Source organism: Osmia bicornis, chromosome 14 (genome assembly GCF_907164935.1).
Source record: "Osmia bicornis bicornis chromosome 14, iOsmBic2.1, whole genome shotgun sequence".
Lineage (NCBI taxonomy): Eukaryota > Metazoa > Arthropoda > Insecta > Hymenoptera > Megachilidae > Osmia > Osmia bicornis.
This window is the reverse complement of record NC_060229.1, coordinates 1446244-1503803: the sequence shown is the minus strand read 5'-3', so window position 1 is coordinate 1503803 and position 57560 is coordinate 1446244. Positions and strand designations below refer to the sequence as shown.

The following is a 57560-nucleotide window of genomic DNA, read 5'->3' as shown; positions in this document are numbered from 1 at the left end:
ACAATCAAACTGGCGCCGCGGCGCGGCGTGTACGACACGTAGAAGAAAAAGTGAACACGCAGGCACGATCGTATTATTATTTTCAGAGGCTGTGTCGTTTATAAAAAAAGACCAGCAACAACCGAAGGAAAGGAGAATCTTATGGCGCCGCAACAACTCACGTCGACAGCTTTAGGATTGGCGGATGCGTGAAAAGGTGTCGGCTCGCTTGCCGATATCTTCTCGACGACGTCGTTGTCGTCGTGCTCGTTCTCGTCGTCCGACTTGTCTTTGCTTTCCTTCGTCTTGAGTCACTTAGGCGCCGGCGTCTTCGTCTGGCTAGGTAAATATGCGTAAATTCAACCACGATACATTGCGGATCCGCCGTTTCGTCGTTTAATATGTTGCCGCCGCGTGTGTACACCTACGCGCGCGTCCGCATGCATGCGAACACGGTGTAACATCTTATACCACCCCACAATGCTACCCACCTTAGTTTAAATGTCTTACCTACAGCCTCTGTCATTCTTCCAAATGTTTTCAAATAAATTTACAATTTTTTAAAAAATATAAAGAAGGATGGAACCGTGGCTTTCTGAAAAACAATCCAGACTTAACTGGTGCGATTTAAATAATTTTGCCCTAAGTGTTCCCGGGGTTTTCTTTCGCGACAACTTCCCCCATTTCCCCGAGGATCAAGTAGTCGATCGTGAAGCTTAATGATAATTATTGTTTTGGCACGAGTCACGAGAAGCGAGGAAGACAAACAGAGGAGAGTCGAGATGCAAAGGGGAGCTTTTAACTGGAGCTAGCGCCAAAATAGCGTTGGCCCATACCTGAAAAACGAGATGCCCTCTCCTTTTCGAGTTTCCTCGTCAACGATAGGGTATCTCCGCGATGAAAAATATTTATATTTTCTCGAGAAGATCCTATAAAATGCAGGGGTCGTTTATCCGCTCCACGATATTCGTGCTCGAAGATTTATGTTATCTCGTTCGGTAAGTGTCCACGTCAGCGGATGCATCTACGACTATTCGTCTAGGAAAATAATTGGCAGATCAAGACTCTCCTAACGTCTTGGATTTAACATCCCATAAAACAACGAAACTACCCTGCCATTCGGAACAGACGCGATCATCTATTAAAATCCTGACGTTGGTCCCAGGAAACAAGCTTATGATTCTCGTAAAATCTGTATAGTAGATCAGCAAAGCACTCGTGAAGGAAAATAAATCACTTTTCAGATGACCGAGGTATCGTGGGGATTGCCTGGAGCGGCACTTACATTAAAATTAAAGAAAAATTATTCATTTAAATTCAAATCCTCCTTATCCTTCGCATGATGGTACCTAGGTCTTTTTAGACCCGAAGAAATGATGACTCATGGTCTATATAACATAGAAGAGATCCATTTGAAAATCCTTTGTACCCCGAACACCCTTGGTTACCCTGTCTCCGACGTTTCGAGAATCAGCGTCTCGACGCGTTTCGTGTTAGGCGTCGTTACACAACCTCGTAACGACGGTAGGCATAAAATCAGTCCCGCCTTTGCCAGCTTCTCTGTCTACCGCGAATAGATTCATCAGACAGCAGACATGACGGCTCTACGGAGCCGATGTCCGACGGATCGGTGGCAAACGTCGCGAAATAAGACGCTGTCGAACGCCAAGAATCACGAGACGCACCTGTGCGGCGACCCGACGTCCCATCACGGACGCAAATAAACGGCGTCGCGCCGTCTGCCGCTCAGCCGACTCTTTACTCGACCGAATGGCCAAAGGCGACCCGACCATCCTCCTTTTCTCCTTTGCACCGCAGTCCATGAAATTGCTACCACGACAGCCAGTAATTAGTATAGCTGCTGATTACGCAATCGGTACAAATACGATCTTAAAAACGTTGCATTTATTTTCCACGAAAACCAGCCATTTAAACGCCTCTAAAGACCATTAATAACAATACGTGTTGTTAATGCTGACAGATATTTAGTCAGAAACTGTATTCTCCTCGTACGTGCAACGTTTCTTAATACATTTATAATAATTTCGAGCTGGCTTTTGATGATGTTTGATCAACGAAAAATTTGATAATAATTGATAATAACGCTTAATTATGACAACACATTAGTGGATGCAACTGATGACACAACTTATGCGTCTTGTAAATGCACCTGCACTTAAGTGTTTTATGACTTTTGACCGGTAGCGTATGCATCATTATCCCCGAAGGGATTAAATTGATCAGACGAGGGTTACGTCGAATTCATTGACACAAATCTTTGTTTGAGCATAGAGAACGATGCGCGTCAGTCAATCTTTTCACTCGTGTTATCCGCGTGCCTCTTTATCGGCAATTTATCAAGCTAAGCGGTGCGCTTTTTCAAGAACATGGCACACGCACTGTTCCGACGTTTAATTAATGTCCGCGTGTCGAAATTAATCACTTGTTATCTAACAGATACGAAACATCTTGTGCGTAGTTCTTCATCCGACTTCTACCCCCATGCCTTTTTTTTTTTTTCGTGGAAGTCGTGTGCGTCATTCCGACACGACTGGTTACGATCACCCAAACCGTTCGGAAAATTTTCAAAGCCTACGCTTTTCTTTGAAAAGAGAAAAAAAAAGGTCGAACGTGTAAAATATGAGCGATAACCCGGATATTAGCCTCTGAAAAACGAGATCGTGAAGGGCTCACGCGGTTAGCTTCCCGGAAATGATAAAAGAAGGGGCAAAATGTTTTTTTCCTTTGTTTCCTTCATAGGAATATGTGACTTTTATTCGTGATACGTTCTTGCAACGTTTAAAAAAGTTAACGAGCGAATAAAAGTTACATAAATTTTCTAATAATTGTCAAAGATTCGAAGGTGCTGCTACAACCCCCATGATCTGAAGAGCAATTAATCATTCGAGATAAAATTTTATTACACATTTTCATACTCATTATCTACGATTCGTCCGTTATCTTTAGAGGCGAATCGTTGTAATTGCTGTTAGCAATTTAAAAGAAATTACGACCAGATTGCATGATCAAGTGTAATTTCGGAATGACGTTAAGATATTTCTTCCCTTGACCTAACCGACCGTCGGGTAAACTGTTGAACATGTCTCTTTAATCATTCACAGATCACTGTTCTTTTCGAGGAATTCCTCTGATCTTCGTGGATGATGCTGACGTCATTAGGGACCTACGATAAGCCAACGGACGAAACGAACCTTGGAATTCCTAGTAGTCGAGACCAGTACGTGATCACTGTCATGAAGTCATTTTTTGGTGAACCAGACCCTTCGTGTACACGTGTTTCATGCATTAATCGTAATAATTTACATTTTTTCCCTATAGGATTATTCATTAAAACTCTAGCAAATAATTGGAAGTGAAATATTGCAATTAATATTAATACTAATCGTTCCCAATTAATAATTACTAATAGTAACGTTAATTTCGCGGTCGTGAATTTAAAGGATCAACGAAAGCGAAACTTTCCACGAGTCATCGTCATTAGGAAATTGAAATAATGAAGAGTGATTCGTGAAAGAGGACAGGCCGCGATACAGGAAAGAACTAGAGCGTTCGGGACCACACAAGTTTAATAGATCGTACGCACAGTGATCACACGTAACTCCTTCAGTACAATTATATCTAATTCAAGCCATAAAAATTCCAAAAAGAATCGCACGGCCCGATTACGTGACCGCTCGTATAAACTCGTCTGATTTGCTTCTTGGAAATCGCTAGTACCTCTCGTATTGTCCGGCTGCAAAATCGAAACGACACACGCGTACTGGTTCGTGTTATGGTGTTACAATCAGCAAATGATTATAGGCGCCACGAGGCATCCCAAGGAATTTTTCAAGATATTACAAAATATGTTTGCAAACATTTGATTAAAGTTTCTGTTTTCCACCGAGGATGGAATAACAAACGTTTTTAACCCTTCAACAGCGCAGTCTGGGTCAATCGAGAGCAAAACAACATGTACTAGCACAATTTTTAAATAAAAAAATTTCCTATATTGGAAGAATAATTTTTAGAGAAACAGTGTAAAATTTAGAAAATTAAAATAACATTGAATTCAAATTGGGCCTCTCTTCGTAGTCCGCCATCCGAGGGTTAATTAACTAAATAAATATAAATGGTTATGGGTTGCGACTGACCCTCCACCAGTGTTAGATTAATAAATTTATAAGAGGAGAAAAATATTCCGAGGAGATTCGAAGGTTTTGGGGTGCAAAAAACGAGAGAATGCTATTAATTAACTTAAAGACGATGACGTGACGTTATTCGAGCCATCAAGAATTTCGGCGTTCGTCCCCGGCCCTCCTCGTGTGTCTTATTACGGTGTACCATGGAAAGTTTTGCGGTTCGAAGCGAACACATGGAATCCAAAATACGAGCACGTAACTATTCAGCCGAATTAGCAACCGGCACGTTCTTACATGGTAATATTACCAAGGTCGGCTAAATCGATTACGAATCAAATATAAATCATTACCACGCGAATCGACAACCTTCGTCGATATTTCGATTCCGAAATCCAATTGGTTCGCGGCCACTGAATGGCCATGTTTGAAATCACAAGATTCGCTTCGTTTGCAAAGGGGTAGGAAAAGCGGAATCCGCTCCGAACCGGAATACCGCGAAGGTTATCAAATCCGTATCGTTTAGAATCACCAAACAGCAATCTACGCTTTAGTGAAAACACGTAATCAGCCTTGCGATCACGAAATTCGATATGCCGGTGGTACTCGAAGCGCAGTTTCTTCGCGCGTAAAAATATGCGCTCACGAATTTCGCGGCTTCTTACGTTTCAGCCAGCCGAATGATGCAACTCGCGTTGACACAGAGTTGAAAGAGAACAGTGATAAAAAGAATGATAGAGAGGTACATTTGTACGAAAGAAAAACATACGGTGAAGCGTACACTTCGCGTTTTATCGCGAAACCCGCGATTTACCCTAGCGGATGTGCTCCTAATAAATCAACAATCTCCTATTGTGTAGAAGACGGGCGAATAAAATGAAAATTCATGAAAAGAATAAAGTTCTAATTCCATAAACGATAGGAAAATAAGAAGCCTTCTTCTGGTATTATCATCGTCACCCTGAGATTTTTCTTCAAGGCAAACTATGGCACTATACCCTCTCTATCAATAAGTAGCCTTTCGCCCTTGGTAGCGAAAGGGTTAAGACAAAAATGTGTTCAATTTGAATTCTTTGCCTAATTATCCACCCCTATTCTAAATAATCCTTCATACTTAAACTTTCGCGTATCTCTTTCCCTCTGCCGATGCGAAATCGACGGGTCAAGTCAATGAGACTCGATAAATCGTGTCCTCCACATATGAGGCGACCATCAGACGTCACGTTGAAAGCAGTGTGCCATTGGCCGAGATGCTGACGGGCCCCCGTCAAGCCCCTGCCTGCATTCTGACTCACGTGCGTTTATCTGTCGTCGAATTAAAATACCCGTGGGCGAGCCTGTAAACAACGTCATCGATCGGTCCGTTTCGATCTCTGCTGATCTATGGACCGACTCGTGCGATCGATCCGGCTTCGATAATGCCACGAAATCGGTCGACCGGTCCGAGTTTCAACGAAACTATCGAAACTGATGCTCGATTCTTTATTTATTACGCTATGCGCCAAAACTGGAGCGTTTCGATGATTATTTTTCTGATCGAATGAAACATAATAGGTTCAACTTTCTGCCGAGGAAGGCGCGCCGCTTAAATTACCATTTCGGCAAGATGATTCTCGTGTCACAACTTCTCGTTTCTCTAAATTATTCCATTTAACGAATCAACGCGATACGGTTAACAAACACGCAGATGCTCTTACCAACGTCATGATTTTTCAAGCTTGCAATCAATGCTTAGTTATAAATGATTTATCGAAACTTGCGATGGAAAGTGAAACGTATCATTGCCTTTACGTAGGAATCAATCCCGATATATATAAATATTGCAATATTCAGTAAACAAATCAACAACATTACAGACATAATTATTCGACCGCAAGTTTTTTACTGTATAATTGTCACGAAAGTTTTGACGCAGAAATCTGTGTCTACTCGATAACAAAATGAAAAACAAGATCGAATGAAAAATTACATCCGTGGTATACGAGTAACCTCGTTCTCGAACGAATAAATTCTATTTCTTTCAGATGAAAATAACGAACAGGATTATTTAGAGAAATTGGAAAAATTGGAAATTTGACAAAAACTTTCGATGGTACTTAACGAATTCGTTTCGATGAATTATCATCTGGATCGTTGCATAATTGCCCATTGAAAGGGTTAAATTCTACATGTCGTACGGTTCGATTTTACCCCCTATCGGCGACGTTCGAACGCGATCGGCCGACGAATCGATACCGAGAAGAAACGCAGATGTCAGAGGATAGTTAAGTTGATTATTATTAATACTGTTGTTCTTATTATTGCAACTTCTCCCTTCTCGAAAGCGCTGGTTATATTATCATCTCGTTCACTCCCTGGTCGTTTCTTCTTCTTTCTTACGACGATTCCCCTCGACGTCCCCACCCGTTCTCGACCAGCTAGTAGCTCAGCCTATATAAACTCCCGGCATCTCGAAAGTCTCCTCATTCTATACGAGGCAGTCAGTCTATGTATAAAGTCGGAAGAGCATCGCGGAAAATCACACGCACACCTATCACTTTTCCAGACACGCGTTGAATATCGTTCGAATCGGCGAACATCGTCTAGAGTCTAACAGAGGATCGCCAGGAGGACCGAACAGTTCCTCTCGACGGAACCACCACCATCCTTGCAGTCTCAGTTCTGGTTTGACTCGGTGCGCGGGTCTATCTCGCCTCGAGGGTTCATCCTACACGTTCGCCTTTGAAAATCGTCCCGCCTGACTCGAAGAGACTAGGAGAGATCGATCGATCGATTGGGGATCAATTGGAAGTTCTGACTTGGAAAACCGAAGAAATAAACGGCAAGATGAAACTGATACTATTAGTGACTTTGTTAGCTGTCCTCTACACCGTGGACCACTCCAACAGCGCGGCGGTAAAATCAGAGGTAAGAGATCCTGATTACGTCCTCAGATCACGCGTTAAGGGAAATCTTTATACCCGAGATGTACGAGAACCCTTTGCTGATGAGAACATCTTGGAGATAATTCAGAAAATAAATTCTAATAATTGCATGTAAACCGTGAAATCCAGTAGTTATAAAGAAAATAGATCCAAAAATTCTAGCATGAAAATGTAAAGAAGCTTAGAGATTGTTTAACCCATTCATATGGGAAATGCACATTTTCCTACCGGTCGGCATTAATCAGTGAACAAGTTCGCTGACAATAATTAATTGGAAATTTGTTCATCATAGAGTTAGGTATTGTTCGAATAAAATTTGATCTGAAAAATCTTTGATTTACTTCCCTAGATATATTTTGTTCAAGTACCATTTTACCAAATTGGTAAAATTGCAAACGAATTTGCCTTACAAAGTTTAAAAATTGAACGAAATAATAAAGGATTACATAAATTTTCAAATAATTGTATTGATATTCGTTAAAAATTTGAGGTGCACTAGCTTCTGTAATTTATAGAAGACAAACAATTGGGCAACGATGATTTGCGACTATTAATTAGGTCAAGCGAAGCATCTGCAATTACTAGCAAATTTGCAAATACCCGGAGTGATAATGATTAAAATTAGTCATACTTGAGATTGCTAGACTATCAATGAAACCATTGATAACTTTCAAATGGAGAAGATCATTAACTCTTCTGCGTTAGGCATATTTAATATACACAAAATATTGTTACTATAGCTTAAAAAGCTACCAAATTAAAAAATTGCACAAAAATCTCTTCAGCTGCTGATATAATTATTTTGTAGTTGATTATAAAATTTTTTTTGAAATAGCGACTGTTAATGTAAAAAAATGATTTAAATATTCTAATATTGTACGCGATATAATTGCAATTGTGAAATTATATATGTATATATAAACGTAATTTCATGCATAATGATAACGCGATTCGTTCAAGAATCAAACTCCAACGTTCTTTTTCGAAATGCAAAATCGATAGTAATGACCTTAACTCAGTCAACCATTTCGTACGTAACGTCTTCTGACGTATTTATACACAGCTGAAAGCAGATAGATGATCGCGATAGTGGACGATTTTTGAAAAACAAGTGAGACATCAATGTTAAATAATATTGTCGTAGAACGTTTTCTCGGTGTATCGTAAACAACACTTTAGCCTTACAACAAGCCTTTCGGAAAAGTGATCCTTTAATTGTAAAATTTCTTTTACGATAACATAATTAAAAAGCAAAAGATCGTAAATAAATTAACAGCAGGAATTTTGGATGGAATGTTTTTTAGGAATTTGCCGAACAATTGCGTCGTATCGTTCACGATAGTTCAAGAACTCAAAGAGCTACCGAAAGCGGTAACGAACCTGAACGAAATTGTTATGATGCACCTTGTGCATGGAGCGAGTACAATCCCGTCACTCGTCGAGACAAATTATATACGCCAAACACGTGAGTTAAAATACAATTATGTACAAAAGTATCGTTAAAAATAATTATATGTATGAAAAATTAATTACTGATCATTTTATCGATCGTCGGTCACAAGCGATAGATAACGTTAGAAAATGGCGGGAATAATAGCACGACGGTAAACGAGGCAAAAATCACGAATATCGCATGTGTGCGTGTTTCAGATGCAAATGTCCCGACAGCACTTACAAATGCGTACGCACCGGTGAAAACGTAGCAATGAGTGCGTATGTATTTCACTGTCGTCAAAACACGACATCGGAAGATATCGAATGGACCGACGACATGGACTACCTCAGTTAAGACGTGTCCAGAAGATTGTCAAAACATGCGAACATACCTGATTTAAGCACCTCCAGCAGCCATGGTCATGGGTATTACCGCCATCCTCGTGTCACCGAAGCGATTCTCCCCTTGTCTTCTCATCCGGGATTATTTTAGCATCACAAACAAGCAACGCGTGGACACTCATTTTACGTTACCTACACAACAGAACAGGTCACGTGGTTTTATCTTATTTATGCGCTTTTCGACGATCAAACACAATTAACTTTGAAGTTTCGCGATCCTACTAACATGGCGCGTGCGCAACTGATGTCTACCGCGTAAATTTGATCGAATGCCGGATCGATATATTCAAATATGGCCGCTATTCAACTATCGAACTTTTATCGAATCTGAACCCACGCCTAAGAAATAATTTGTTTCTTCAATTATTATTCATAATGATATAACAATGAATCGGCATTCAATCAATGATATTTAATGATTATTAATGATTTGTTGGTATTAATATACTAACAATGTGAAAATTTAAGTGAAATTGATTGGATCATGGCGAGCTCACCGTTGAATGCACGCGCAACATGTTTTAGACAGATTATTATTATAAAAAGTAGTTGTCTCGAGTATATTTTTATTCAAAAGCTCGTCCGAATGTATTATTTACAGTTTTCGTATAGTTTTAACAAGAAAATTTGATAAAGATTAGTAATCTTACCAAGTTACCCTGGACGACTCTTCAAACGATGTGACCCGGACGAAGGGACTCACGCAACTAAGCACGTAGTCCGTGTTTCTATGGTTACGAATACTTCCCGCGAACGGCGCGATTTTCAAATGCGTTCAAAACTAAATTCGCATGGTAATTTGCTGTCGTTCGAAAATAGATAAGTTTAATCGCAATTTTACTTGAAATTACTCGTAGAGAAAATTCATCATATGTTAATTACCAGCGGCAACTAACACGTATTAATGTTTTACAATTTATAATGATAAGTTTTATTAGATTTTCTTGGTTATTTGAAAATAAGTTATAATTCATAAAATTTTAGTAAATACAGCAATCTTTTCAAGACCTGATTTTAATTCTATTTTAACGATTAGTATCAATCGTTTTCTTTGAATTAACTGCATCAAATTACTGTTTGATGAATAATTTGAAGATAAATAAAATCAGGTCTAAAGATTATAATTAATATAAAGCTTCTGATAAGATATTCAAAATTCGTATTTGTAAATCTGTTCCCCAAGCTATTAACGCTTTTGATACTTATTTAGACAAGAAATGTGCGAATTGACATTTTAAATTTAAGAAAATCCACAAACCTCGTGTCCTTTTCTGTTTATTAGAAATTTAGTACGATTGTGTAAATTTTATTTCATGGTTATCGTTGAAATGTTTATTTTTGATTCCATCTATTAAAAAAAAAAAAAGAGTATAACCATGAATCATTAAAACTATCTTATCTTTTTCAAATACGAATCGAGGATAGATTGTCAAAATCATTGACAAATGAACTTCGACACTCGATTCGAACACACATTGATTTCTATTCGAATTTTAAAGTTTCTTTAAAGAATGTGAACTTTTGTCGAAGTTCATCGGTGACTAACAATAATTTCTTAAGTTAACATACACCTTAGAAGTACTCAAAGGTGGTGTAAAAGTAGCAAGGATAGTTATTACAGTATTTCAATAAGGCACAATCCACAATTTTGTACTTAACGGGGAAAATTGTTTCAAACTTTTTTGTATATCATAATCGACTATTTATAACGTGCTAAAAACAATAAATGTAAACATAATATCATTCATTCATTACGAAACATCATACTCAATTATTATTTTTTTTATTCAAAAACCAAAGAGGTTTTTGCTTCAATATTTCTCCATTGAACATTGTACGCTTTTTAAACAAAATTATACCATTTTCTAATTATCTTTCAAAAGAAAGATATGATAAAATAAAAAGGTAACTTTTGTTAGCAAAAATTATAATATTTCAATTTTCTACTCTGGACAGGATTTAAAAAAAATAACAATTAAACTATTTTCACCAAATTATAGTCCTTGAAAGCGTACAATATCTAAGAAAATATTTGAAATGTTTTTAGCAAGCATGTAGAAAATAGTACAGGCAATGTATTCGTATACAGTATTTCATTTAGTAATATTTAATACACAGAAAGGGTAAATTATCTGTAATTGTACAATGGTTACGAATGTTATCATTTTTAATAAAAATAAGTAATGTTGTAGGAAATATGCTGGATTTGATACTTCTTTTCCCCTCTATTTCCTTTCTTCCTCCTTAAATACCACTTACCTCCAATATAATCAAATATATTATCTTTTCTTGTTTACAATTTACATTGATAAACGATTTTATCGCGACTGAGAATAAATGAAATAAAACAATCTTAATATTAATTGTTTATTAATATTAATAATGGTTTGTGCAAAATATATCAACATTAAATTATTATCTTGAGTAATAAAATTGCCTGTACATTCACTTTTGATACATGGACATACACTTTTAAAATTAGCAATTTCTCGATAAAATACACTATCAATAGTCACAAGTAGTCGAGTATCGGAAGACCGCGTCTCTCTCTTTTTCTTTGTTCACTTTTGATAAGATACACAGTTCTAATGTACAACTGTAGTATATTGCATAACTGAAGAGCACGGTGTGTTTGTGTTTTCACTCTCAAAATTATAAACAGAGACGACAGACAAGGCTTCAAGAAAATTAGAATTAAAATGAATTCAATCGTGTTTATGCGTACACCGTAATCCGTCAATATGTTTTAATAAATTCGCTTAAACGAAATTAATTGTTTTTTTTTGTATGACTGGGCGCAATCTGAATGTTACAAAGGAATTATTTTCTTTCATTACCACGCACGAACGTGTAATTTTCCTATTTCCATTGCCGTGATACAATTTCAAAAACCAAAAATTTGTAATTTTTCTATGTTCGTACGTATATGACCTTTGTATCGATGTACAAAATAAAAATGAATAAAAGATACATTTTTAATACAATGATGAATAATGTAAAACAATAAGCCATGTACCTCGTGCGTGGTGAATTAATACCTTTCTCTTAATCGTGTAAACACCGCACTCTGATTACTAACAGCTTTGCACTGTACAGGAACACCGCTATATTTATTATATTTTACACTTTCTATCGAGTAGCCTAAAGATCAGGTAAAAAATAAGGCCTAGTGTTTGTTTCGTTCCATGTATATGTATGTGTATACATATCCACGTACATATGCATCTTACATATCCATACATAGATCCATATACATATTTACAAACATGTATATTTATTACATGTCTTATGTATGTCGAATTCGTATCGTTTGTACGAAAAGAATAAGAGGAGCAAGTTATAAAAAACTTTGAATTAGAAGTATTTTACATATGTGCATACAAAGCATTCAGAATAACTGTTTTTGTAAAATTATCGGGAAAAAAGTACGAAAACTATTCTATCCTCGCAGGAATGAAAAGAACTCCTAAAATTTATTATTTGAAAAAAAAAAACCAATTGACTTCAATGTAATTTTTAATTTAATTTTATAGTCTAATATTAAACAGCTTTTGATTATTAACAATATTTGAACGATTGCTTAAATCTACAAAAATAAAATACTTAATAAAATAAAATTGGTTGAATCTCTGATGTATTTATAAACGACAATTAAATTACGATAGATTATTCTAATACGTTTAAGATATTCCATGCAGTATCAAAAGTTTTATTCTAACTTTACTCTCTTATCGTAAAAGGTTACCTGGAAAACCTGTATCTAATTGTATTGAAAAAGTAATTAAGTTTAGAAATGAAACGTTATCTTATATTACCTGATCACAAGCCTATGCTCAATACAATTGAAAATATCGCTCCTTTTCATTGTCTTTCTTTGCCAACTTTTTAACATTTAAATCTAGTCTCTCGAAGTAAAGGAACTTCGTAAAATTGCTGAACAGACAGCAATTTAACAAATCAGCGATATTTTCATTTGCACGAGATTATTCATACCTGTACAGTTGAAGAATCAAACTTATGTCGAATTGAGAATGCGGTAAAAGGTGTGAAGTACATATAATGTACAGACGTTTCGTTATAGTCCTCGATACCTTCGTGTTTTTTTTTTTAACGACCACTTCTGCACTTCGTGTCTTTGCTCGCGATGAACTTTGGTGACAAAAATAAGACGTTTTCCTCTTATAGTTCGTGCAAGTAACATGCCACAAGAATTAGTCTTAATTTTGTCCTGACCCGTGATAACTCTATCTCTTCCTCCTAACTACTTATTCTTAACAGAAAGTATCCATGAATGTGAGATTATCGAAACGAGCTCTCAAGTAGTAATCAATATATTCTCAAAGAATGGTAAAGAAATTATAAGAGGCGTAAGATTATACACATGATTCCGTTAATAGATCGGGTTGCAAACGTTCCACTCGATAACGATTGTATTGTCGGTAAGGTGATCTCGTTTGATCGTTATCCGTAATCACCCGTGTCTTATGAGGGATCAGATTTTCGTAACGACCCATTAACCAGTCCTGGCATAATCGATGTTGAACATCCGCAACATTTTTAGATGCCCACGACGCTAGCCACTGGTGGAACTTTGAGTTCAGATGTTTCGTCACAGTTGGATGACACTGTTGAAAGAGAAAAATATAATTATTAATGTTTTATGGTATTAGAGAAGATTGAGAAAAATTGTATAATTAAGAGACATACCTCTCTGGCACGGCTAAACGAATTCTTTTTATACAGGAATGCTTCCTTACTAGCAACATACAACATTTGGTAATTATTAGGATTAAATCTGCACTGTGTTTCATCAGAGTTGATTATGTCAGATGTATCTCCAGAGTCTGCTAATCTTAAACCAGGAGACCGTTTCAGGAGAGAGTCTACAGAATCAATTGATTTTTCTTTGTCTGTTGATCTAAAAGGATAGATAAGATGGTAGAGATTAAATAAAATATTCAGATAATGTGTTTTATAAGTGATTGATGTAATGATATCAAATTAAGAAAATACTTACTCTGCACCTTTCTCGGGATGATTAGCATTAGGCATGGATGCTGACATCATTCTTGCGGTCCTTTTCCTCCATTGTCTAACATTACGGTAAAGAAATACAGGCTTACGTCCTGCCAAGATTCTGCCTAAAGAACTCCACCCATTTCCATCCATCTACAACAATCGGTTAACGTTAATTTTCTTAAAATATACAAACTTACAAGGTGTTAATATAAAATATTTAAATACTATCGCTTATTACACTATCACAAATAGATATTACTAAATTTAATATACTTAAGTTAAGTGTTCTTATTACAGCACAATTTCTTACAATATCTTATACGTTATACTAAGTTACAAACAATTGATTTTGCACGGTTTACGCTTTTCTTGAAGTAACAGTAGTTTAAAAGAAACTTCAAAACAAAATAATAAACTACAAAAAATATATACGTAAATAATTTGAAGAAAAATGAATATCAAATAATAATATTCTACTTTTCTACAAAAATAATTGAATTCTATTAAAAATGTATCATAAAAAATGTTCTCCATGTTTTGTTCTATTCTTTTTTTCCTGCATTTTTAACAAATTGCTTGCAATTATGTGATTGTCATTATACACTGACAAATAATTAATCACATTCATGTCAAGAAAGTCGAACTTTATAAATAAGAATTACCATTAATAAACTCGGATAAACTTGGATAGGCAAAGGGATATGTTTCACAGAGCAACAGAAGAAAATGTGAATGCTTATGTGGGAAATTGTATGCATGAAAAAAGCAACAATCAAAATCGGGGGTCGAAATGAGATCTTGCAACAGAACAGAACACTTGATGTTTTACTACTTTCAAAGATATTATAGGTACTATATGTAGAATTGTGTTAAGTTAAGACTCAATATGTGGCAGAAGCTTTCAGAATTATACTTGTTTCCAGTACCAATAATACTTGACAATAATAAAACAATTTTCGTTGATCACAAGCAAAAAAGTAAAATGTGTGTTGAGAGAACAATTCCAGTTCAATTTTCAATCTATGCGCATTCATAGACGACAAATGAACTATCGAATTCGGAAGCATAACAAAAGAGGCAAAATGTTAACACAAGTCCAGTTAAACAGTTTGATAACAATTTTCAACTATGAGAAACTTAGCTAGTTGTTTAAGGTGCAAATGTGTTAGAAAAGAGATATATAACTCTTGATATATATATATTTGATCACCGTTTAATATTTAGCACACATAATATTGAAATAATAAGCAGAATAAAATTGAAGCTAAATGAGAGAAAACATTCAAAATAAAAATTGGAGGATGAACAAAAAAAGAAATCTTCATCATTTCAATCAATCAGATATACTTGAATATAGCATTAAACAAAATATTTGGTTTTGTTTGTTCCTTTTGCTTTGTTTTGTTCATAGAAGCACAAGCAAAAAACTTTGTTCTTTTACAAAAAATTAATGTCATTGGAGAATCAAAGTAATATAAATTTAGTGGTACAAAATGATGTTAGACAATAATGTTTAAAAGCATTGTTCATGTATTTCAATATCTCTCTTCTATACAATATTATTGTTTATCTATTATTATATGTATATTCATTTCATATACAGATTACAGTTACAAAATATATATATATGTCTTATATATATATAGTTTAAAATTCACTGCGTAAAGTGAAAACGGAGATATGAGCTTATAACAATCACATAAAATCTGTCTGCACATATGATCTTCATAGTCTCAATGAAACTATATTACAAATTGTCACAGTAACGTTTAAATCAGATCATTTGTGGCAACGTTTTACATATATGTATAAATATGTATGCATGTATGTATAGTTAAATCAATGAAAAATTTTGTGCCACGTTATCTAATAAAAACGTATTAAACTGTTAAATAAACGAAAAGAATCTATAAACACACACGTACATGTAAATATACGTGTATAATCTTTCTATATATTTATATATTGTATATATATATTATGTATAGCGCTTAAAATTCCATGATGCAGAGCCCTTGTAAAGGAAATGCACGTTTACAATTTGTACAAAATACGAAGATAGTTTCAACGAGGAAACAACAATTGCGAACATCGCATCTGAAAATTCCACTCTTCGTCACAAACGTACGTGTATATACTGTACAAAAAAAATACTACGGCAGAGCAAAACAAGAAACAATACCTGTTGCCCATAAAATGTATAAAACATATGTATTACGTCGACGTCAAACGATAAAAACTAATGTGGTGTTAATTAGTGTTTCAATTAAAAAGAAGTCCTAACGCGACATTTCAACGTGACAAATAAAAGCACATTAATCGTGGAATCTGATAAACACATTGTTCGAAGCCAGAAGTATTGAACAAAGGAAGATTTGTTCGATATTAAAAAAAAAAAAAAAAAAATTTGATAAAAGTGTTGCTCATCGAATGCTGAACGCTAACGTTTCAAGCATAACAATTCTTCTCACTGCGATGGAAAATCATTAACACCCTTCGACTGAATCGTATAGTTTCGACACAATAAAATAAGAGCGAAGAATATAGTTGTGTACGAATGAAGTTACTGAATGCCAGAAGGACCTCCTTAGGTAAGAAGCAACGATAGCAAACCGAGAGAGCTGAAACTGTGAAACCTTTGGCAAATCATTAGAACATCATGGGATATCAACGTCTCATACTGTTACGTTCCTCAAAATTAGAACTATCAATTAGTTGAAAAGATACCAGTGAATTTCTATTTACATGCTACACCATATATAATCTTTGCTTCACTACTTATAGATTAATATATACATAGCAAAGAATTATTATTATTATTAATATAATACACGTGTACTTCACAGTGGCGCAACAGTTAAGTCAAGAACACACTTAGTCCACGCCATGATACACTACTTCCAGTTTTAAGTACAAGCTAGAACCAATGCAAACTGCATCTTATATATCACACTACACCCTTTAAATCTGATTCTAAGAGTGTAACATAACATCTTGCAACAACAGATGACTTTTGTAATTCAAAATTCTAGTACCTAAATAATCTCTAATGTCTAAAATATATATATATATTATATATAAATTCAATGTTTTATCAACATACCCTAATTCAAAGGTAGGAAGGAGAAACTTTTTCCCAGCTTCTTTCGTTTAATTTCCACAAGAAATGTTAACACATCCTTTGAAAGTATTCGAGAAGCATTCCGAAATATTACTCTGTTTCGTGTTCTGCGTCTTCTTTTCGCATTCGTAAAATTTTTACTTATTCCGGCGTATCAAAGGATTTTTTTTTTTTTTTTTTGGTAGCAACAAATTTTTCAAGTTGAAGGGAGACGACAGAAAATGCCATGATACACGTGATGTGGCGTGGAAGTAATGTGTTCACGAGTCAATATCCATATTTCCTTTCCAAAGGCTTCACGATTCTTTTTTTTGTTTCGAATGTAACAGCGAATGGTGGAAATTTTTTTTACAAGTTAGCAGATGCACACTACCAGTCGACCTAAGTTGCGTATCAAAACATATGTACAAATTTATATCAAATATTTACATTCTCTTCAGTTCTAATTCGTTAATAAATTCTAGAAATTAGTAGATCTTATCTAGTAATCATAATAGTAAGATGAAAAATGAACGAAACGTTTAGAATTAAGAATTGACCGATATCAAATGTGTTAAGTTTTAAGCTAACGTTTTTTTTTTACATCCATTTATGGCACTGTTCGGATGACTTCATTTGTGTATGCCGTGTCCCCTTTTTCTTTTTTGTACATTTGGAAACGTATTTAAATGCTCGTCTTTCATCTCGTAATTACTCTTTCCTCTAAGTTAGTTAACTTTTTTTTTCTCTCTCTATCTTTCCATTTCTTCTAAAGAAACGCGAAATAGGCAATAGTCACGGAGACAGTACGATAATGCATAATACTCTAATTGTATACATAAAAGTTTTCCTTGTTCATTTCGTTGAACCCGATTATCTTAATATCAGGTGATAGATTCACAGAGAAATCATGTTTGCAACATGAAAATAAAGTTACTTTTAACGAGTTTGGTAAATACTCCTAACTTTAAAGCTTTCAAAGCTTCTGCACTTTCATTCTCAATATTATTGAAACCAATCATAAAGAAAATGAAAAAAAAAAAAATAGAACAAACAAAAAGAATTTGTTAGACAACCATAAGACGAATAAATATAAATAAAATAAAAACAAAACGCGGAGCGTGTTTTAACGTGCGTTCACCGCACACTTTCCTTCAAGTCATGTAACCTTACGACCTTGAATAAGAAACTCAAATAAAAGAAGATATCATTTCATTAAAAAATAAACCCTGAACAATAGTTCCGCGAATAAATGAATCAACCGAATGGTTATTTATATTGTAAAAGCGAGGAAGCAAAGCAATGAACGTTGGAACAATATACTTATTGAATGCCTTCAATAATCTTTTTCTTTTGAAATTTGGAAAAATTACTGTTCAAACGTCGTTGTTTTCTTTTTTTTTATTATAAATCGATATTTAAAATATAGAAATATAATTTATAGTTTGTCGTGTAATATCTAACGGTGTAATTACAACACACTTGTAGTATGTGCAAATATATAGAATAAAGAATGGGGATTTGTAGTGCACTATAGGTTCTCTTTTCTCTTTTTTGTTATACTTAATTTACAGCACCACATTGGACGCGCGTAGTTGAAAATCATATCTCTCTTATCTCTTTTTAAACATTATGAAAATAAATATATGACTTTCTGTCCTTTTCTTAGATTTTTTTGCATTTAAAAGAATAATAGTTCATTCTGCTTATGTATACAAAGTTCTGTGACTTCTATATAATGACAAGTATGACACTAGTGCTCTGACCCCATTCGCATGATAAAGCATTGGTGATGACAGATCGTATATGGCTACGTAGCTTCCTCGTATTAGCAAACAACCGATATTTATATGCTGCAACGTTTATTTCTGAAATATTATCTACTTGTTCTTTAAGGAAGTCAACAAAGATTCACTTGAAGACCGATTTCCGGAATAGTGCCTGGACTGCGATTAAACGTTCACGCATGAGTACCACTGGCATATTTAGTACGATCACACGAAATAATAGAAGAAAGTTTTTAATTAAAAAAGTTAAAAAAAAAAAATAAAAAAAAAGAAGAGAAACTTTCATTCTTTGGGACACTAGTTGTACAATGAATGGCAACAGTACAACTCCAATCACAGACATCAAATACAAATGAATGTAAACTTCAACGTTGGCAATGATTATGAAAAGGGATGTGGATCCTATACCTTCTTGCTAATGTCAGTGTTCTTGCGCTTTCTGCCCCTCCCCCCCCTTGCTGCCTGGTCGTTACTCACAGGATGATTGGTTGTCGGCTCATTGTCTGTTAAGGTAGGGGTGTCTTTCGGACTAGTCTGACCAGCTGGAGCAGAAAACCTCTCAACATACGTAGACCATTTTTCAGATACTGTTACTCCTTCCCTTTCTCTTTCCCTACAACTGTTGTCCACCGCCTCGTCGCCCTCCGTATCCAACAATTCCATTGTCATTTTACAGTCCTTCTTGTACTGTAACAAGAAAAAGTTATGCTTATACAACTAACATACACAATATGGTTCTATTTATAATTCATGAAATGATACTGCTAGGCTGTAATCAAACCATTATATCGTCAATGTAACACCAATATGAGATTATGATATTATTTGTAAATAACAGATAATGCATATTCAGTGACAAGTTTGAATAAAATTTCATTAAAAAAAAATATTATTTAACACTTACTATGTATATTTTGAAACAATTTTCATCTGCCATTGCTTTTTCAGCTTTTCGTTGATAAGACATTTCGGCACCGAGTCTCATATAAGCTGTAGCACATAAACCGCCCGCGCCACTACTCTCTTTTGGCTGACGCAGTTCTCGTTGGAATAATTCCATACACTGCTGACATATAGGATCCGTAACCAAATGTTGCAACTAGAAATTGTATGATTTTGTTTAAAGATTTGTTTTCATTGGAAAACACGCTATAAACGAAATAATCGTTTAGAGGAATTTTTAAATAACCAATCAGTAAACATGCACTTACTTGTCTCACTGCGTACGTTACGACTTTATCTAACGTAAAGGCAATATACGCGTGAATACCGAACATTTCTCGTAACGTATCCTCGTATGCAGTGCTTTCCATATTACCGTCTAAGACGTTCTTGACCATGTCAAGAAATGCAGGATAGTAGTTCTCGATTTCAAGTTCATCTGCGTTAAACACGTAACGATGTTAAATTATGATCAAATGTATTTTATTAGAGTGGAAGGAAGGATTAAGGATTATTACTTTTGGGTTTTAATCTTAAAGCAACCGCCGTGCTCTCTTTACGTTGCTGTTTATACCGCGATTCCTCTTCTGCGAGGGCGACAGCCCTGTCGTACATCTTTGTTAATCTTTCGCAAAGAATGTGATGTAACCTCAGGAACAAATACCAATTGTTGCTGCCCATAAAAAGCGAGTACGCTTCTTCCGGATCGTTCGACAAGGCATGGATCGGTAGTTTGACGTCAGGCTCGGTTTTAATCGAGGTGGAAGACGAAATCGGAGAAGCCGGTGGTTTATTCCTATTCGCTTGAAGACCACCACCCATAGAAGAGGTATTCATTGTTACCGTCTGAGAATTACTACACGCTGCTACATTCAAATCCTCTTTCTCATCTGTAACGAATCAAATATATGATTATTCTGAAAAATCATGGTTTGCTTTATTTCCAAATTATAATCCGTATTTACCGTCTTCGTCCCTTTCATCGTCGCTCAATTCCTGGCGCGGATGAAAGAAAAGATCAGGTATAAAATGCTTTAATAAAAGCTTTATTCGTTGCTTGTCTTCTTTGTGGGTAGCCGTTTGACGTTTCACGTGATGAATAAGAAGATTAGCTGCATCGTCCAGGACAGATTTATCTTTATAAGGTAATATGAGGTGTGGTCCGCTGTTATTTTGGCCATCCCCGTTACCATCGTCCACCTGTTCGTGTCTCTATAAAACCAATTATTCTGAATAACGAAAGAAACTTTTCATTAACTTATAAGAGAATAAAATTATACAAACCTCGTCGTATAACGTTTCGATCTCGTTGAATAAACTTTTAGATCGCAGAGCCTTTACGTCGTTCTGCTTGAAGTTGATACCCTGATGATCCAAGGATTTCAAATAGTATTTCTCATTTTGCTCCCTCCAGATCTTATTGAACCCTTTCTGTGCCTCCCGCCATTCTTCCTCTTTACTCTTCAGCCGCCGAAGAACAACCGGCACCGCTACCACAGGATTTTTCTTAAGACCGTCTATAATGTCGGCAGCCTTGTCGCCGTATATCCTCTTCAGGGCTCTTTGATGAATGGTAGGAGAACAACCACCGAGACAATCGTCGAGCTTAAATTTCTGAATTTCTTCTTGACTCATTCTACTCATTTTCTTGTGAACACCCTCAAGAACTCTGATCGTTGACGCGTTTGTTTCTATCACACCATCCAATTCAAATCGTTCATCTTCGCAACGATAAATGAATTCCTCGTATTGAGTTTTCCTGAAAATTGAAATTCATCGATGATGATACCTGTAACTAACAAGAAGCATTGTATAAAAAAATTAAAAAAAAATATATAAACCTCGATGTTACGAATGTACTATCTTCGGACCAAGTTGGAAACGAAACCCATGTATCATTAAGGACCTCTTTACACAACTGCGTCCTGCCTGTACACTTTGGTTGAACGTATGACTTTGGTAAAGCACAATAGGATGCACCCAGACGTTTGCATGCTGTATAGTCAATTTCCATTGCCAAATCACCTTGGGGTCGTTCTTGATGACTTCGTACGACATTATTTGGTAACGCCTCGACGTTTAAATTACTCCCCGTGTTTGTTGCATTGGTGTTAGAAGATTCAGGTAAATGACCGAGAAAATCTTTAAACCAGCGTAAAAGCTCGGGAAAACGACCGAGAAATGGGGTTACCAATTGAACCAACTCAGATTTGGATACTATTTCTTGATTGAAAAGTACCAAACATCTGAGAAAATTTTCGTATACTTCTTGGGATCTCAATGCTTTTCGAACCTAATGTAAATCAATATTTTATTTTCAATGTTGTTTATTATCGCTTGTTAGAGAAGCTTAAGAATACTGACCTTATCGAAAAAGGCATAGTCATTCAGGCTGCCATACTTTCCCGCTTCCGCTATAGTAACACATTCGCGCATAGACGACACTTTATGCTTTTTCAAAGGGGGTGGACCATGCTGAATATGATGAGAGTTACCCGCTGTTACCGATGGCGAAAAGGATGGACTTCTTTTCACTTGTCCTGTACCGTGGCTAAATTTCTGCACGCTATTAATATCTCGTATACCAGATCTATCTCGTTCACGTTCTCGATCTCTATGATCGCGACTCTCCCGTTCTATTGTACCAGTGCTACTCGACTCTCGAAGATCTCTTGAAATATTTCCCGAATTATTGTAAGGAGCTTTAGGTCCCAATGGTTTCTTAACGATTGTTGTGTGATCGTTAACTGTAGCAGTCTTGTTACTCTGAAACAATATACACGAATTAACCAATATTTTCTCCCAGTTATGTTTATTGTTTATAGTAAACATGTGCTACTTACCAGTGAACTCTGTTGATTAGTAGCATCCGGTAAAAATTGTCCGAACTCGGCGAGTAAATCTTCTTGATTCTCGAACAGCTTAGCAACCTGACTGTAAACTTCAGCTTCCGTTAAGTGTTTTACACCCCCTGATGCACCAGATCCACTTGTACCACCCATGTGTCCAGATTCTTTTAAATTTCGTTGCTCTTTTTGATAAGTGTGCAAAATTTCTAAAAATCTTTTGTATTTGTCTGGCTGACCTTGAAATCGATTCTGTAATTACACATAATTTACAAGATTATTTTCAATCTTTCATTTTATTGTCGTATCCTTTTAATTAAACACAAACCTTAATTTTATTAACATAATTAATCGCGTGATTAAATTCAACCGGTTGACTCTGCTGAGTCTGTCCACTAGGTGGTATGCCATCTTGTGCTTGACTTAACGCCTGACTCACAGCTTGAGCTTGCGCTGCGGTAACGTGTGAATTATTATATGCCTGGACCGGTGGTGGTGATGGTGCATGGACCGTCAAACTGTTATTGGAAATATTGTTTGGCAAAGAGTGATGGATGTTCCCAGATCTGATAGCAATTAAAAAGAAATCATTAAATTAGTTCAAAAAGAGATTGAAAAATCAGGTGATACGGGATATCCTACCCATGCATTATTTGCAAAACTGGAGGTGCTTTCGCGGGTTGAGTTGGAGGACTGGCGACAGGCGGTGATCCGACATTTACTGTACAGTGATGTTGCGACAGTGTAGCCGTATGTGTCGCCGTTGGACTCGGCATACTAACAGATACTTGAAACGCGTATCCGCGTTCATTTGCTTGTACTTCTATTTTGTACCCCGGTGGAAGAAACGTATTGAAACCAACAATAAGTTCTGGATGTCCTTGGAATAACCGACTTACTCGCGTAATAACTCCTGGTGTATCTATACTTTGTGATTTAAACTCTTTCATAATGTCTAAAAAGTCATTGTACACCTGGAAGATAAGCATTTATTGTGATTATTAAAGTAATTCTTTGATCAAATAAATCCGTAGTTCTCATTATGTTACATAACGACGATATCTACCTGTGGCTGATCACTAAATTTGTACTTTACTTGATCCAAATAAGACAATGCATCTTCCACCTTTAATCTCTGAAATTGTTGTGATCCACTTCCACCACCCAAACTGGTGCCTGGTGGAGTAGAAGCTAATGGTGTTACATTGCTGGTATGGACCTAAAAATGAAACAAAACTTTTACATTATATCCTTTCCAGCTAATTATAAAACACAAAACTTTAATGACAACTTTTATTTTTCATACAATTCTACCTAACATCCTGTCTATATTCATACCTTTATATTATTATAGAGGTATTGGTATACATTTTATATCACTATATTTACAATTTATTATATACATTATGCAATATGAACCTTATGCCTTATTGTTGGTTGTTGCTGAGTATGAACTTGACTTTGTGTTCCTGGTGCAGGTTGTTGGGAACCCATACTATGGTTATTGTCACTACTTATTCCACTATGCAACCCTCCACCAGTATTTACACTGCTACTGCTACATGTGGGACCAAGTCCTGCAGATCCACTTCCCTATAAAAAAGTAGTTGCACACAACATCCAAATAATTGTACAGCAGTACACATAAACTTATAATAGGGATGTAAGGAAAACCTTTATTTAAAAACAAATTCAACAAAATGCTTTCATCAAACATATCTGTAAACCATTCAACTTTTTAAATAATAACAATAACACAGAGCATTTATTTTTTCATAATGGTATTACATGAGATGAGAATAAATTTATGAATTCAACAATTACAAAAAACGTAATTAGTGGACGTTTAATTCGACAAGCCGCTTTTAAGAGGATTAATTTCATTCACTCTTGTATCAGCTATATCATGTACATTTAGACGATTACATGAGAGACGATTATAAACGATAACTCTGTTAAATGTAAAATAAAATAAATCATTATACATAAATAAGAATTATTTGAAAAAATGACCTATATCGGGAAGAAATAGAAAAAAGATATTGTGGTAGTTTTCCAACTCATTACTATTGTTATTATACAGCAGATAACACGCACCTTAATGGGGGAGGGAGCCGCAGTCGGCACTACAATTGCTCCAGTGTATTGCTGTTGAGCTTGGGCAGTTCCGAATTGTATGCTTCCCGGCATTTCTTTCGAAGCAACTGATCGAACTGCTTGGCCAGGTACAACAACGCCTATTCCACTGCTTGAATGGTACTCTAAACCACCTCCTCCGCCACCTAAGCCACTTCCTGCACTCACTGACGAGTGCTTTAATGTTGCTGCTGCTGGTGATGCTACCTCGTCCAGCCCGCGAACACGTTTCATCGCAGATCACATTGGAAATGCTGCGGATCAAGAAACGGTGACATTCAGAAGCGTGTTTCATAGGGATATTCATGGATTGTTTAACATCAGATTCACGCGGAACAGCCATCGTACGCTCAGCTATCGTAAAACGTTGCACTTGTCCGCGTATAGTTGCTGCGTTTGGCGCGCCACAAGCAGACGGAAAAAGGTGTAGCTACGACGAAAGCGTTCGGTAGTGGGTATTGTTTCGTTTAAGGTGATAAAGTGACGCGATCGACGATGCATCCGCACTACGGTATTAAACGCGTACGAAAATAGACTCGTAGCAAGTAAAAAAAAAAGCGTAGCAAATAAATTCGACGCACTCTTATGCACGGATTTTAATTTACAACGGTGTTTCGAATTTTTGAAAGCACCGCGCTCGAGATCCGTGTGACAGAACTTGTGAAGTATCTGAAGTAGTGAAAAATATCAAAGTTTTTCATCAAACAGATTGTGAAAATGAAGAACAGGAAGGAAAAAAAGTGAAAATCCATCATTATTTCAGTGAACAAAAAATTCTTCGATGATAAATCATGACAAATTTGACTCGTGCATCTTCTGATTTTTATGTGTTGCTTTCGACCTGACTGAGCGTGCTAGAAATTATTTCTATACCTCGAGGTACAATGACTTGTTAAAAATTTATTATTTGATACTGTAATTCAATTCTAGCGGATCTGCAACTTCATTTTTTCGCTCGATTTTGAAGTTAAAAATAAATGAGTTACTCATACTTGTAACCATTATATACATATATTGCATAATATAAAAGAATAAAAACGCACGTGGTTGCACATGTAATTAGGGGAATATTCAAAAATAAATTATAAGCTAAACATGAAAATATTCTTTAAAGCAATAATTTTTGAGGCTATTTAGGTATTATAACCTCATACAAGTGCCATAAATTATCTAGAATTAGACTTGCATATGGATTTAGAACAAAAATCATTTTTTCAGAAAATGCTGACAATTGTTATTATTACTACATGGAAGTGTAAAAATAATACCTTTTACTTTTATTCTTAAATTTATTGAACTATATCACTGTCATGTGTATTCTACATGCTGTATGTTTTAATCATCTCTTGATTAAATAAATGAAAATTGAATAAATCAAAACATAAAATGAAAAATATATTACATCTGAAAATCAAATCGAAAGATTAACATTTGACTTTTAATATGTTACATGGGTAATATTTGAATTTATTGATATATATGAGACATATTCTTATAAGATTACGAATAGATATACAAAAACATATCTTTTTACTGCAACACATTATTTGTATCGATAAATATATCAATTACTTTTTTATAAGCAACCATCTGTAAGGGCAAAGGAAATATACTTTATTTGCATTTACTTTTACACTAGAATTTTCACAAGCGCAACTACGATTCTTTAATTACTATTTTGTATCATCACCATTAGAAGATTTAGTTTCTTTAGCATGTTTAAATAATGTAAACCAAAGAGGAGAAAGGAAGTGTATTAATAAATAATATATAAAAGAACTTTTAATACATGTTAACCATAGTAATAAATAGAGAAACGCATTATTGTAAGTTACTCGGGTCTAACATTATGATATTTCTTTAACCTAAATGATATTTTATTAGAGGAAAGAAGAGATATCTCATTGTTCAAAGAATGTTGTTCTGAAACTCAAAAGTGTGTTATAAAAATAATTATAACCTAATGCTTCTATAAGACATAAGCTACATCCACATAGTAGTTTATAATGACCTTGCATGGATATAGAAATGTCAGTGACTTAGATGAATAAAAAAAAATCTAATGAAGATATAGAAGAATATACATACCAATTTCCATCTGAAAAGAAGTTGAACGTTCTTGCAGCAGGGAATTTCGAGAAAAGTTGTCCAGAAGCAAGTGGTCGAGGTAAAATGTAGTTGATCGCGAGAAAAGTTGTTCTCTTCCACGAGGAGATAGGAGCGTCGATGGATATTTCTTTCTTCGGAAAATTTCAATCGCAGTATCAGGCCTCGCGAGCGGAATTTCGCTGGGACAGAGAGACGAAATAGAGCCGGTAAAGCCAGCTGCACGGACGCGTACAGGCCGTCCTGCGAAGTCGTCGAAGCGAGGTTTGTCAGTGTTGCACGTTTCCAAACACTTCCCGGCCCTCGACGTTACGCAATATTCCACGTAAATACATAACACATTTTCCCGAGAGCTCCAGTGAAAATATTCGTCCTGCGGTACTCCTTTTACAAAGGAGTCACCTCGAGTACTCTACGCACTTCTTCACAATTATTTTTTTCGTCGTATCGGTCTTTTTTTCAGTTGTCTAACTGACTTTCTGCATAAAAGCTTCGGCTCCGTTGTTTTTTCACGACCAAAAAATCGACGAAGCCTTAACGGGCCGGTCGGTCTGGTCTCAACAGGAATTCTCACTATGCTTTCTTGGATCTCCCTTTCAAAACCATCGAAATCTTGTTGTATGAGTAAACAAACTTAGTAAAATGCACATTTTCGCGAGTACTTCAATGGATTACCGCACTTTTTAAAAAAAAAGGCAAATGCAAAAGGCATACTTGCACTCTCGAGGTACAAGGCAAACTATTGGATTTTGTATGGCAAACAAGGAACTGACTGGTCGTATAGCGGGATGAGGAAGGTGGAGGGGATCGCGCAGGACCGTATTCATCCACTAAGCGTCTCTGTTACCAACCACTCGGGTACCTCCTGCAAAGCGTACGTGTTACAAGACTCACGAGACTTTTCGTCGAACTTTCATTAATCGTGCATCGATTACACTTCAGTATATTTTTCACTATTATTACACAAAAGTATTCGACGTACTTTTAGTACGTCCGGGCTCACTTGGAATGTAATTGCTACAAAAAATTGTCTCTCAACGTAATAACATGACAATATTACACGGACACGAGTTGTTTAAGAATCGTATTTTTATACGAACACTGTTTGACCACGCTTTCTAGTCGAACCCTAATAGTTTTTTCTTTCACAAAATTTTGGTTAACACGAGACTTAATTCACTTCTTGCTGGTGCTTCTTTTATCTCTTACATTATCGACATATTTTTAAACAAATATTGTCGTAATAACTCATGTGTTGTACGCGTAGTATGTTAATATTCCAGATAAAAAGTGTTTCTTACAAAACAGCTAATATCTATAGATATAAATACATTGAAAAAAGAGCACACAAATAGTCTCGAACAACATACCGCCAAAGTTTCATTCGGGTATGTCTGCACGATAATGAACTATTCGTAAGTCACATTAATAATTACCGAAAAGTTAACAATCGTAAAACATCGCACTTTGTGGGTATGTTCTATTTGCTGCAACACTATTGTAGTTCTTATAGCATATGGAATTTTAATTACGCCATACAAGACGATTTAACACAAACCAACGAAGTGTACATAATTTTGTATAAATTGGGATAATAGGCGTGAGGCATTTTATATAAATTATATAGTACGTGAAAAAAAAAACATAGGGACCAGATAGCGTGATGTGTACAAAAATCTCCCATACAACACTACTATTTTCTAATCAGATGTTTTCATAATAATTTCATTCCTTTGGCTTCCGGTTCGAATACTTTCTTTTCAAGTTCGAACATCTTGATAAATTACACAAGAAACCTATTATGAAGTTTCTTCGGGAAATGTTGCATTGCGTCTCGATGAAATTGAAGAATTGAAAGGCGCCTAACGTGTCGAGAGTGGATACAGCCCTGAAAATTGTGGCGGCGAAGCCGCCAAGAGGCGCGCGCAGTCCACGAAATATCCAAGCGTTTCCCCGCGGCCGACATCTTCGCGCGGCCAACAGCTGTTCCGAAAGGCGAGCGAACTCCCCATCGTAATCTGGGTCATGGAAACTGCGCAAAATGGGTTGCACTTGCACCGAAATCGCGCATTTCTTCGAAAATCGGTGGATCGCCTCGAAAATTTCGTCTAATCCGATGGACTGAACTAGCACGCGATATTTTTCTATCCACACTAGAAAATGCCATTCGTAATATGCAAGCTACTGCGACCAGCCGTTGCATATCTGTCAACGTGCTTGACTGGTTCCCGACGAGAGAGCCGTGCGTCGATTGGCCGACGATTTTCGGACATCGACCTACGCGCGAGCCTCGAAACATGCTAATCACAGGAAACGAGTAACGATATTTCGTCAAAATACACCACGTGCACACGAGAAAAAATATTCAAATATATTTTATTTAAGATTCGATGCCGTAATGTTCTTTTAGTCGATCATTCGTTTCTCGTTAAATGTGGAAGAAGTTGTACACGGTCGGCCATCCGATGCGCATGTAAAACGTAATATCAGAATCAGAATCTATTGAATACGTATACGATACCACGTGATCGATTCGGTACTTCTTTAACCTTTAATATTTGTAAATTTGTAAGTTCTTTTCAGAATATTACTATCATGATTCTGCACGTGTAGTAATCAATACATGCGTAATTAAGGTTAAAGAAATATTTGACGAGCAATAAATTGAAATGATGTATAAATCGAAACTAATCCTTCCATATCAGATCTTTAGCACGTTGAGTTAATTAATGAGGATTTTAATTCAGATTTTGTTATTCATGAAATGCTTTTTTATAATTTATGTATAAATGAAATAAAATTGAATTTAAAAAACCTGATTTTACATTTTTCTACATACTTTCATGCTATGTAAATAAATAATAAAATGATTTCTTTGATTAGAATGATGTTTTCAATGTATTAAAAAGCAATCAAGCAAAAATGATTACCTTATAAAATATGTAAATACTAAATACTATATTATATACGTGCATATTGCATAAATATATGTTAGGTCTTTCAAAGGTCTGTTTTAACATTAAAATGTTTGATGCAGATCAAAATGATTCAATACAAAATCAAGGAAAAGAAAATAATATACATGAAGCAGTAATAATTCATGATTATTTATTGAAATAAAACTCCAGATTCATAATGTTTAAAAAAGTAATTGTAGGTGTGTCTGGTGGAGTTGATAGTGCTGTAGCAGCACTTCTTTTAAAAAACAAAGGTAAATGAGTTAATATATAAATCTAGTTAAGTTTAAGTTTCTTTTATCTAATTAATAATTCAACATCTTTTCACTATTAAAGGATTTAATGTCACTGGAGTATTTATGACAAATTGGGATATACATAATGAAACAGGAGTATGTAAAGTTGAAGAGGATTATGAATATGCACAATGGGTGTGCAAAAAATTAAAAATTCCTCTTGTTGAAACTAATTTTGTAAAGGAATATTGGAATAATATTTTTAAGTATGTGTACTTATATGTATCTTTTCTTTAAAATGAAAATTTCATCTTTTCTATATTTACAGCTATATAATAGAAGAATATGAAATTGGACGTACACCAAATCCTGATATTTTGTGTAACAAACATATTAAATTTGACCACTTTTTTTATTTTGCTCGGTCTGAACTCCAAGCAGATGCTATTGCAACTGGACATTATGTTAAAACTAGTTTTGGTCCTTATCTTGAACATTTTAAACCAAATACAAGTAAGTAAAACAGATTGCATGATATTGATACTTTGTGTATAATCTGTAACACTATTTGATATGCTTTTCAGATGTTCAGTTACTTAAAGCACAAGATGAGGGAAAAGATCAGACATTCTTTTTGTGTCAGGTACCTCAGGAAGCATTACAATACTCTATGTTTCCTCTTGGTGGGTACTTGAAGAGTAATGTTAAACAAATTGCTGAAGAGGCTGGATTGAATTTAGTTGCTAGAAAGAAGGAAAGTATGGGAATATGTTTCATAGGAAAACGAAATTTTCAAAACTTTATATCTGAGGTATAATCTAATAACGTACTGGGTGCTATAAGCCCGATCACGTCTTAATTATCTCATATTTACAGTATGTACCTGATAAATTCGGAGATTTTATAGACATGGAAAGTGGTCAGGTGGTAGGAAAGCATACTGGTTTTCACCATTGGACTGTAGGCCAAAGGGTTAAACTTCAAAGCTTCCCAAACGCATACTATTTATTCAAAAAAGATACTAGAACAAATAATATGCTTGTAGTATGTATACTCATTATGCACTTACTACTTATTTTACTAGAAAAAAAATATTTTTATCTATCATGTTATTAGGTAACAGGAACAAATCACTCGGCATTGTATTCAGATATGGTAAAAACAGAAACTCCTCATTGGATATCGGCAGAACCAGCCGAACTTAATGGCTATTCTAGGACGTTAATTTGTGATTTTCGTTTTCAACATAGAGATCCTGTAATACCTTGTACAGTTCACAAAACTTTAAATAATCAATTAATAATCCTACTTAGTCAGCCTTTAAGAGCGATCACAGAAGGACAGGTATAACTTTACAATTTTCTTTTCTTTTTATTTCAGCAATTGTACTATAGCCTTTAGCAGCAAATAATATTTATTGCAATTTTTTTAGTTTGCTGTTCTATATCGTGGAGAAGAATGTTTAGGCAGTGCCATAGTTTCATTCATAGGGCCATCATATTTCTCATTAAACAAAAAAGTCAAAATGGATCATTACAACAACTATGGCGAAAACATGAAAGCACAACAGGTATGCAGTGTATGATATGCTGACATATCGCGTATTGTAAATGAACAAAAAATAAACTATTCTTAGTAGAAAGCAATTTTTATTTCTTACATTTTCCTTTCTCTATATCGTTACGTAATTGGCAAATAATTATTGATGCTTAAAAAAAAAAACGATCAGCTTTGAAAATAATTTGAAATTAGCTGTACAACAGCATTCACCATTGTTGGAGAATCAGTGGTTAGATCGCTTGGTTGTTGAAAACATGTAAAAATAATCATTTTAGTGATTTAATTATCACACTAAAATCTTCCTTTGAAGTTCCGTCCATCAAAGTCTGCGAGCAAAAATGATGATCCCTGAAGAAAATGAAATTTATGGCTGCAACATAGTTTACTGGAATATTTTATCCAATCATGAAGATTGCATTAACAGAAAAAAGCCTCAAGTCAACAGTGAGTTAGTCCACATACAACGGAGGAACAAAAGATTTACCATATTCGTTACTCTGTCGTAATCTATAGCAACATTTTATCATAACTTTCAATCATTTTTTAATCCATCTATCAAGAATCTTTTCTAGTTATGATAACATGTAGATTACTCATTATTTTACTTTATCTTCAAACCATTTATACACTTTCATTTCTTGTTTTAGTTTTATCAGTACTGACTGATAGCATCAATTTCTTTAGAAGACGCATATGGTGCGTCGTCCGCTATGTTCATCACGTCAAGCGAGTTCTTGAATATCCTTGCGGAAAGGGATCTGAAACGCGTTGCATTGGGAACTTGACAATTGAGTGTGCGTGCAGGAGGGTGGAAAGATCGGAAGTAAAGCGAGGACGATTACTCGTTCGCCTTTTGAAGTTCCTATATACGTTCGTCTTGAAATGTCAATCGGTGCTGGCGATGAGAAAAGACTTAATAACAGCCGGGTCACGTGTAGAATGTAAAACAGCGCGACGCGTTATTGAACGATAACTGCAAGTTATTAGGGTCGATTGACGAGTAACTGGACGTAAGGAGCGCGTAAAATGGCTCTCGCGGTGTGCGTGCACGTACAGAGCTCCGCCTCGATTGTTGTTGCCATCGCCATTGGCGTTGACCGTCGACGTTACATATGGAAATTACTCCCGTACAAATGTCTCGCTGGGACTAATTTGACCGTACGCGCAATGTTACATTAACATTCGTGCGGAGATCGGAGCCGTACAATAGCTTCAGTCTGTTCTCTTCTTCACGGGCGCGCAGTGTCACCGTTCCTAATCGGTGTACCGATCCCTCTTCCCGGTTCGTTCTTCTACAGATTTCATATATCTTTTTGAGTGTTCCTACCTCGAAGCAGAGTCGAGCGATGTAAAATTACACAGAGACTCGCGATCAGTGAATTAGGAGGGTTCGATCTTTCCCACTCGTTTTATTCTCGTGTAATTTGTGATCGTACCGTCTGTGTTGCGATGAAGTAGTAACAAGACAGGACTGACCGAACGGGGTGGGTGTTGATTTTCAGAAAAGATGAGGGGTGCCAGCACGTTGGATCAGTACAACGACGACGACCTCTTCAGCGGTGGCCCTTGCCCTTCGTGTCGATTGGCCATCAACAAAGAGACCGGTCGACTGAAGTTCGTAAGACGTTTCAGAATGATATGTATGTATACGAAGTGATAGACGATGATATTTTGTTGGGACCACAGGTGGTGCATGGGTGGGAACGACACTTGCCGCTTTCGCGTTAAGCTGATGCTCTTGATCCCCGCCGTGTTGCTGCCGATCACTATCATCTTTATCGCTCTATCGCGATCCCAGGTGATCGGCAAGACTCCTTATCATCGCACTTATTTGATCCACGCGACTAGAAGACAGGACGAGAGGACCGAGGAAACTTTTCCGCGTAAGTCTCTATTCAACGACAGGCTCGTAAAGTGAACTTGATATTAACGACGTCCGGTTCGTTGGCTGCTCGTGAAGATCTGAATGGCGGAGTAAAGTGCCATCCTCGTGGCGTGATTTATTCATTGTTACCGGAGAAAATTTCAGCAGTAATCCATCCATCTGTAAGATTCCATCGAGTTACTTATACGAATCATCTTCGCAGAGACCAGCAGCAGAGAGGCAGAGCGAGCCGGTGAAGAAGAGGAAGAAGACCGAATTCTAGTACCTGGAATGAAAACAAGTTACGTGCCGGTGGAAACGCTACTTCCGCCGCGGCAGCTCCAACGACGCAAGAGGGAACTGGACGGGGTACTTTATCCACAAGCAAATTCAAAGCTAACCGATTTCGTCTTCGATTCGTTATTTTTATTCTCGTTTACCTCCTATCCGTTCTCATCAAAACACTCGCCTCCTTTTTGAGTCTGCATGCTTACCACCGGCTGAATAACATTCCCGAAGAGAGAACGAAATATCGTTTTCAGGACAACCGAGTATCCTCGTCCTCCAGGATTTTATATCCAAATCGACGCGACAGCAGCAACGAAGACCGAGAAATGGTGAACGATCTCCTCGTGTCTGGCTTCGATAACGAGAATCGCGAGGGGTTGTCGCAGGAACGAACACGTGTGAGCGGCGATTAGAGTTTTTTTTTTATTATACAAGTTGAGGATGAGCGTGTATAATGAGAAAACGACTGATTAATATTCTATAGTCATTTTAGAATTCCTTTGTATTTCTAATGAACGTGTTCTTAAATGGGAATATTGAAAAACTATTACAGAAGAAAAAGAGATACTTCAACCATCGACTATCGTGCGCAGCAACGTTAATTAGCGTTAATCAACATTAAATTAGTGTTACTGGTGTACTGTTTTAGTATCGATCGTCTCACTGCCAATCCTCTCGTTTCGCGCAAGGGCAATTAAATTTGTGTCTTCTCGAGGCATTTCTTGAGATGAAGAAAACAACACCCTTTAATTTACAAATTAAATTAAATATTGGAAAACTCATTGAGATATCTCATGCAGATACGGTCAACAGACTACAACGTCGAGAAGACGAACGACCAGGATCCTGAAGAAGATTTAGACAACTTTCTGGACGATTATTATCCTGAAGAGGATGCTGATGAGATCAAAGAAAATTCCGAGATACAGAACAACTATTATCAAGAGTTAGTAATGAATATCAAATTTTTTTTAAATGTTACAATGATTATAATAATGTAAATATAATTTAATTAAGATACGACACTCGCAAAAAAGAAGAACCGCACTCGAAATTTCATGGAAAATACGACGACATCGAGGACCGTTCTCAGGATGAATCCGACGAGGGTGAACAAGGTGGTAGACATTCGATTTCCGTCGACGATTCCGACACTGGTTTGCCGATCACCGATGAACAATGGAAGGACGACACCAGTACTGATTTTCACGCGTTCTGGAAGGGTGAAGGGAACGCATGGGCCATCAGGAAGGCTCAAGGTACACTTGCCACGTAGTCCCTCTAGTAGCTTTGCGTAATTTCTGCTTATACGCTTTTTAAGAAACAGATGTTCGCCGCAGCAAAAATCATGCTCAAGTACATGGACAAGAGCGCCGATCCCTGCGAGGACTTCTATCAATATGCCTGTGGAAATTGGGCAAGGCATAATCCTATACCAAAAGACAAAGCCGCCTACGACACGTTTGAGATGATCCGAGAATCCTTGGACACTGTGCTGAAAGAACTACTTGAAGATCCGATAATCAGAGGGATGGAATTAAACACAGAAGATGCGACAGTGAAAGCTAAATATCTTTTCCAAAGTTGCATGAATTACGGTAAATTCTCTTGATGTATTGCTCATTTGGCGATACAGAGTTTATTGTACTCGATGCCGAGATTTAACGCGTGAAATGTGGCTAGAGATCTTGGAGCAACGCATGGAACGGCCTCTTATACAGCTCTTGGATGAACTCGGTGGATGGCCTATCTTGAGACCAAATTGGGATCCAGAGAAATTTGACTGGCTACTATTGGTCGCGCAACTACGACTCTATAACAATGATATTCTTATTTCCGAGTGGGTTGCACCGGATATTAAGAACAGCGATCAATATGTCATACAGGTAGCCTTGTGAATCCTTTATAAGCTATAGCAACTTCAGCTTCACGAGTTCGAAATTAAAATTGCCTTAGTCTAAATTTAGTTATTCCTTAATCACTCTATTATGGTTTCTTTGTTCAGTCTCTTCGGTTTAAAAATAGTTCTCCTAATGATTAAATGATTGCAGTTTGATCAAACGTCCCTGGGCCTTCCTACGAGAGATTATTTTCTTCAGCCATCGAACACGATCTATCTGAAAGCCTACAAGAATTATTTAATTAAGATTGCGACATTGTTGGGTGCATCATTGAAGAATGCCACCGTTGATGCTGATGAATTGATCGAATTCGAAACGAAACTAGCCAAGATCACTTCTACTCCCGATGAAAGAAGAAACGTTTCAGAGTTGTATCAGAGAATGAGCATCGGGGAACTGAGAATTCTGGTGCCACAAATCAATTGGCACAGATATTTGACAATCGTTTTAGCTCGTCCTACAAATGTTTCTGAACCTGTTGTTGTCTATGCGCTTCAGTATATACAGGATTTGGTGAATTTGTTGTCAAAGACCAGTCCAAGGTATATTCTTTAATCCTTGGTTAAAAATTTTTACCCTTAGAAATTTAGTGAACTGGTATTTTGTTCAGAACCGTGGCGAATTATCTTCTTTGGCGATTCGTGAGGCACAGAGTGAACAATTTGGATGATCGATTTCAAGAAGCTAAGCAGAAATTTTATTATATTCTCTTTGGTAGAGAGCAAGCACCGTCGAGATGGAAAAATTGTGTGGCACAGGTGAATTCTAATATGGGCATGGCTGTGGGCTCCATGTTTGTAAAGAAGTATTTTGATGAAAAAAGCAAAAATGATGTAAGAACCTTTTTCTTATTATTTGTGATATTTAATTTATTAAGATGCCATGTCTTTTCCACACAGACATTATCCATGACCCGAGAAATACAACGATCGTTCAGAGAGCTCCTCAATCAGACCTCCTGGATCGACGACGAAACAAAAGAATTGGCCACCGAGAAAGTAAACGCGATGCTGTTGAGGATCGGTTACCCTGACTTCATTCTACAGCCTGAATTGTTAAACGAGCGTTACAAGGATGTAAGGTTCAGAGTTGACACTGTCGGAGATTAGATAATTTGATCATCGTGTAAACGTATCTAATTTGCGTCGATCCTTCAGGTCGTGATCCGTCCAGACAAGTATTTTGAGAATACATTAAACATCTTGCAACATTTGACCAGAGTCGAACAGGATAGACTGGGTAGTCCTGTTAATAAAACCCTTTGGAACACCGCGCCAGCAGTTGTGAATGCGTATTACAGTCGCAGTAAAAATAGGATAAGTTAGTCTCCATTTTCTCTGTACGAAATTGGATTCGTTTACTAATTGTCAAATTACTTTCCACCTTCAGTGTTCCCAGCCGGCATACTACAGCCGCCATTTTATCATAGATACTTTCCACGGAGCTTAAATTACGGCGGGATCGGTGTTGTGATCGGCCACGAAATCACTCATGGCTTCGACGATAAGGGTCGGTTGTTCGATAAGGATGGTAATCTACATAGATGGTGGAAAGACGAAGCTATTTATGGCTTTCACGAACGAGCACAATGTCTTATCGGTAACAGGCCCGTCCTGCGTCCCTTAACTTCTCTCCTTGAACTTTCGTTCGCCAGTTTGAAAACTATTTAATCTTTCAGACCAGTATAGTCATTATACGGTGAGCGAGGTTGGAATGCAGATAGATGGTATCAACACTCAAGGCGAAAATATTGCCGATAATGGCGGCATCAAACAAGCTTTTAGGGTAAGAATTTTTCATTCATCGCGTTACAAATATTGTCAATTATTTGCTTTTAATAAATTTAATAAATTCGCCAGGCTTATGAAAGATGGATGCGAGTAAACGGGGACGTCGACGAGACTTTGCCCGGTATGAACGCAACCGGAAAGCAATTATTCTTTCTGAACTTCGCCCAGGTGTGGTGTGGCTCCATGAGACCGGAAGCAACCAGGAACAAATTGAAAACCGCAGTGCATTCACCCGGAAAGTTTCGCGTGGTCGGTACTCTGTCGAATTCGGAAGACTTTGCTGAAGTATTTAATTGTCCGCTCGGTGCGCCTATGAATCCAGTTAACAAATGCTCGGTTTGGTGATCTGTGAACGCTGCTTATGTCGACAAGTTTATCGAATGAATCCTCGTGGTGAATCAGAGCGACGCGATAATGAAGAAATTGCTATCTTGTTGGCTGATCAATGGCCACGATGGAAGATGCAACGATTGGAAATCAATCTTTATACATAATATTATGCTTGTAATCGTAGTTCATGTTGTAGAGCATCAAGCTTTGCGTTTGATCTTCGAGATGTTTTTAATCCCCGGATGGCGGACAATAAATTATTCGAAAACTGTTTTTCTGTGGAGAAGCCAAGCACACCCAGATCCTTCCATCAATGGGTATGGGTCATAATTCAATCCGCATTCAATGGCTAATTGATTCGGAACGCGATACGAACAACGAACCAAGGAAAGAATGCAAATAATAATTGTCGTATGGACGACTAGCAGGCATGCAACGTAATTGTAATTAGAAGTACAACTCGCGCTAACAAAATACGCTGTAATAAAATAATTTCGTTTGCTCTATGAGCCTCGTAGATTGCGGAAACAGCTGCGCTGTTTTTGCATTGAAATTGTAATGAAAAAAGAAAGTCAGAGACAAATAATAATTTCAGACAGTGATAAAAATCTTTACAATCTATTTCCCTGTATATCCACACACTACTACATGTATTGAATTCTTTCGTCGTTCTATTAGTTTACGCTTCGTGTATCGTTAGCCTGATCTCAAGGGATTAACCTCGTGATCATTCGTTACATCCACGTGTAATCGTACACATACTATGGATATAAACGTTCACGTTACATTCGCAAATGTTCGAAATAAGAAACGGAGGAAAAGATCGTTAACATTCAACGGTCCCGTGATTTTCCCACGAAACATGCACACACGCACACACCATACGAAATCGTTTATTGAGTAAATAACTGTGCCATAGTTTTCCACGTTATTTGTTTTCCTTCTTTTACAAATCTTTCTCGTCTCGCCATTACAATTGAATAGAGTAATAAAATCGTTGAATACCGCGACGCAGCGTGTCGCATTTACGATTCGTATGAACATCGTACACGATTAAAAAAAAAAGAAATGGTTTGCAAACGTTTCTCGCGAAGGGTAAAAAATACAAGGAATGAACTATCTGTTTGTAAATGCGATATCGATTGACTATCTTGCCGCGTTGTACTATGATACTTCTAAATGACATTAAAATACTTCAGTCAGAAGAAACAGCTCTCGAACGAGTCTCGACGTATAATAATTTCATTCTTATTCAATCGTCGAGCTTTCGATCCGTTTCTTTTTATTCTTCAACGAGGAAGAGACTTGCACACGATTCATCGGCACGCACGCTCGCATAGAATCGGGGCAGAAAGTTTTTTTTTTTACGAATTTATACAACCCTATCTTTATTACAGTTTATTTACGTATTGCCTTTTTTTGTATCGATTAATTGATTGAAATAGCATGGAAAAATAAGAAATCGTACGTACATCGAAGTCCTTCAATTACAATTAGTACAAAGCAGACAAATCTGTGTGCGAATAATCATTGTAAAATTATTGTTTCGTGAATCGACAATTTGGATGAGAAATTCGATGAAAAATATCTTAATAATTTGTCCGTATACAAGTATGCTTCATACTAATTAATTTTTTTTCTTCATTCATAGCAAGGGTTTAAACGCTTGGTTACAAGAGAAGTATTTGCAGTCGTGTACGTTGTACTAACAAATCAGGAATTTGTTTCTTGCGAATATATCATCTTTACCTTAGCGTTTTTAATCGGTATACGCAAAATCGTTAGTTTCAACTTTACATATTTGATGCTCAAATACCCGTATAATTAAAAGTACAGTGTACAATACTGTAACACGTTTGTCATTCATGAAAATTTCAAAGTTACACAAGCGAACGAAATACAAAAGTCGTCTAGATTAATTCCATTTTTTCAGGAGAAACAACATATGAAAAATATACATATCATCGCAAGGAAGAATAAAAGATATCCTTGCGTATATTCGAAGGCGAAGAAACAAGAGTAGCTATAATTTTATAAAACAATTCGCGTATCGAGTTAACAATGTTGTCAATCTTGCATGCACCCTGCGTTAAAGAAAACACGCTTCACCCGGCATCATTTTTCCATTGGGATCGCGTTATAAACATATATAATTCTCGTGTGTGATATTTGAAATACCACGGTAGAAATTCGATGACCTTAATTCTATTTTATGTATAACCGTTACAAATTATACGAGAGGTTGAATCCTTTTTTTATCCTCTATGACGCTTTATCAAAATTGGCCTATTAAATATATATATTTATATATATGTTTCGCCAGTGCTACTTCCGTCCATCTAATCAAGGTCAAGTGAAAATTATACCTTAATTTCCTTCTTCCCAACTCCTCTATTACCACCGTTACGTATACGTAGTGCGCTAACGAGCGTCTTCACTTGTGCAGAAACTGGTACTCCAAAATGTCCTCTTCATCTGGAAAATAAAAGAGAAACGGGTCCTTATGTTTTAGTTTGAAGGGTGAATTTTATTTGGTAATTGCCTAAAAGGACACACTATATGTATACAGGATCACAGAAAAATAGTTTATTATACTTTTAAGGTGCAATGTAGACTTGCATTAGTGCCCTTTTGATTTTTGGAGAACTATTTTAATGTACATTGTACCCAAGTGTAAATCTCTGTATCATTGTTCCCTGAAACCTCTGTTTTCTTGTCACCCTGTATATACATCTGTAGGAATGATTTCAAACTGACTAATAAAAATTGTCAAGATAAAAGAGGATTTATAGCGTGATACGGGTAACGAAACTACGTGTTTGCCTTGTATAAGATTTATGCAACAGCATTACAAACTCTATCGACAATATACATACGAAACAGGTGTTCTCACTACTATATAGATTCGTGTAGAGGCATTCGCTGATTTTGAAACATACTCAGATGCTGGTACGATGCTGCAGTTACTCGAAACAAGCACTACAGTGGCAGAAAAAAAGAAAGGGGAAGAGTTTCAAGACAAATTCGAGGATGCATTTCATCAAGTTGATCTTAAGTATAACGTAGACAAGAATGTTTTACTTGAAATTGAAAGAGTATGTACTTCTCCAAACGCAACATGAAGCAAGAAGTTATCTGAATGAAGAACAGGTCTGTAGTGTATAATCTAGGTTGATAATGGATATTAATTAAACACAGGTAATTACTCTAGAACGTTTCAAATTAGATGGAATCAAAATTTCATGGTCGTTTAGATGAACAAAAGAAGGAGAGCTCCTGAAGTGATATTCTAAAATTATGATTTTTTTAATATTGATAGATCATCTAATAAATCTTCCTTCTTCCAAATTCCTTCCTTGTAAGGATATCACAACAGCAACTCTCCTTGTAAGTGGACGATGGACATTAATTGAATAGATATATTATATCTTCTAATATTATAAATCTAAAAATGAAAAAAAAAAGTTAATGGTCATTTAAAAGAATTGGAATCATCGTAGTATTTAGTCTAAGCTGATAGTGGATGTTAATTAAATACAAAAAATATTCTCTAATGTATCGGATTGAAAGAAAGAAAAGGAATGAGTCAGTCGCGGTGACTAAATAAAATACACTCACAGATATTGCCTCTGCTATTGTTGTCCAAATCGCTAGTACAAGTTTCCTCGTGCATACGCCGTTCTGCGTCGACCGTCAGCGCAGCACAAGGCACAAAAATGACCCGATTACGTCTCTGACATTGATGTAATCCACATAACGCGCAACTTAAGTTGCAAAGGGAATTGAGTCGTTTGTTATGTTATGACAGAAAGCAGCAAGTCCTTTTTTTTAGAGCGGCACAATAAATAGAAAATAAAATGAACGAAATTTCGTTAGTATGTCTGCGAGCCACAAAATTTGTACATGTATATCACTTCCTCCTTTCTTTTGTCCTCCTTCTTGACTAACGTTTCTAGCTTTAACGAAATTTCGTCGTTTGAACAATTTTGCGTTTCTCAGACATACTGTACAGCCTGTCTGCAACATAAAATATATGTATATATTTTACAGAATAATTATATAATAGTTGGTATCATAAGTTTTGCGTTAATTACCCTCTTAATTATCGAATTACATAATCGGTGGTGAAATGAAAAACACTCGTTGAAATGAATGATTGAACGACAGTGTGCAATTTTCCAAATGAAACTTTTTATTTCGTTATAAGGACAAACTTTCTTTACCACCTATCTGTTTACCTTATTGATGATTATAAAATGCCAAGGAAAAGATTTAGTTTTCATTTTGGAAAATTGCACGAAAGTTTCAAACCTGGTTCCATGTTACACATATAAAAATGCTATTAATAATATTCTCTATACGCTTGATAAATATTTAGAAAGTAATGGAAATGATCGTTCGTGTAAATAAAAAAAGGAAAAACGCGAAACGTTCGAAAGAATTATACCACATTTCAGATAGTCTTACAATTTAATGACGCGAATGCACTTTTAGAATGCAAATATTTTCTAGCGGCCTTTTTTTTTGAGAAATAAAAAAGAGCACGTTGTTTCGATATGCTAAATAAAAATTTACATAATAATAACGCAATGGCAAGACGCAATTAAATGTTACAAAGTTTGTTGAAATTAAATAAGCTTGTGTATGTGAGATGCGGAAGATAATTCATATTATAGATAAGATGACATGAATGAAACATAAACAATTAAGAAATGCATACACCTGGAAAGCACGTATATACATGATGTTTCAAAAATATTCTACACAATGAAAATTACAAATTCTTCAGATGAAAGCAAATCAAAAAGTGCTTTATTATTTTGAAATCTGTATTTAACACATTGACGTGTTAAAATGAGGGTTGCATATTACAAAACGATAAAGCACTTTGATTTGCTTTAGTAAGAAGAATCTGCAATTTTCAAGATGTTCAATCATGTTGAAACACTTAGTATATGTATAAATTATATGTCGCAGTTTGCTTTTTTGTTCAATACTTCCTAACACTGATAAGATGGCACATTTAATATGAGCATAATTCGTTCTATTTACATATTGTCGAACCTGTGATGCAATACCACATAACATAATTGTAAACAATCTCTTTCATTACCAAATAATAACTTGAATTAGTAGGAATACAATGAAAAATTCGTCCTTTACGCATGAACCATATTATTTAAATGATTCACCAATAATTGCCCAAATATACAATAACATACTTTTTATTGCATATTTTCTTTGTACATATGTATATATATAATATTTTTATTTTCGTTTATAGCAGATTAGAAAATGCGTTTCTAAAAAGCAATAATTAGTGAATCGTTTAATATTTCGACACAATATCCTCTCGATTTTTAAAGAAATAGCTGCCCCATTGTCGTAGACAATCCTAGAACGCAAGCAATGGAAAAATATTAATAAAAATACGTACCTTTTCGTATAAAATAATTATAATTTACATGCATTACATAGCGAATTGTTGTAATAGTTTATTACTTTAATTCGTCGACATAAACTGTGTGTTATTTACATGACCATGCTTGTGCTCTACTTCTTGTGCGATCGTGCTTTACATAAACAATTACAACGTAATATATTTATCATAAAGCGTGCATTATAGTGTATATATATAATAATGTAATTATCATTATTAATTATTGATATTAAATACTGAGTTCCCCGTACAATAATATAATTGTACCAGTCACAATTTTTTTAAACGTATGCTAAATTTCAACACAGCAGTTGCATATCTCATGCAAAAAGTAGTAGTTTCATTTATTATAAATGAAAGTGTAATTATACGATTCTATTTGAAATTTGTTTAAATGTACGACTTTGCATAAAACAATTACATCGGATACGGATTTCACGATTATTTTTAAATGAAAATTTCGTATTGATAAAATAATAATAAAAGTGAACTGTTACAAAGAGCTAATGGATTTAAATAACATTATACATTATCGTTATAGTATAAAGATACCTTCCTCATCTTATTATACTGATGCAACATTTCTGAACTGTATTAGTAAATATATATGTACACGTTACATGCAAATATTTTCACGAATACGAAATACATTTAATTAAAAAACGAACTTTAATCACGTTAGTGTTGTCAAGTACAATACCGAAGAAAGTAGATTTTCTTAAGATAAATGATGTTACAGGGGAAACAGGAATTCTAAAAATCCTAATTTTGACGATATTAAGATTAAAATTTAAAAAAAAATATATAATTTTTAATTATTTATTTCGGGAACGCCTATGGGTATGAACGGATGCCCGGGAATCGCGGGAGATTTATTGGGAAGGACAGGAAAGGAACCTGGGGAACCTACTTTGCTCGATACTGTATATAATACAAAGTGGAATGCAAAGTTGAATCGACATGTATAAACAAATTGATCAAATCTCTATTGTCAATTATATAAACCTGAAACAACAAGTTGTAAAAGGCTGTGAATAAATACTTTGAAATATTGATTACGAACGGCAGAAGACATGCATTATCAACAATTTGATATTCGTGTTAATGGAAAGAAAATTGTAACAGTAATATTAAGGGTAGAATGAAGAGAATAATCTAATATTCACGTGAACTTGCAAAATTGTCACATAAAATGTTTCGAAGTATTCATTCAAGTGTTGAATTTATATGTTTGCTTTCTTTTCTGCTCAAATTTATAACTCATCTATTTACAACACCGGCATCTACATAACATCAACAAAGAATTCACAAGGATTTCCCATCGCAATGCGAAATGACTGTCTACTACCAGATAAGTCTTGTTGATTTTGTTGATTTCCTGAACCAGTTCCTGTCTGCACAGACTGTTCAGAACCACTGGAACGACTGCGACTACCGTTCGACCTCTTTCCGTTTGAACCGTTCCCATTCCCGGAATTCTTACTTGGCATTGTTGGCACTGATGGAATATGCAATTCGGATTCAGACGCTGAAGAACAGGATTTCAAATCGTGAATAGGTTCTTTGCAAATGTGTTCACTACCTGCGCTACTGCCTCCTGATAAAATACGATATAATTTTGATAAATATAATTAACATTTATCAATATAATTGTTATGTAATTAGATGACCCACCTGAACCACTGTGAACACTTTCTTCGCGATGATAACCATACACAGTCGGTTCGTTAGTGAAGTTAAACGGCATCGGGCTGTAACCGGTCGCGGAATGAGGCGCGTATGTTCCTGAATAAGGCATGTCCCAGGCATTTGGTGGAGGTAATGGTCCGACAGTATCGCAATCTAGTTTCATGCTACTCATGGCTGAACATAAATCACCGAATATATAGTAACATTGTTCAGAAAATGTTATTTTGTTCACTGTATGCCTAATGAAACCAGCTTTCAGCATAAGAGAAGCGTATTTTCTTGCATCGCGACGGTCAATGAATCCTTCCACGTGAGTATGAAGCCAGTCCACTACATCTGCTCCGATAAATGCATTTGGTATTGTTATTTTAAGCCACATACGATCACGAATTTCCAACCCTGAGTCAGGCCGAGCCATTGCTCGTACTACTGTCGGCATATCAGTGTTCACCGTAAGGTGAAGTTCCTCCAATGGTCCTAATGAAAATATCACTTACTTAGCGTTTGTGTCAAGTTACGAGACGTCTTTCTAAAACGTAAGAACTTACGTTCTGTGTCTGGCAAGGTACTTGCAAGACTACTCGATGTCGATGTTAAGGTCGTAGCACTTGGAGGACGCGGAGGAAAACCTTCACCCCTTATAGCAGCTGTGTGTGCCACCCAAGCACCAGGATCTATAGGCCGTACAGGTTCTGTACGCGGTATTGTGAAATAACCTTTTGGATTAGGATCCCAGCACTTTGCAACAACTAATTTGATTGGTCTAAAAGTTGTGTTTACGGTTAAAACAAGGTGTTCAGCGAATTTTTTTATTTATCACATATTATTTTAAACATACCCTGGTTTTTGAACTACCTCGCGTAATACTTTAACCGCTTCGTCATTAGACATATTCTCAAAGTTAATATCGTTTACTTGGAGAATCATGTCACCAGGTTCTATTCGACCGTCTATAGCAACTGCCCCCCTATACATAATTAAAATTTGTTATATCAAGTTTTTATTGAGGAATTTATTTTATTAAATACTCCGTTCTAATAATTCGTTATACAGAGCAGTTTGTACGACAATACACGCATACCCCTTCATTATGGAACCAACATAGATTCCCCCATCTCCACCTTTATTGCTTTGACCAACAATACTAATTCCAAGGAAGTTAACAGTATCCATGTTTAATGAGACTGTTATAATATTTAAAGACATTGTGCTGTCTGTGATGCTGCTGAACGATGATGTTCGAGACATAGGTGGTAATCTATGACGCCTTCTTCTTTGCGGTCGACGCCGATCTGATGTTGAAATATAAAAATTTATTCGTCCATTTAAATTTCTCTTTTCTTTTACCAAAAATATTTACCTAAGGTAGCTCTGTCAACTGTGCTACTCATGTTGGTGTGTCTGCCCGTTGTTGATGTTATACGGCTACTTGCATCGTCATCCGATTCTAAAAAGGTTGTTGTCTCTAAATCTGAACTTAAAATAGAAGCAGTCTCATAACCATGGCCTGATCTATGTTTCGAGTGACCATTTATACGAAGCCCTAAATCAATAAACCAATAAATAATAAAAGCTTCCTATAGTTATTATTTCGCATATAGACACCATTGGAAATACAGTTTCTAGTGATTAGAAACATGTTAATTGTAATTAATAACATACCATTATATTTGTTATATTTTTCATATTTATCTGAATGATGTCTTGAACTTTTATGTAAATGATGCCCTTGCTGACTGCTTATCATACTTTCAGTTTCAGTCAAAGTGTCATCATGTGAAAGTGGTGGTGGACCACGATTTGTGTGACCTGGTGTCACATGATCAACACGATCATGCTTTGCTTCACTGTGTGCCACTGAATCAGTGCACTGTGAAGCACCATCAGACACATTGCTACCTTCAGCAGACACCAACTATCAATAAATAAATTTATTTTTTAATTAGGATTTGTATTTTCATTTTAATTCAAGTTCTCAAGAAAAAAACTATGAGAGTAACATATGGTATGAAACTCATTAAAATAAATCTTAAATTACTTTCTACCTTTACCCTAAGTTAAATGATACATGCTTTCAGACTTAAAGTTTTGTGGATACATAAATAATCACAAAACTTATATAAATAATGTAATTTTAAAAGAACATTGTTGTTGAAGTTGATATTTTAATATTTCAACAACTGTTTATTTTATAATCCATTCATGCTTATCATAATTCTTCTGATGACTACTAATGATTATTTAGAATATTTTTAAGAATCTCACCCAAGAAACAACCCGTCCATTGAAACAGGGAAGGTGAGCATCATCATCTACAATTTCTTCCTTCACCACACTGTCAAGAAAGAATAAAAATAATGTTAAATTATTTTAATGTTAAATATTAAGAATACACATATAAACGTAACAAATTATGAATGTAAATATAATAGTAAAAAAATTTATGAATAACATAATTAAATATTGTTTATAGAAAGAAGCATTACATTTTTTTAGAGGAAGAAATCTGATATAATTCAAATAATTCAAATTCAAATAAGCTGTCAAAAACAAGCGACGGATAAGAAATAATTATCAAATAATAACTCTATCACGAAAGCGGATACTGTTTAAATCGTAGGGCATTGACTCGGCTCGAAGATGAAAGATAATGTCTCGGGGCAGTGACAGTAGCCGATCGTACTCCAAAAGTAATATAAACGTAGAATTCGAAAGATATGCCTATCGATACGATGCTTACCCAAAATCATCGTCCATTGATTTGAAGAAATACTTATAATTCGGCCGATTCAAGACATTTTTAAAGTCGGCAAGAGTGACCCTTTCCGGTGAGATAGTGAGCTTCACCAGGTAAGGGGTTTCCTCGTCGTCAATGTGATAAATGATTTTAGTCTCTTCCATTGTCGATACCCCTATTATTCTACGTGCATTTGCAACTGATTCACCGAAAGCCCACTAACATGAACAATTCTCTTAAACCAATATGGCGCGTCACAGTTCGAGCCAAAGCCCTCGCGCGTACAAAGATCGTTCGTTCATTAAGTCTACAAATTTATGTGAACCCTGTGATGCGTAACATTATCACGATCGCGTGCGGCAAGTTACGAGGAAACTGTTGACATTATTCACGAGACTCGTGCGGCGCGTATTCTTTGCTTCCGACGAGCTGAATTAAACGTCAACATTCTTGTCGACATTACATAGATTCGCGGTGGTCAGCTCGACACTCGGCAGTACGCTGGAGAATTGAAAACGAAGGTAGATAGAAAGACAATCTCCAGTCTCATTTTTACACCCTTTCGCATATTCGCGGATGCATCGTCAGATGGCATTGCTACACTATTGTTAAAGATGGCCGAGAGACCCAAAACATTATAGCGTTGAAAACTTTACCGACAGTCCATAGAATAATCCCTGGAAACAAGAACAGACCTTTCTTTGTTCCTGCTGAACAGATTGCAAAGAAAGTGGAGGGACGTGTTCTGGAGGCCCTAAAGAATGGCGCTCTGGTCCTTATTTTACCCAAAATATTGAAATTGGTGTCTGTCCACGGTCAAGAAAATGGCGGACCACACTCACCTGCGTTAATTTATTCGTAATATAAACATTTTTGCGAATCGAATGTTCAAATAGAGACCAGCGCGCCATTCTTTCGATCGGATAGAGCAAAACGAGTACTCAGGGGATGGTGTACAAGCTTTCGTTTAAAAAAATAATGTGTTCTACGATTTCGTTGATTTCGTCAAAAAGGTAAAACTGACCATAAATTTAGTTCCTCGATTTCTCTGTAGGGCGCAGTTTGTTCGTTTTCATTCCGCGTGTATGTGAATATGTGTACACTGAGTTGCATTGAACTTGTCGCAGTGAAGTTGGCTCCGAATTCACTAACGCATTCACGCCGTAGCGTCGGTGAACCGATCTCACCATTGGCTCACCGACGCGGCGTGAATGTGTCAGTAAATCTGGAGCCAACTTCACTGCGACAAGTTCATTGCAACTCAGTGTACGTCGACCGAATCGATTGATTATAATTTTTGTACATATTAACATTTCGCTTATGCATACATTATACATGAATGTCAAAATTTATATCTGAAATAATATGTTCTTAAATATTTCGTATCAAAATCACGCCATAGGAAAGTGTTATTAAAGCAATATTCCCCTTTATTTATTATATAATTACAATAATATAAAATATAATACAAGACGGGTGTTGCTGAAAAAAGTACATTACTCGATTTTTTCGCTGATATTTATTGTATGAACGATTGCATTACGATTAGCATTACAGTTTCGAAACTTCTACCAATGGCTGTGATTGGTCGTCTATTATGGCGTCCTTCCATTTCGACCAATCAGGTTTATCGTTGTAGGGTGCAATGTGCGGAGTGTGGTGGCGTGCAACAGTCGTCTCGAAGCTTCGTCCGTTTGGCACGTGTCTGCAACAGGTAAGATTAAATTATCTTTAAATACTAAATTAAATTGCCGATCGGGTGTTAAAAGTACAAAAAACAGAAAGAAACATCGAAGAGAAGTCTGAATTCTTGATCTTTGACATTAATTCGGCGTTTTCTTTACAAATACACGAGTTGAAAATTTTTGCTCTCGCCGGGAATGTACAATAAGAGTGGAACTGCAGAATCTGAATTATTTTCTCTTTTAAATCGTTAAATTCTTAAACAATATCGAATGTTTTTCACACAATAGTTTCACACAATTTGCTGTTTTTAATTTAATAACGTCTTTTCTTGAGCATCGTAATATTGTTCCTGTTTAGACGTGTTCGTGTACTTGCTTAGGCATCGGCCGATAGCAGAATATACCGAACATTGCCGAGTGTTGTCGAAGTGCCGACCGGTCTACGATGGAAAGGAAGGTCTCGCCATTGCTCTCTCGAGCGTCGAAGTGAGAAGACGTGTCGAGGACGTGCTCCCGTAGAAGCAATATAAAAGTACGCATAGTCTACTTATTTAAATAATTTGCATAAATTATCGACTTCGATCGTTTGTTTATTTGTTGATTAAATTTAATTTGCATAAATTTTTGTTTTTTATTTGTTACAGATATTTATTTGATTTCAAAAAGGCGCTATGGGATACGACGCCATTGGTATTGGTTCGAAATATAATTTTGTAAAGGGTATATAATATAATTGGTAACATTTTAATTTATTATAATCAATTATTAACATTTATTATTGCTATTTTTGAGTCGTTGTTAAGTGTAAGCATTTTTAATAATTAATTGGTACCAAAGTCGAGGAAGAAAAAATTAGAATTTTGTTTTTATCAATTAATACAAAAAGTATCATTAATATTTCATTTTATTAGATAATTTCGTCTAGTATTTTAATAGATTTGTTTTAAATTAGAACAAAATTGAAATAATTCGTATTTTACTGCAAATTAGTTTGCATTATTTAAATTATTAATTGTTTAAATTATTTTAAACAATCTATTTTTGTTAAATCGTAGTAATTATATTATAATATTCAGTTTTCGATGCAAGTTTAAATTAAAATAGAATCACGTTTTTAAATCACATGCTGTTTAAGCATGATTAATTATTGGATTTTGCTTATTGAAAAGAATTAGATAATTTATAAATTACGAGGGTAATAGAATTTCCAATAATTTTTAATATGCTTACAATCTTAACAACAAAAATCCACTACTTTAATAAAATAGTTTATTATATGTATTTAACAATGATTTTTTCTCCTTGTAATATTCATTGGAATAATTATCAACAATTATTTAATACATTTCGTTATTACGAGATAATCTAGGATCAATATTCAACTTCAATAATATTCGTGTTCATAGATATTTCCATTTACACATAATAGTATTTCCTTAACGAACGTTCAATAAGAAGAATGTTGTTTTGTTTTGTATATTTCCATCCATCCCCAACCTCCTCACTAATCTTTTCTTCCAGGAATTGTTGTGACCGCGCGCAAGGCGGTCGGTAGAGTCAGTGTTTGTACGAACATACCTTCAATGTTTTGATTTTGTCTAGGGTGAACTGACCCTGAATAGAGTTGCGTTTGTACAATTAGGAATCACGCGATAGTAGAGTCAGTGTTTGCTGCGTATTATCAAATATTTTCTAGAGCATCGCGGCTCTGATTTTTCTTTTTTCATCGCGAAAGTAGAGTCACTACAATTGTTCGCCGAAAATTATTCACGGTCGCGTTACTAGTATTTTATATCTCTATTTTTATTTTTAATTTTTTTTTTTTTAATTGCTCGATATATGCGGTATTAGAGTCACGGCACCACTGAAGAGGAGTCTTGAGCGATGCTCCACAAGGAAAGAGTGTAAGTATCTTATTACTTTATTTAATTAATTTTAATTCAGATAGAATAATTTACAATTTCAACACTTGATAATTGAGAATTCTTCTCAATTGCTATTGCTAATATTTTATAAAATTCAATTTCATATATAATTTTATTAGAATAAAAATGGATAATTTGTAAAATTGACTGTAATTCTTTTTCGTTTTGTTACAGATGAATTTTTTGATTTAGCCGAGTTCCTGGACATCCTGATGATGGCTTTCTTCACGACTTCCGTCTTGGTACGTCACTTAATTGATTTTTATTAAAATAGAATAATTTTCAATTTCAACACTTGATAATTGAGATTTCTTTTTAATTGTTAATATTTTATAAAATTCAATTTCATATATAATTTTATTAGAATAAAAATCGATAATTTTCAAAATTAATCGTAATTCTTCTTTTTTTATTACAGATGAATCTTCTACAACGCAGCCTCCTACCTGGTGTTGTCCATCCACCTACTTGACTGTCGGAAGAAGAGTAAATCTGCGAACGGTGAGTCGCATGTTTTATGGTTCCTCTGGTGCCCAAACATGTCGTAGGACGAATGGTCCGAATCGACACGGGCTACTAGTTGTATACGTGCTTGGCAAGCATAGTGACCATGGGTATGATTAGTAACCATACCCATGAGTAGTAACATTTTTATTGTTTCATTTCATTTAGTTTAGGCTAGGTCTTCTTGTACTCCGCGTTTTAATATCATTTCAATTCCACATATTCAAATAGATATTTATGAAATATATGAATGCTTTTAAATGTTTTTAACTGTGGAATTAGAATATTTTAATACCGAAACAATTTTATTTAGTTTGTCTCTAATATAGAAGTCAAATACTATCTGATTTAATTATTGCGATGGTTCAAAGCAATATAATATTGATAGTATTATGTAATATGTATACTGGATATACTTATTAATGATGCAATTATATTGATTTAATTACATTTTGTACATTATAAATTCAAATATAATTTGAGAATTTTTTAAAATTTCATTTATTCGATAGGGAAGTTTAACTAATTTACACGTTCATGAAAAAATGAACAATTTATGTGCAAGAAGACAATTCGTGACGGGTAGATTTCCAAGTCAGAGTGATCTATTTCAACACATTTTGCGTATTGTTGAAAATTTACTCTGAGGAGGGAGTCGCCCGAGGATGTTTGATTAATTTTCACAATAAATTCTTGTTTCATTGCAAAAGAATTCATAATTAGAGACATTAAATTCTTTTTTATTAGAATTTTGCATTTCTTAAAATTTCCAGCGCGAGAGTAAATATGACAATGCACTGACTAGTATTCGGTGGGAATCCTTTTGGTTTTTAAACTCAATCCTATGTATTATTTAATTAATCAAATTAGTTACAAGGATTCCGCGGCCTGAGACCGTGAACACCATCTCATGGGAGACAAACCCATGCATTACTAGGCCTTTGCAGGCGCAGTTTTAGAATACGGAACATATGAAAATATGTTACCATATTCTAAACTGCAGTCCTTTTGTCTATACTATGAGTGTCCGTCAATCTGACACCGTTGGATGCAACGTGTTGGACGGGCGGGTAGCGCACTTAGCGAAGGGGTGCATCCTGTCCTGGCGTTACGACGTCCAGGCGGGGTGGGTGGTATGTAGCGTCTGGCGTATGAACTAGGGGGCGTGAGACCCTTCGTTGCCAGCTGGGTATTAGCAGTGCACCATGTTTGCGTCATAGTTGCTCTATTTTACGTTTCAGTATTTGTTCTTAAAGTTTTATATTTACAAAGTCGAGTCACTTTTATTAAAATAGTGAAATATTAGCCCGTTAGATGTTTATGTACTAATCATGTTTGTAGATCAGGATTTTCAGGTTTAACCCTGTCCGTGTTTATTGCCAAAGCCCATTCACGTGCCCAGGTGCTACTTGGATGGGTAGAGGCAATGGGTACGATGACCTAGTTCATAAGAATAATAATTAATAAGCGGCTGGCATTGTGTTAGTATATCGTGCACGACGTAATCTCCACATATGGTGTGTGTGTTTTTAGGCTGTGGGATTGCGTCGGCTTAATAACTTTTTCATTTACTTTTAATTTGAAATAATATTTTATTCAACAAGATGTACGATGAACGTATAAACTATTGTTATCATTACTATTACCATGATTATTACCATTATTATGAAATATTCTATATCAAAGTAGTTAATTAAATTTTGTAATTATCATTATACGCAATGATTGCTAGCCTTGCCAGACGATTTCAGTGAAAAATGGTACGTACCGTAGAGTGTGATGTGAGATGAAACTCGGGTGTCGGAGGCGTCCCGGGACGTTCTCCCTAGTGTAGGCTTTGCGCCCGGGTGGAGTGTATGGGGGTCGTGGAATGAATTTTTGTGAGAATGTGATTTTGCCTTTTTTAAATATAGCGTTAGGTAGGTAGGTAGTATACCTTCTGGTGTGTGTGATAGATTGTAAGTAGGTAAGGCCGGGACAGGTTGTCACAGTCTCTTGGTCGGGTAGGCGCGATTTCGCGTGATCAACCTGTACCTGGAATATATTTGAAGAATTGACGATCCAATCGATACGAACGGAGTATGCCGTTCGCCTTCGATTCTATCTGTACAATTTTTCAAATTTTTGGCGACTTCATAAGTCGTCATACGCGATCGCGATGGCACGAAACGCACAAGTTCTGCTCGAGCACGGCACGTGTGCACAAACAACGACTTATAATATAAAGTCCTTTTTCGTCCACGTGTCAATTAGAGTTTCGCGATTTTTCTTTTTTGTTGATTGTTTTCTTTTTGTTTTGCGAATTTGCAAGTCTCGAGTTTTAGATATAAGTTTCAGGTGGGTGGACTGCCCGAAGAAAGAAAAGGCTATATGCCGAAGCGCCCCGACAAACTGTCTTTCAAGAGGGGAACTACTAATGATTTTGCATCCTTTTGCAAAAAAGGATGGGAAATCATTATCGTTACTACTTTGTCACTGTGCTTGCCTGTAGTTGTAGTTTTGTAATTGCAGGAGAAGAGGGGGCCCGTGACCCCCATGATTTTGGGCAAATCGCGTTTTCAATTTAGTGTTGCGAATATTGACCACGGTTCAATTTAGTGTTGCGAATGAATATCGATCACGGTTCAATTTAATGTTGCGTATGCATGATTATCGCGATTTTTATTAGTGTTGCGAACTTTAAATATCGCGTTTCTTTCTTGCATTGCTTTAAAATAGAATTTAACTTTTCAATGTTGATTGCTTTAAGATTTTTTAGAGTTTTGCTTTTTAATGTTCATTGCTTTAGTGTTGCGAGTAAAAGATTCACGGTTTGAGAATCCCCTTTTTTTGCATTTTAATTGCATGTCTGTTAAAGATAGCGTTGCGAATGACATTAGCGCGATTGTTTCCCAGTGTTGCGACTTATAAATACGCGATTGCTTTGCATTAGTTTATAGAGTTCCCTGCTAATTAGTGTTGCGGTAATGAATATTCGCGTTTTGCATTAGAGTTGCGATATATGATGAAATGCCCAAAAACGATCCAGTGGAGTTGCCATGGTCCATAAGGCAGCTATGGACCAGCTGCCGTGATACAGCCTTGGATTGGCTGTACCCCTTTTTTAGATTAGTGTTGCGTCTTAGAAAATTCGGTAGATTTGAGTAGTGTTGCGTTACAGTTCGCGTTTTCTCTTTTTTTCTTTTTTTCAGCTTAGTGTTGCGCATAATGGAGCAGCCTTCACGCGTACGCTTTTGTACATATTATATAATTAATGAAATTAGTGTTGCGAGTAAAAAATTCACGGTTTGAGTATCCCCCTTTTCTGCATTTTAATTGCATGTCTGTTAAAGATAGCGTTGCGAATGACATTAGCGCGATTGTTTCCCAGTGTTGCGACTTATAAATACGCGATTGCTTTGCATTAGTTTATAAAGTTCCCTGCTAATTAGTGTTGCGGTAATGAATATTCGCGTTTTGCATTAGAAATGCCCAAAAACGATCCAGTGGAGTTGCCATGCTCCATAAGGCAGCTATGGACCAGCTGCCGTGGTACAGCCTTGGATTGGATGTACCCCTTTTTTAGATTAGTGTTGCGTCTTACAAAATTCGGTAGATTTCAGTAGTGTTGCGTTACAGTTCGCGTTTTTTCTTTTTTTCTTTTTTTCAGCTTAGTGTTGCGCATAATGAAGCAGCCTTCACGCGTACGCTTTTGTACATATTATATAATTAATGAAATTAGTGTTGCGAATGAATTCGCGATTGTTAATTAGTGGAAGTAACTATGACTCACATTCGGTGGGAGTCCTTTTAAGGATTCCGCGGCCTGAGACCGTGAACACCATCTCATGGGAGACAAACCCATGCATTACTAGGCCTTTGCAGGCGCAGTTTTAGAATACGGAACATATGAAAATATGTTACCATATTCTAAACTGCAGTCCTTTTGTCTATACTATGAGTGTCCGTCAATCTGACACCGTTGGATGCAACGTGTTGGACGGGCGGGTAGCGCACTTAGCGAAGGGGTGCATCCTGTCCTGGCGTTACGACGTCCAGGCGGGGTGGGTGGTATGTAGCGTCTGGCGTATGAACTAGGGGGCGTGAGACCCTTCGTTGCCAGCCGGTGTTTTGTCATAGTTCAGAATGTTTGCAATTTTGAAATTAGTGTTGCGTGTGATTTCGGTTTGTTTTATAGGGTTTGCTTAGGGATTGCTCTTATGGGCAGTCAAACTTTTCTTTTCAGGTTCTCCTGTACCCTCCCTCCCACTGCCCTTTTTCTTCCCTTTTTTCAATTTTGAAAATTTTGAGCATTCGGTTATTGGAAATACTGTTAAATAATATATGAATTTAATGTTTTCAGGATATTATTAGATACGATAAAGTTTTAAATAGAACTTTCTTCAAAGTTTTATTTAAAATGGATGTTCATTTTATTTTGTGATGATTGGTGATAAATTATTTCAAGGAATATTTATTCATTTGAGATAGCTTATTAAATTTTAATTTCACTTTATTTAAACAAAAGTAGTGGATAATTGTTGTTCGAGTTGTTCAGTTTTAATTTTTGATCGCGATGTTTCGTTTCAAGCTTATAGAGAAGCTAATTAAATTACTTTTATAAATTTTCAAATTCTTTTCCTGAAAAGCAAAGTCCACTCGCGATTTTCTTTTCATTTTTTCCATTTACAATAAATTTGCATTGAAAGGTGTATTGAATAATATAATACAATAAAGTCAAGTAGAGTCGTGGTTGTACGTACTTACTACATATTGCAGTAAAAGACAGTTGTTTCAATTAAAATATTGTGTGCTATTTGTCGCGAAATGAACGAATATTAAATACAATAAAATGAAATAATTAATGTTCTTAACTCAAATCACTTAACTCAAATATATATTTTTCTGAATTTTTTTCTCTTTATTTTGGTACTGAAGTTTGCTTTAAATTCATATTTCATATCAAATTGATTTTGAGTTATTAACAACCACTCTGACTTTTATAAAATTTTATTGTTACTAATGTATCTTCTTTCCAGGTATTAATTTTTCTTTGTCTTTATCTGGATTCAATTAATCAGTTTCTGTTACAGAGAAATATCTTTATAGGAAGTATGAAATAATAATATCGGATAATCGACTGGAAAAAAGGTAATATAAAATCTAGCGTCCATAAATGGAATTCAATGTATCCAGTTAAGTAAAACAAGGTGAAAATGATTCAAAAGGAAAAATGATTCTTATAAGTGGTAGTATTTGAACCGTACTATTTTCAAAACTTGTATTTAATTTTTTTAGCCTCATTATTTTCTTAAATTATGTTTAATCCTTTCCAGTTTTATTTCAGGAAGTATTCTGCTGAGGACAACAAAATCAACAAATTCATTGGATTTATTTATCTACAGCCCTTCAAATTTTTGTATAAACACGTTGTAAGTTTATGGTTTTGTAGAATGATTATATGTTAATGACTTTATGGTCATTAAGTATAATCGTCAAACACTGCAGTGTTTAATTAGGAAGCGTTAGATTTAAGCGAATTTTTAATATAATTACGAGCGCTCGTTTAGGTAGGCATTCTGAATATTTATTAATTACAGATCTGTAATCAAAATCAAAATTAAAAAATGTTGTGATAGGAATAAAAAGCAAAAATCTACGAAAATATATGTATAGATAAGTAGATAGGTAGGTAGTGAATAAAAATAATGCTCTTTTTGTTGTTCATTTGCATAACAGTCAAAAACGTTTTGCAAATGTGCATCAAGAGGATGATCGTATTGAATAAAAATAAAAATTTGCATAAATGGAGGGTGGATGGGATGAGGTAGGGCGGGTCTCCACCCGCAGCAACCTCCCCG

At 35.7% G+C, this 57560-nt stretch overlaps 5 protein-coding genes across 16 annotated transcripts; 3 read left to right on the top strand and 2 right to left on the bottom strand.

Moving 5' to 3' along the window:
• The first annotated feature begins 6569 nt into the window (after nt 1–6569).
• LOC114872571 lies at nt 6570–11074 on the top strand. The gene is made up of 3 exons (XM_029179885.2): nt 6570–7025; nt 8347–8507; nt 8693–11074. The coding sequence occupies exons 1-3, from the start codon at nt 6945–6947 to the stop codon at nt 8829–8831; spliced, it is 381 nt and encodes a 126-aa protein (XP_029035718.1). The 5' UTR covers nt 6570–6944; the 3' UTR covers nt 8832–11074.
• Nucleotides 11075–11231: 157 nt separating this feature from the next.
• LOC114872569 (paired amphipathic helix protein Sin3a) lies at nt 11232–29029 on the bottom strand. 3 transcript variants are annotated; one of them, XM_029179876.2, is made up of 19 exons: nt 28501–29029; nt 26797–27831; nt 24670–24962; nt 23992–24165; nt 23639–23791; nt 23215–23546; nt 22901–23138; nt 22570–22824; nt 22091–22492; nt 21568–22019; nt 21011–21485; nt 20692–20938; nt 20245–20616; nt 19996–20165; nt 19689–19883; nt 19193–19471; nt 13896–14047; nt 13586–13796; nt 11232–13503 (listed from the first exon to the last, which is right to left on the bottom strand). In XM_029179876.2, the coding sequence occupies exons 3-19, from the start codon at nt 24940–24942 to the stop codon at nt 13252–13254; spliced, it is 4632 nt and encodes a 1543-aa protein (XP_029035709.1). In that variant the 5' UTR covers nt 24943–24962; nt 26797–27831; nt 28501–29029; the 3' UTR covers nt 11232–13251. The 3 variants fall into 3 exon arrangements, with proteins under 3 accessions (XP_029035709.1, XP_029035710.1, XP_029035712.1); XM_029179877.2 differs by having other exon boundaries at nt 28611–29029; XM_029179879.2 differs by having other exon boundaries at nt 19262–19471; nt 26797–29029.
• Nucleotides 29030–29154: 125 nt separating this feature from the next.
• Nucleotides 29155–31649, top strand: LOC114872570 (mitochondrial tRNA-specific 2-thiouridylase 1). Of its 4 annotated transcripts, none has more exons than XM_029179882.1 (8): nt 29155–29294; nt 29852–30025; nt 30108–30273; nt 30336–30520; nt 30592–30818; nt 30884–31051; nt 31124–31351; nt 31440–31649. In XM_029179882.1, exons 2-8 carry the CDS (start codon nt 29950–29952, stop codon nt 31590–31592), a joined length of 1203 nt encoding a protein of 400 aa, XP_029035715.1. In that variant the 5' UTR covers nt 29155–29294; nt 29852–29949; the 3' UTR covers nt 31593–31649. The 4 variants fall into 4 exon arrangements, with proteins under 4 accessions (XP_029035715.1, XP_029035714.1, XP_029035713.1 ...); XM_029179881.1 differs by having other exon boundaries at nt 29155–29350; XM_029179880.1 differs by having other exon boundaries at nt 29155–29382.
• A 1085-nt stretch (nt 31650–32734) lies between these two features.
• On the top strand, nt 32735–38350 carry LOC114872546 (neprilysin-4-like). Of its 3 annotated transcripts, XM_029179847.2 has the most exons (16): nt 32737–32849; nt 33070–33181; nt 33254–33450; nt 33655–33800; nt 33974–34117; nt 34520–34665; nt 34737–34978; nt 35060–35317; nt 35403–35605; nt 35771–36162; nt 36231–36453; nt 36520–36696; nt 36778–36940; nt 37010–37219; nt 37299–37405; nt 37480–38350. In XM_029179847.2, exons 2-16 carry the CDS (start codon nt 33075–33077, stop codon nt 37753–37755), a joined length of 2991 nt encoding a protein of 996 aa, XP_029035680.1. In that variant the 5' UTR covers nt 32737–32849; nt 33070–33074; the 3' UTR covers nt 37756–38350. The 3 variants fall into 3 exon arrangements, with proteins under 3 accessions (XP_029035682.1, XP_029035680.1, XP_029035681.1); XM_029179848.2 differs by lacking the exon at nt 33974–34117 and having other exon boundaries at nt 32738–32849; XM_029179849.2 differs by lacking the exons at nt 37299–37405; nt 37480–38350 and having other exon boundaries at nt 32735–32849; nt 37050–37162.
• Nucleotides 38343–48127, bottom strand: LOC114872547 (segment polarity protein dishevelled homolog DVL-3). 5 transcript variants are annotated; one of them, XR_003788782.2, is made up of 11 exons: nt 47610–48127; nt 47135–47204; nt 46532–46784; nt 46230–46412; nt 45951–46161; nt 45708–45836; nt 45418–45632; nt 44855–45346; nt 44763–44777; nt 41359–44678; nt 38343–40215 (listed from the first exon to the last, which is right to left on the bottom strand). XR_003788782.2 is itself a non-coding variant. In XM_029179851.2 (10 exons), exons 1-10 carry the CDS (start codon nt 47768–47770, stop codon nt 40175–40177), a joined length of 2004 nt encoding a protein of 667 aa, XP_029035684.1. In that variant the 5' UTR covers nt 47771–48126; the 3' UTR covers nt 38343–40174. The 5 variants fall into 5 exon arrangements, 1 of the variants encoding a protein (XP_029035684.1); XR_003788780.2 differs by having other exon boundaries at nt 41359–41757; nt 44529–44777; nt 47610–48126; XR_003788781.2 differs by having other exon boundaries at nt 41359–43135; nt 44529–44777; nt 47610–48125.
• Between the last annotated feature and the right edge of the window lie 9433 nt (nt 48128–57560).

What these genes read in the sequence shown, in the direction of transcription:
- LOC114872547 (XM_029179851.2), bottom strand. Translation starts at nt 47,770, where the DNA reads ATGGAAGAGACTAAAATCATTTATCACATTGACGACGAGGAAACCCCT. An exon ending in AAGTGTTCACAGTGGTTCAG is followed by an intron (nt 44,778 to 44,854) that starts GTGGGTCATCTA and finishes GTATTTTATCAG; the next exon opens with GAGGCAGTAGCGCAGGTAGT. An exon ending in AAATCAACAAGACTTATCTG is followed by an intron (nt 40,216 to 44,528) that starts GTAGTAGACAGT and finishes TTTATTTTCCAG; the next exon opens with ATGAAGAGGACATTTTGGAG.
- LOC114872570 (XM_029179882.1), top strand. Translation starts at nt 29,950, where the DNA reads ATGTTTAAAAAAGTAATTGTAGGTGTGTCTGGTGGAGTTGATAGTGCT. An exon ending in TTCAAAACTTTATATCTGAG is followed by an intron (nt 30,819 to 30,883) that starts GTATAATCTAAT and finishes TCATATTTACAG; the next exon opens with TATGTACCTGATAAATTCGG. An exon ending in GAGCGATCACAGAAGGACAG is followed by an intron (nt 31,352 to 31,439) that starts GTATAACTTTAC and finishes CAATTTTTTTAG; the next exon opens with TTTGCTGTTCTATATCGTGG.
- LOC114872571 (XM_029179885.2), top strand. Translation starts at nt 6,945, where the DNA reads ATGAAACTGATACTATTAGTGACTTTGTTAGCTGTCCTCTACACCGTG. An exon ending in GCGCGGCGGTAAAATCAGAG is followed by an intron (nt 7,026 to 8,346) that starts GTAAGAGATCCT and finishes AATGTTTTTTAG; the next exon opens with GAATTTGCCGAACAATTGCG. An exon ending in AAATTATATACGCCAAACAC is followed by an intron (nt 8,508 to 8,692) that starts GTGAGTTAAAAT and finishes TGCGTGTTTCAG; the next exon opens with ATGCAAATGTCCCGACAGCA.
- LOC114872546 (XM_029179847.2), top strand. Translation starts at nt 33,075, where the DNA reads ATGAGGGGTGCCAGCACGTTGGATCAGTACAACGACGACGACCTCTTC. An exon ending in TGTCGCAGGAACGAACACGT is followed by an intron (nt 34,118 to 34,519) that starts GTGAGCGGCGAT and finishes TATCTCATGCAG; the next exon opens with ATACGGTCAACAGACTACAA. An exon ending in CCAAAGTTGCATGAATTACG is followed by an intron (nt 35,318 to 35,402) that starts GTAAATTCTCTT and finishes AAATGTGGCTAG; the next exon opens with AGATCTTGGAGCAACGCATG.
- LOC114872569 (XM_029179876.2), bottom strand. Translation starts at nt 24,942, where the DNA reads ATGAAACGTGTTCGCGGGCTGGACGAGGTAGCATCACCAGCAGCAGCA. An exon ending in AACCAACAATAAGGCATAAG is followed by an intron (nt 23,792 to 23,991) that starts GTTCATATTGCA and finishes TTTCATTTTTAG; the next exon opens with GTCCATACCAGCAATGTAAC. An exon ending in TAACGTACGCAGTGAGACAA is followed by an intron (nt 19,884 to 19,995) that starts GTAAGTGCATGT and finishes TACAATTTCTAG; the next exon opens with TTGCAACATTTGGTTACGGA.